Source organism: Benincasa hispida, chromosome 4 (assembly GCF_027475165.1).
Source record: "Benincasa hispida cultivar pf3 chromosome 4, pf3_genome.v1.1, whole genome shotgun sequence".
Classification (NCBI taxonomy): domain Eukaryota; kingdom Viridiplantae; phylum Streptophyta; class Magnoliopsida; order Cucurbitales; family Cucurbitaceae; genus Benincasa; species Benincasa hispida.
The window spans coordinates 26346275-26418363 of record NC_143481.1 but is presented as its reverse complement, the minus strand read 5'-3'; the positions used below and the strand labels follow the sequence as shown (position 1 = coordinate 26418363).

The 72089-nt window shown below is 35.6% G+C and overlaps 3 protein-coding genes and 1 non-coding gene across 4 annotated transcripts; 1 reads left to right on the top strand and 3 right to left on the bottom strand.

Annotated features, from left to right (window-relative positions):
* Positions 1-17547: 17547 nt before the first annotated feature.
* LOC150036602 (uncharacterized) lies at positions 17548-17922 on the bottom strand. The gene has a single exon (XM_090313186.1). The coding sequence runs from the start codon at positions 17920-17922 to the stop codon at positions 17548-17550; it is 375 nt and encodes a 124-aa protein (XP_090169312.1).
* A 5351-nt stretch (positions 17923-23273) lies between these two features.
* On the bottom strand, positions 23274-24676 carry LOC120075976 (fasciclin-like arabinogalactan protein 3). The gene has a single exon (XM_039029740.2). The coding sequence runs from the start codon at positions 24302-24304 to the stop codon at positions 23399-23401; it is 906 nt and encodes a 301-aa protein (XP_038885668.1). The 5' UTR covers positions 24305-24676; the 3' UTR covers positions 23274-23398.
* A 16623-nt stretch (positions 24677-41299) lies between these two features.
* LOC120076886 (selenium binding protein) lies at positions 41300-45763 on the bottom strand. The gene is made up of 4 exons (XM_039030836.2): positions 45127-45763; positions 44224-44320; positions 42922-42981; positions 41300-41731 (listed from the first exon to the last, which is right to left on the bottom strand). The coding sequence occupies exons 1-4, from the start codon at positions 45414-45416 to the stop codon at positions 41648-41650; spliced, it is 531 nt and encodes a 176-aa protein (XP_038886764.1). The 5' UTR covers positions 45417-45763; the 3' UTR covers positions 41300-41647.
* A 12900-nt stretch (positions 45764-58663) lies between these two features.
* LOC120076972 (small nucleolar RNA R71) lies at positions 58664-58770 on the top strand. Its single transcript, XR_005481715.1, has one exon. It is a non-coding gene; the product is annotated as a small nucleolar RNA R71 (small nucleolar RNA).
* The last annotated feature ends 13319 nt before the right edge of the window (positions 58771-72089 follow it).

The window sequence follows — 72089 nt, the reverse complement described above, 5'->3', positions numbered from 1 at the left end:
ATTCAAATATTTTCTAATTAACATGCTAAAAACAAGAAAAAAAACCAGATCAACAAATAATTTATTCACAGAAACTTAGAAAAATGTAATATAATTCAGAAAAGGATAGTTTTTGTGGAATTAAGTATTGCTTTATAATTTATAATTTATGTGTATTGGAGATTATATTAAAACCAACAATAAGATTATAATTTATTCAAATATAATTCACAGAAGCAATACTAAATCTTAGTATAAATCTAAGTAGGATCATGAAAAACAATGTAACTAACCAAAGTTCACATGTAAGCAAATCAAAGATTTTAGAGCTGGCAAATAAATATAGAACCGGGAAAGACAATGTTGAATATACCTTGATGTTGGTGGCCTCAATATAGCATTCCATGCACCTAGAGATGCAACTATTCTTACTCCTGCTTAGGCTGTTAAGGATGCCAACACAACTAACCACGTCACTATAGAAAAATCCACTCAACAGTGCAAGACTTCATAATTTACAGTCTTACCACTTTACCATTTGAATAGGATTTACCAAAAGAAGAGGATGGTTACAACAAGTTTCTAACCATTTTTTTTGTCGAGTTATTCTTGCATTCCCAAATTAGGGATTTCATATTGTATAAATACAACACCTATGTACATTTCAACATACAAGAAAAATATAAACGAAATGTTGGCATGCCACTGTCGTGTACCCTCTGCACTATCGTCTACCTAGCTAAAACTGTCGTTTACCTTTGTTTAAATACTATCATCTACCTCTTGACATTATTGTCTACACAACATCGTCTCCTTCAGACATTATCGTTTTCCTCCTCTAAACGCTACCGTCTACCTCCTCTTAAATGCTATCGTTTACCGCATGACACTATCGTCTACTTGTTAGCGTTGTCGTCTACCTTTTGACTACTATCGTTTACCTCCCGTCGTATACCTCTTCAAACGACAACTTCACACTTTAACTTAGGCTACTGATAATCAAAAGCCCTCCAAGGTAAAAGACAAACCAGATTAAAATGAATATAACAGTTTAAATCATAAATTTGAATTTGAATATCAAAATAGTAAAATAAATGCCCTTTCTCTTTTTCTCCCACTCCCACATATCTGTCATTCATTAAATACATTGTTTGCTCAATAACACTTTGTAATGCAAATGCTAGTACCCAGTTCACGGTAATCAAGGAAATTCCATACTCCCAAGCTTGGTAATTAAACTACATTGACAACAAACTGATATTCCGATCTTGTTTACGACGCGATTAAGCAAACTTACATTGGTGGTAAACTGGAAACTCCTAGTGAAGGGCACAGTGAAGTCAGTTGATGGGATAATATAGCGTCTAGCAAATTTTGCACCAAGTCCTAAAATAGCATCTCTTCCATTTTAGTCATTAGCAAATGATATACACAAACAACAACCATAGATTTATGAGTAGTATAACAATTTTTCATGATGCAATCACAACATAAACAAAATCAATCGAAAACCACAATATAAACTCAGGCTCACAAACTCCTGGTCTAAGAGCATTATTTTAAAAAAGTGAATGGGTGATCTGCGCAGCTTAAAGAAATGGAAATCGGAAATAGAGAGTACGAAGCTTGAAGAAATGGAGAGTATGAAGCTCCAAGAAATAGAAATAAAAAATGGAGCCCTAAAGATATGGAAATGACAAGATAGAGAAATTTAAAATTTAGATAGTTTTACTTCAATTTCTCATAGAAATAAGAATAATATATTCTTAAAAAGTTCTTTTTCGACGGTTTCTAAATAATCTTTGATAAAGAATAAAAAATTAATAAAAATGTTTTTTAAATATTTAAAAAAATATATATGATGGCAGTAATTTTAATTAAAAAATATATTACTGTCTCAGTCCTTGTTGGCTCGGAGCAAATTCCCATGATATAGTTAAAAGAAAGACAACGGACAATAAGAAGGAGATGAAATGTACTACGCCGTTTTTCCGTAATCAATTGAATGATTTTTGGTTTTATATTCGCATTTGATTCTAAAATTAATGGCTTGATTATTAGAATTTAAATAAGGTAAAATTAAGATTTGTGAAAGTTTTTTTCTCGAAGGTTTTCAACAAGTTTCGATCAAAGTAGATATTTTCAAAGGTTTTTCGACCAAAATAGATATTTTCAAATGATTTTTTAACTCTTCCGATAAAGGATAATATAGTTTTCAAATATTTGTAATATTTTTTTTTTGATAAATATAATATATTTTTTTAAAGATTTTAGTAACCTTTGATAAAAAGTGTCCTTCCATAAATCCAATATATTTTTTAAAGGTTTTTTAAAGACCTTTTAATGAAGGTTAGTAATGTTTCAAAGGTTTTCAATACCTTCTATAAAAGGTAGATATTTTTCGAAGGTTTTTCAAAGACTTTTGATGAAGGATAATATATTTTTCGATAAATATAATATCTTTTTCAAATGTTTATTCAATAACCTTAGACAAAAAGTACATCATTTTCAAAGGTTTTGTAATGTGTTTTGAGAAATATTACGTCTTTTTCAAAGGTTTTCAATAACCTTCAATAAAAAATAGATAATTTTTAAAGGTTTTAACCTTCAACAAATAATAGGTAATTTTCAAAGGTTTTCTAATATTATTTGATAAATATAATATCTTTTTCCAAAGGTTTTCAATAACCTTCGATAAAAAGTAAATATTTTTTAAAGACTTTTAAACCCGTCGATTAATGAACATTTTTCTAAGATTTTTATAACCATCGATAAAAGATGGTCGATGTAGGCCACCTTTTTTGTATCACCCTGACTATCACCCCTATATCTTAGTGGCAAACATACATATTCATTTCTACATATTTGCAATTATTTATAATAAGAGTTCATAAGTGCATATAGATACCATATTCTCCTTTTTTAAAGGAATAAAAACATCAAAACCCAAATAAACTTTTTTTTATATATATATACTTTCTTTTTGTTTTCTCATTACTTAATTAACGTCATATTCTCTAAATTCATCTTTTGTCAATCTTAAATACTTATTTGATAAAAAAACACAATTAGAATGTCTTTGTGGTTGAGATATTGTTCAATATTACTAGCTTAAGTTAAATGTGATTCATATACCTTCTACGTATAAGTGCATATTTTAATTATTTGTTGTCGCTGTCAATTTTAATTGATAATCTTTTTAATACTTTTGATATCCTTTCATGGTTCTTTAATTAAATAATTCTAAAATTATCATTATTCTATCGATTCTTCGATGATGTTTTATCAAATGATGATGCAATTAATATGTCTATTTATTTTTGGATCATAGTTTGTGTTATTGTGTTAATATAATCAACCTAACAACATTATTCAAATTTCCATTATTATAATTATGTTTTGTGAAGTAGGTTTTGGTTGCAATTTTATTATATATAATCTTGTCCATTTATTTTTAATGGTTGAAATACCTTAAATCTATTATCTAATTCTAAAAGCGCTACTTTTTTGTATTTTGTAACATTTTCTCTAATAAAATTGATCTCCCTCTATTCTATAAATGCAGTTAACACACTGTTTTCGATTCTTTACTACTTTACATTTTTTGTTTATCAATTCTATAACATTAACCGGTAGAAAAGGGATTAAAGGTTCAACCTGCCAATGTTTATAAATGATATCTTAGGGTTAATTATGTCGAAGTCACGTACTTGCTGTGAATACTTCTAAATATTTCTCTTCTATCTCATCAAGAGCATGGGTATATTAATGTGCACATATTTATTGTTCTTTAGTACAACAAATGTATGGTGAAAATTAAATCTTCGACTTCAAAAATAAATAGTCTTTAACTATTTAGTTGTTGTTTATGTTTACATTTGTATATTATTAGTTAAGGATTAATTATAGGATTCGACATTTGAAAAATAAAAACTTTTGAAGGATAGTAAACTCTTGAAAAAGTTTTCTCGATGGGATCTATTTCGACATATTTCAAAAGTTGGGACCTTTGAAAAAATATGTACCAAAAATCCATTAAAGATTTTTTTTTCAAAGATTGTGACCTTCGAAAATGATCGATTTTTTTTAGTGTTCCTCTTAGTTGAGATTTGTAAGCTTAACTTTTCTTCTCTTTTTTTTCCAAAAGAATAATTGTTTATAAAATATTATGAAATTTTGCAAAGTTTCTCCCTTTTTTTACGGTGCTTTTTCAGTAGAAATCTCCAATAATCATCTGAATCCTTAAGATTTTATAGATATTCGTTTCTTTTCTAAAGGTTATAAATCTCAAAAGCAAGTAGTGTTTCTGAAACATGATGATATTATTACTCCAAGTTGGAGAGATATAAAGATGTATTCTGAATGGATAATGTAAATAGTAAAAATGTTGAAATTTGATTGTGTTGTAAATAGTAAAAAGTGTCAAAGTATGCTGTGCGAATCTTGGTTCATTACTTATTACTTTTCAGGATTTTAATGGGCCTTTCTCTTCGGTGTTTATAATCAGCCCATACAATAATTTATGGGTCTTTACCTGTATGGGTACTGGCTAACTATATAGACCTTCAATTTAGGTCCATTTTTCATTTTGACTATCTATTTTGAGACGCTTATTGTATCGGATAGCGCTTAATCAAATATATAATAATATTTTTAAAGAATTGTAAATATAGCAAAATCTATTAATGATATACTCTATCATTGATAGACTTCTACTAGTGATATGGTCTATCATTGATACACCCCTACTAGAGATATGATCTATTATCGATAGATTTTGAAAGTTGAATCTTAATTTTGCTAGATCTATTAATACTTTCAATCTGATTGTTATATATGTAATTGCCACATCTTGAAATGTACTTGATACATTAAGAGTTGCACCTATTTTTGTGCAGCCTATTCAAGTGTCACATGTTGTGGTGGCAAACTTTTTCATTTGAAAAAAATATATATTTTTTCTATATTTTCTCCTCTTTGATTGAAGAAAATGGGAAATTTGTATGGAAGACCTCCATTTGGAGGCCCAAATGAATTTTGGTCCAACATTCAAAATCAGATGAAAAATGGCCTCCTGCTTACGTCACCCCATTGTGAAGTTACCAGATTAACCACAGACGCACACGAGGTCTTGTACCTGGACATTATTCTCGCTTCTCCTTCTCACGTCTCATAATGACGTCTCGCTTCTCATTCCCGTGCCACGTTAGACCGCTTAAAATGAATTTTATACGGTCTTCTTGTGCCTCCCTATAGCCTTTTGCTTCTCATTCTTGTTCAACGTCGGACGCACAAAATTGATCCCGCCAGTTTGGTTTCTACTACTAATTGATGATCCTGTACGAATTTGCTTGAAAATGAAAAAACTTCTGTCAAATCTCATAATTCTTTCAAATCAATTTAAGTAGGATTGAATCAATGTCTACTTAAAATAAAGAACACACAGAAAAGGAATTAGATGAAAGAACACTCGCTTGGCCATTGAAAATTCATTTTCTATTCAACTGCAACGTATCAAAGACCAAAGAAACCGACATTTATTACGTTGTAAAGGTTGTTGAATCATCACAGTCACTCAAATACACACCCCAAGTAAGTAAATGCTAAGTCCTCCCTATTTTAATTTTTTTTTACACTTATATAGAATACAACGACACAAGAGTGTGTCTCAGAGTCGAGTGATAGACGAGAGAGAGAAACGAGACAATATTCACATTTTCCAATTTTAGATAGAACACAACAGTTTAACATACAAATATACAACATATCATTGAACATATACGTACAAAAGTTACATATACATAATCTACTAACTTACAACTATTTTGAAAAGAGATTGTCAAATTACATAATCTAGTAAAAAAATTTGTTGGCCCATAATTCTGCCCCGTATTGCAGTCTGAAGTCCAACCTCCGATCTTGTACCAAGACGTCCTTCACAGGGGATGAAGTGACCATGTAATCGGAGAATTTTAGACAAAACACCCTGCAATCCAAAGACTTGCTACTTTGGATGTTACCAGTGTCTACACAGAACACCTTCCAAAGGGCGGGAGCTAGATTGGGTTTACGGCCACCCAGGTTACAGAACTTGGCAACTAATGGCAGTGTGTATGTCAAGGGCATCAAGTATAGTGCGATGTCCTTCATGAAGATATATGATGGGGCGGGAATCGTACAACACCCACTGACCTCGGTTGATATCGATGACAACTAGTATCCAATGCCTCCGGTAGTTGATCGCACTATACACATAGTCAATGTCAGCCCATCCCAACTGGTGGCTTGGTTCCAAACCTAAAACAATGTCCGTGATGCTTTCTTCCTTAGACTATACACTGTTAACTTCTTCATCGCTCGTGTAAACAACTATAAGCAATCAAGTAACATTTAATTAATAACAATTATGTCTGAGTTATTCATAAATGTACAGAAGATTATAAGCTCATACATCAACATTCAAGAAGTTGTTTCATATTTCTTTAATCTTTACAGTTAGTTATTGTAACTACTTGTATCAGAAATTAGTATAAATACTATCATTTACAAAATTTTAGATACAACAACATCTACATAGCTTCAAGAAAACTTGAAAGATCTGTAAAGAAAAAGAGTCTGTGACTTTGCTTCTTTAATAAAACTCTCTCCTTCCCGTGGACGTAGGCTTTTAATAGCCGAACCACATACATCACCAAACATTTTCTTTCCTTCTCTTCTCATCGTCTACAAGATAGCTCGATCATTTATCATTTTTCTTCATATCATCTAGAAGATCAACCGATCGTCTACCTTTTCCTTCAGCAATCGTCTACACGATTGCATGTTTGTTTACCTTTTTCTTCTGTCATCTCTACCCGATTGCAAGACACCTCCATCATATACTCAAAGTACTCGCACAGATCAAACAAGAAAGCATTAGGGTTAGAAGAAAGTAAAAGAACACAGAAGGCGGAGAACGAGAGAATCAGAAAGCTAAAGAAAGAAAGAAAAATTTAATTTGCATTAAAACACCCATCAGAAAAAGAAGTCTTTTTCATTTTTCCATCAGACAAAGAGCAGTGGGATCGACCACGTGTAAGGCATCAGCTAGAAAATCATGGGCTCTTATCAACCAAGTTCTCTACCAACCAAAAGACTTGGGGCAAAGAACAGGGCTCTCAGTTTGGATCAGCAGTAAAGGGTCTCACTTCATTTCATGATTTGGGCTAATTGTTTTCTTCTTTTTTTTTTCTTTTTTTTTTTTTTTTTTGCATAAGCAGGCCCAACAAAGTGGTATCAGAGCAATAGACATTCAAGATCTCAATTCTTGGAGAATCAAGACACGAGTTTTCATCCAAAAATTTCAGTAACAAGGTTCGAGGTGGAGAAATTCGATGGCAAAGGAGACTTCGGACTGTGGAAGGACAAGATCAAGGCGATACTCGACCAGCAGAAAGCCCACAGAGCCCTCCTTGATCCATCAACACTCACTGCCATAGTGATAGCCCAAGAAAAGGAGGATTGGGAGCAGGCAGCCTACGGTACGTTAGTTCTTAATCTAAGTGACAGTGTTCTTAGACAAGTTTTAGATCAAGAAACTGGATATAGAATATGGACTAAGCTAGAAGAGTTGTATGCTACTAAAGACCTTCCTAGCAAAATATATCTTAGGGACAAGTTCTTCACATTTAAAATGGATTCATCTAAAACACTAACTGACAACTTAGATGAGTTCAAGAAGATAGTTACTGAATTTAAAACGCTAGGAGAAAAACTTGGTGATGAAAACGAGGCCTATATGCTTCTAAACTCTTTGCCTGAACCGTATAAAGAAATTAAGAATGCTCTAAAGTATGGAAGGGATAGTATAAGCACAGACACCATAATCTCAGCCTTAAGAACTAGAGAGCTTGAGCTACAGATTGATAAAAAGGATAAACCTAGTGGTGAAGGTCTGTTTGTAAAAGGAAACTTCAAACAAAACCACTCTAAAGACAGAAAACCTCATAACCCAGAAGAAAATAAATCAAAACATAAAATAAAATGTAAGTACTGTAAGAAGAAAGGACATCTAATAAAAGACTGTTTTATTTTAAAGAGAAAGAACCAAGAGAAAGAGAAGGATTCAAAAGGCAAACAGCCCAAGACATCTGTTGTAGAGGGTTCATTCATCTACTCAGATGTCTTAGCCTCAACTTTAGACAAATCTAATCATGTAAACCCTCTAGGAAAACATGATTGGGTTTTAGACTCCATATGCACCTACCATATGACCTCAATGAAACCTTGGTTTAACACCTTTAAGGAAATAGAAGGAGAAATGGTTTATATGGGAAACAACCAAGGCAGTAAAATTGAAGGCATTGGCTCTGTTTCCATGAAACTTAAGGATGGAACCATCAAACTTCTTAGGAATATGAGATATGTTCCACTACTTAAGAGAAATCTAATCTCCTTAGGTATGTTAGATGCTATAGGGTGTGAATACAGGGGTAAAAACTCTTGAGGTGCTAAAGGACTCTAAAGTAATATTAGTTGGGGAAAAGATAAATGACTTATTTGTGGTCAAAGAAGTTAAGATGATGACAGGAGCTTATGTAGCCATCACAAATGAGATCACAGAGGCTAATGTATGGCACAAAAGGTTATCTCACATAAGTGCTAAAGGTCTAGAAGTCCTATCTAATCAAGGAATTCTCCCTAAAAGTCTCTCAAAAGATCCAACCTTTTGTGAACACTGTGTTTGAGGGAAAGCCACAAGGAAAAGTTTCACTAAAGCACAACATACCACAAAAGCTATCCTAGACTACATACACTCTGACCTATGGGGTCCAACTCCTACACTTAGCCTAAGTGGCTCAAAGTATTTACTTTCTTTTATTGATGATTTCTCTAGGAAAAGTTGGGTCTACTTCCTTAAAACTAAAGACCAAGTATTTGATAGGTTTAAGGAATCGAAACTCATGATAGAGAAACAAACTTCTAAAGAAATTAAATACCTAAGAACTGATAATGGACTGGAATTTTGTAGTTAAGAGTTCAACAAATTCTGTAAATAAGCAGGAATAACTAGGCATAGGACAGTTAGATTCACTCCTCAACAAAATGAAGTTGTTGAAAGACTAAATAGGACTGTCATGGAAAGAGTTAGATATCTCCTATCAGATGCAATTCTAAGTGAAAATTATTGGGCAGAGGCTGCAAGCTACACAGTGTACACCTTAAATAGGTGTCCACATTCCTCCCTAAATTTTTTGACTCCTGAGGGTATTTGGATGTGTTGGTTATATTCATCAAAATCAAGGGAAATTAAAATCTAGGGCAGTAAAGTGCATGTTTGTAGGGTTTTCTGAGGGAGTAAAAGGATTTAAAATGTGGAACCCTATTGAAAGGAGGTTTATTATAAGCAGAGATATCACTTTCAGAGAAAAAGAAATGTTTATGCAAAAGGAAAGGACATCCTATGAAGTTCCTAACAGCCCTAATACCACTAGGATTGAGGTGGAGTCACCTAAAGTTTCTTCCACTAACCAAAACCTTCCTATAGATTTAGAAGAAGAAGAGGAAGCCTCAAATGAGACCACAAGGAATACTGAAGTTGTACGTGACCTAAGTCAGTATTCCTTGGCTAGGGATAGACAAAGAAGAGTGATAGTTCCTCCAGCTAGGTATACTGAAAATAACTATATGAACCTAGTTCTAAATGCCACAATAACTTCTAATGACCAAGAACCAGCCACTTTTGAAGAGGCCGTGAACTGCCCTAATGCTAGGTCTTGGATTCAAGCTATGTGTGAAGAGATGGAGTCACTCACTATCAATAATACCTAGACCCTAGCTCCTCTTCCTAAAGATTGTAAACCTATAGCTTCTAAATGGATATATAAACTAAAGGAAGGTTCTACCAAAAAAGAAAAGCCTAGGTACAAGGTAAGGTTAGTGGCTAAAGGATTTACTCAGAGAGAAGGAATAGACTATACTGAAATCTTTTCACCAGTAGTAAAACAAACCTCTATTAGGCTTCTTCTATCACTAATTGCTCATTATGACCTAGAACTAGATCAACTAGATGTTAAAACTGCCTTCCTACATGGAAACTTAGATGAGGTTATCTATATGGTTCAACCTAAAGGGTTTGAGGAAAAAGGTAAGGAATACCTATATTGTCTCCTAAACAAGTCAATATATGGTCTAAAACAATCCCCTAGATGTTGGTACAGAAGGTTTAATGACTACATAGAGAATATAGGTTTTCAAAGAAATTCCTATGATATTTGTTCTTATATTAACTCTACTACCTATAAGGACAAAGTCTACCTATTACTCTATGTTGATGATATGTTACTAGCAGGAAAGTCTAAGGAGGATTTAACTCATGTCAAAAATCTCCTAAGAGAGAATTTGACATGAAAGATTTAGGTCAGTCTAGAAAGATCCTTGGGATAGAAATTCAGAGGGACAGAACATCCTCAACCCTAACCATAAGTCGACTAAACTACTGTGAAAAGGTAATAAACAGATTCAATATGGCAAATGCAAAACCAGTCACCATTCCTATTGCTACACACTTTAAACTTTCCTCTAAGAACTCACCAAAAAAGACAGACATAGAACATTTGACTCAAATGCAATCAATTCCATATAATCAAGCAATAGGGATTCTAATGTACTTAATGATATCTACTAGACCAGACTTATCATGCAGCACTAGTTTAGTCAGTAGATATATGTCTAACCTTGGAAAAAGACATTGGGAAGCAACAAAATGGATTTTAAGATATCTTATTTGGTCTAAACAGTCGAAATTAACATATCAAAGTACCAATGAATCAAATTTAGAGCTATATGGATATGTTGATTCAGATTTTGCAGGTGACCAAGACAAAAGGAGATCTCTAACAGGTTATCTATTCTTATTTGATCCTAACTTGTTGTGTTGGAAAGCAAATTTACAGTCAATCGCAGCATTGTCAACCACAGAAGCAGAGTACATGGGACTTTCAGAAGCAATAAAGGAAGCACTGTGGTTAAAAGGATTGATGAAGGACTTTGGTATTAATCAAACAGTAGTTAAAATCTACTGTGATAACCAAAGTGCCATTCACCTTTCCAAAAACCCTCAGTATCATTCAAGGACCAAACATATAGATATCAAGTATCACTTTGTCAGAGACAGAATAGAGAAAGGAGAAGTCGAGGTGCTAAAAGTTCATACCACCGATAACGCAGCCGACATGCTTACCAAACCTGTGAGTAAACTCAAGCTTGCTAACTATCTTGGTCAGATCGGGATTCTACTTCCTGAAAAAGGGTGAAGACATGTTAAATCCAAAAGGAGAAAAGGTTGCATGTTGAGCTTAAGGTGGAGATTTGAAGATTATAAGCTCATACATCAATATTCAAGAAGTTGTTTCACATTTCTTTAATCTTTACAGTTAGTTATTGTAATTACTTGTATCAGAAATTAGTATAAATACTCATCATTTACAAAATTTTAGATACAACAACATCTACATAGCTTCAAGAAAACTTGAAAGATCTGTAAAGAAAAAGAGTCTGTGACTTAGCTTCTTTAATAAAACTCTCTCCTTCCCGTGGACGTAGGCTTTTAATAGCCGAACCACGTACATCGCTGAGCATTTTCTTTCCTTCTCTTCTTATCTTCTACAAGATAGCTCGATCGTTTACCATTTTTCTTCATATCGTCTAGAAGATCGACCGATCGTCTACCTTTTCCTTCAGCAATCGTCTACACGATTGCATGTTCGTTTACCTTTTCTTCTGCCATCATCTACCCGATTGCAAGACACCTCCATCGTATACTCAAAGCAGTCGCATAAATCAAACAAGAAAGCATTAGGGTTAGAAGAAATTAAAAAAAAAACACAAAAGGTGGAGAACGAGAGAATCAGAAAGCTAGAGAGAGAAAGAAAATTTTAATTTGCGTTAAAACACCCATCAGAAAAAGAAGAATTTTTCATTTTTCCATCAAACAAAGAGTAGTGGGATCGACCAGCTGGAAAATCGTGGGCTCTTATCAACCAAGTTCTCTACCAACTAAAAGACTTGGGGTAAATAACAGGGCTCTCGGTTTGGATCAGCAGTAAAGGGCCTCACTTCATTTCATCATTTGGGCTAATTGTTTTCTTTTTTTGCAGAAGCAGGCCCAACATGTACATACCAGTATCCCTAGTGGGAACGTCGTGAACCTGTGCATATATATCTCAGGTCGAGCGAGGAACTTCCTCCATAGGAACATGAATATTGCCTCGACAATCTGCATACGAATTTGCTTAGTTATATAAATAATGTCTAAAATCAAAGAAAATTTAATTAATATATTCCAACTTACATCGCACTCCACCTATTCACTATCGCGGGTCAACTCGTGGAGCAACTGCTTGGTGGTACATTTGGTCTTGAACAGAGCCCTAGAGCGAGACACATGAAGGCTCATTATCATTTGTGCCCAACCAATCAAGGAAAGTCTGGAGAACATTTGAGGGGACTTCATGGGCGGGATCATAAAGTACCCTACTACTTTGCCTTTCAGATGGACACACACCAGATTGTAGTACTTTTTTGTGCACTTTTTCCGCTTTGGCTCCACAAAAGGGAATATGGTTGGACCTCTTTCCACTTCCTACCCGTTCTTCTCGGGACTTCTTTGTTCTCCAATTTAATCTTAAGCTTCCTACTTGATGGTGGGATCGATTGTAGTGGCATTTCAGTTCCAGTTTCGATGGAGGGCCCGGGCTGGATGGTGGTAGTGGTGGTGGTCTCAGCTGGATGGTGGCGGTCGTAGTGCTCTTGGCCTGAATGGTGGTGGGGGTGGTGATCTTAGGTTGGATAGTGGTCAGGGTGATGATCTCAGGCTAGATGGTAGTGTTTGTGGTGTTCTCGACCTAGACGGTGGTGGTGGTTATGGTATGGGGCTAGATGGTGGTGGTGGTTTCGGGCATGGATGGTGGTGAGGGTCATGGTCTCAGGCGGTGATGATAATGGTATCTGGCTGGATAGTGGTGGTCATGGTGCTCCCGGCCTGGATGGTGGTGAGGGTCGTGGTCTCAGGTTGGATGGTGGTAATAGTGGTGGTCTCAGGCTATATAGTGGTGGCCATACTGCTCTTTAGCATGGATGGTGGTGGTCATGGTGCTTTAGGGCTTGGTAGAGGGATCTAACTCTTGTATCTTGGTAGTGGTGCTTAGCTCTTATATAGTGGTGGAGGTGGTGATACCCCGCTCAATGTTATGGTCGAGGAACTTGTGAGGATCGACATATCGGCACGATAATCACAGTCATGTCCATCAAAACCATCATGGACATATCAGGTGGATGATGTTGTTGTGCAATTATACAATAACATTAACAAAGATACCAACAAAAAAATTATAGCACAAAAGACTAAAATAATAAGACATGCCCGACCTAGTGTACGCAACAGGTCAATGATGGTCCATAACTGCACCTTAACGTCTGACATCTCGCCTAAAATACTCTCTACCCTAGACATTCTTTCGTCAAGGATTTGAATGTAGTCTACCTTGAGCCCTTACTTTCTTTGATGGTGGCTCAATGATGGTGGCCGGTGGAACAGCAGTGGTGGCCTTAGTGGTGGTGGTAGGCTCATGTGTCTCAAACGTCTTAAAACCACAAGAAACATTTTCCGCCCATGAGACTGGAACACGAACTCGTCACTACCTTCAATATTGTGGTCCCATATTTGTCTCCAGAATTAGGATCATACTGCCCATCCTCATCTACATTTTCCTCATCGTCGGCTTCGTAGGTGACACGCTCATCAACTTAAGTGTCCTTAAACTGTCTCTCTGCATCAGACATGATAAGTGCAGGGACGATCACCGTCTGCCAAAGATGTTAAACTAATATTAAGTTGAGCTAAATTGTTATCGTATATTAAAAAATAATTATGTCACGTGTTTGTTACTCACCGTGGGATTGTTGAAGACATCTTGCTACAGTAGCTTGTTGGGCAATGAGTAGGTGCATTCCCACCTTAGGAATCGAGGGAGATAAAAAAAAATGGAGCAATTTAGATGAAGTTCTATGCAGAGGACAACATTATATGTTGGAGCGTAACGCACAACGTAGCTACGTTGTGCTTTACATCGTGACATAGAAGGCCTAGCACTGTGACGCTGATGCCTAGTGTCACAATCGCACTTTCAAAAGCTTCACTTAGTGATTGTGTGGCACTTGTTTCCGCTCACAAACAAGTCAACCAATACGAATACGGAACGTCGATGGCACATCGGGTGCCTCTCACAACCTCCACCCCTGTTTTAAAGAAAACGGTTTTAGAAAACAGGTTTGAAGAAAAGGTTTTCACAAACAGTTTGAATGTAAGAATAGAGAAGAGAAAGATTGTAGTAGGCTAGAAAGCAATAAGCAACACCAATAGCTTTATAACATACTACTCTGGATATGAGGAAGTGATAGTTAGTCTTATCCTCATATAGTGCATTATGAACAAAAATACATCCGCCACCCTTACATATAGAAATTGGCGAGCGGTCATTCACTAAGAAAAGTACTTATAAAACTAACTACCTAGCAAAAGAAAATATATAGAACGAAAGTATAGTAGAAAGAGGTGGAGGCGGACATGGGCCATGGCAACATGCCTTGGACAAGCATGACCGTGACATTCTCCCCCACTCAATTAGTTGACGTCCCCGTCAACCAACTCTACTTGAACTCAGCATACCATTAAGTAGTTTCCTTTGAGGCCTTCCACGCGCTCCCAACAAACTTCTTTGTCTTAGAGGCTTCTCCACTTCTCCAAGAACTCTTCTAGCTTGATCCTGGTCTTTCGACTTTGTCGCTTCTTCCAGCAAGTCTCTCATTGGCTTCTTCTCCTTCCATTCTCTTCGTCGTGACATGCGGACGGGTCACCACCTTACATCTCTCCTCGATATGGTTGGGATGATAGGGTTTCAGTCTACTTACGTGGATGACAAGATAAATCTCCATCCACGATGGTAACTGCACCCGATAAAAGGCTTTCCCAACCCTTTCGATGACTTCCACTGGTCCTCTAAAGCTGCTCACGAGGAGATGTTCTCTTTGCCCTCGACTTTGAAACTATCCCAAGCATAAATTTACTCGCACCCAATCCCCTGATAGGAACTCTTAATGTATGGGCTTCCTCCTCTCCTTCTTCTCTTCTTTGGAGGCAGGGACTTGTGTAAACTATCTGGCTCAACAACACGACACTGTTCCAAGACATGTAGAATGTCTTAGGGGGCCTTTTATTCCGTGGTTTTGACTGACTCGTGGGTAAAGTCCTTCTCCAACTGAAGGACCGAGATCATCTTCATCCCATTCGGCTATTTGATCTCGGCATGCACAATGGTGGGTGTAGACCCTGTGATCACTAAACACTTGGTGAGGGGTATCAGTATTACCTTGTGCTCAAGAAAGAACTCCATTCCCAACACCATATCAAAGTCATCCATCTTAACGATCACGTAATCAGCAGGGCCACTTCATTCCCCCAACTTTACGACTGTTCTCTTTGCTATTCATATAGTCGGCAAGGCCACAGAGTTCACTACTTTCATTTTACCTGCGCCTCCTTCCCAACAGAGGTTCAGCAGTCTGGCTTCTATTTCAAACATAAAATTATGGGTGGCCCCAAAATCGACCATGGTACTTTTGGTCGATCTATGGTTGACCCCAGCATCAACATACATTAGTCTGTCTCTTTGGGATCTCTTTGCTTCTCCTACATCCTTCTGGAGAGCAGCTAAAAATCTCAGGGCCCCAACTCGTGGGGTTCTATCTTCCTCTGTTTGTACATTCTCGTCCTCTACCTGAAAAACTTTGCCTTTCCAGTTTGAAGCTAATGATGCTTGGAAAGCATTAAAGACTGCTTGTTCCGAATATTCACTCGCCTTGTGTTGTCCCATGCATATATAACAGGATAAAGGCCGACAAAAATTCTTCTGATTCTGCCCTCGCCACGTATTTCCAGTTGTCTACTGAGGTGGTTTACTATCCCCACTAGTGTCTTTATCTCCCCCACTATTCCTCGATGGACTCAAGCTGTTGCTCTTTCTCTCTCTAATAGGGGATCTCGAGTGTTGTCTTATCTCTTGAGATTCATCAATCAAGTCGAATATGAAGGAACTCTTAAACAAGAGAATCCATGAGTGAAAGTGGATCTTTCCGATTTCATTGTCACAGAATTACCAAACATACATTCTAACAAACATATATGCATTATAACACTAATTACTGACATGCTTTAACAAAGAAACTACAAAAGACCGAGTAAACGTACCAGTTGAAGACTTTCTTCAATCAAACTCAATCCAGTGAAAGTGAACTCCTCTACGCTTCTTATCGTCCAGCAAACAGTTGCCTAATAGCACCACGATCGTCTACATGATTAGCAGCGCACGAACCAACAACAATTGGGGACGACACCACTATACGAAGCCCTCAGTATTCTCAGAATGAGAATCCAAAGGGTGGACTTTAATGGAGTTAGAGGGAGGAGGAAAAGTGATCGTGTTGAATGAACAAGCAAGTGGGAGATAGTAGAAGACTGTCATATAGTCGGGTGCTTGTCGTTTAGAAAAAGGTACACAATCGTGTTGGTTTAGCTAAGCGATCGTTTAGGTCTACTCGATGCGCTAAGTGATCGTGTAGTAAACGTAAGCGATTGTTTAGAAATCGCGGGCTATCGTTTAATGCACGGGTGTGCGATCGTTTAGGAAGACGGGCACTATCGTATAGGCTCTCAACGCTATGCGATCGTATACTTTTACACTGTGAGCGATTTTTCTGCGTGTCTTACAAAATGAAAATAATTTTCATTTTATTTCTTCAATTACAAGAACTGAATTCAAACTTCCACTGCTTTAATTACAAGATTCTCCAAAATATAACTTGGTGTCTCCCACTGCTTCAGCTAAAATGATTTCTCCTGTTCCAACCTTGAAAGTCATTTCGTGTTCTGAGAGTTGAGTCCAAGAACTAGTTTCCTGTAGAAAAGTGCAAACATGGCTAGCAGGGCCTGAATCTAATATCCAGGTTAATTGAGAACTTTCCACTAAGCATGTTTCAATTACAAGTAAATCTGATTTACCTTTTTTTCCTTTTCAGCTCTCTTTTTAGCCAGATATTTCAGACAATTGCATTTCCAATGCCCGTCTTCTCCACAATGAAAACATTTTTCTTTAGAAGCCTTGGTTTTCTTAGCAGCAGGTTTTTTCTTCCCTTTTCCCTTCTTCTTCATTTGGATACTTTTATATTTAGAAGAGGAAAAGGCAGACTTCTTTTTATCTTATGGCTTCGTTCCCAAAGATGATCCCTTCAGAAATTTTTTCTGTGAAACAACGTTTCCTTCACTTTCTTTCAATTTCATCATCAATTGGTAAGCCTAAAGTTCATTCAATAGAGTAGTTAATTCATTATAGCATTAGTTCGGAAGGTCAAGAAACTCTTCGAAAGAGATTCCAAAATCATACTAACTTGACTAGTCTCATCTATGATAGCGTCGTGAGCTTCTGCAGTATTAAAATGGACCATCATATCCAGGACAGGATCCCTAACATTGGTTCAATCTTTCATGCGTGAGTTATAAACATATTTTATAGCCTCATGTCGTACTGAAGATGAAGGTTGCCCGAATATTTCCTGCAACAACGCAATAATCTCACGAGCAGTGGATATGGCTTCATGTTTCTTATTGAGCACATCAGATATGCTCGCCAAGATATAGGCTCTCGCCTTTTCATTAGCTCGTACCCATCTATCATAGGCTTCCCTAACATTTCGGTTAGCATTTGAACTAGGAAGAGGAGGACATTCCTCCATTAAAACAAACTTCAGGTCGTCAACCACTAATACTGTGTTTATGTTTGATTTCCAGTTAGAGTAACCCTCTCCATTGAATTTATCAGAAGCAAGAAGTTGTATAATCGAGTTTGACATTGCTGAAAAATAAACAAATCTATTAAACTTATGCATCTAAATCCAATTTTAGCAAAAGTAATAAAGTACCCATATTTCTTTATTTATTTGCAACCACACTTTAGTGATTTAGAATAGTTGCTAATGAGGGGCAGTCAAATACTCCTTCACTGAAGCAAGACAATCTTAACCAAATACTATATCCAGAATAACTCTTATTCCTATAGTTATTTGTTTACCATTTTCGGTCATGAACTTCACAAACATTTAGTAACTCTTGTAAGCGCCATTTTTAGATCTTATAGAACAGTATGAACATGCCCCTAAATTGGAAGACAATGTTCGAGGCAGAACTATAAAACCCTATTCATTTCTAAAGCTTGGGTTGTTCCAAATCTATGTTACAATCCTCTGAAGGGATTGTCGTGGTTAACGACTAGCTAGTGCCGCCTAAAAACGATAGCAGGCATAACGTAGGAATCTCACGGTTCAAACTAATGGAAGAGGCCCTAGGATATGTTGACACATTTTCTTCACCCATTTACTATGAACTACTTCCCTCATTCACCTTGTTATTGACCCATGCAAATACTTTCCAAATGGAGCAATCGCGATAAAAACGATACGAAGCTGAGCATGGATCTCACAGTGTGAACTCTTGGGGACGTGAGAGCTAAAAAAACGATATATCGAATATATTGTTAATCTCCCACTAAAGTGTTCTAAATGTTTGGATAGTCTTTTACTTAGGTATATTTCAGCTAATTTTAAACAATATAAGTCTATATGATTTATCCAAGTATAACGTTTATATTTGGATTTTAACCTACGATGTCTAGGTGTTAAATCAATTTTAAACCTCATACCGCTGATGCAAGCTCATAAAATCGGTTAACAAAGCTCCACATTTCGGTCATAATCCTAAGGTAGGAGGTGTTATGTAAACCATCAACTTAAATACCTCCGGCCTTAGACAAGATTATGAACCAATTGAGTTTATAACTGAATTTTGTAAGACAATGACCTATTTTAACTATTAAAACAAGTTGTTACTCTAAGTGAGCATGTTGTTTATCTTTGTTATGGACTTTAATGTCTAATCCAATTTTATAACAACTTATAAAAAAAAATAGACATGCTTTCAAACAATAACATACATGAAGGCATTCAAAATTAACATAACATTTATATTAATTTTAAGAAACCCTAAACATGCATACTATATATTATAACTAACTTATAACATAATATTATGCATGCAACATGCTTTCCTACGGTAGGATTTTAAATCTAATGGCATACTATATGCATAAACATTTTAATTCAAATATAATATACATCACATGCATAAAATAATTAAACAACACCAATTTGGTTCAACTTTGGCATCCTAAGCAAGCAAAAAAAAACTAAATTATTACAAAATAGATACAAAAATAGTCTAAAAAAAGATAGAGGACTACTCGAACCGACCTGAACCAGACCCGAACTGCCTGAATCGAACCACCACAACTCCAATTGAGACTGAATCAGACTAGATTTTGCTAAACTAGACCAAATGAAGACCGAACCGGTCAAATCAGATGTCCTCTCATGCGAATCAGCTTGCGAACACGCGCCTTTCTGTACTAGGATGAACAGCATCGCGACTCTGCATCCCTACATTGTAACGCTTCTGGAAAATGATTAACAACAACGTTGCAATGCTTGATGAATAGTGTCACGACGTTGACGTGCAAAAGCTCGAATTTTGAAAACTGCAGCTGGACCTTGCTTTCTTTTCACTTCAATTACAGCCTAATATGGACTCTATTGACTCTAATAAAATTATAGACTCTAGAGCATACATATAAGTTCATCAATCAATAGCCAATTACAAATTAAACTTCATAATTGAAGAGAAATCTTATGCCAAAGTTGAATTTCAACCATATCAGTCATGGAAACATGCAATTATAGAATTTCACTCACCAAACTCAAATTAACATTAATTTAGTGCTTAAATCATGCTCTGATACCAATTAAAACATGCATTGAAACAGTTTACAGAAGAGGGTTTTAGAATACATTACCTTTAATGAAAACTCTTTAATTCTAACTGAATTCCACGAATTTAACCTTCAATCTTTCAATAGACCACCAAGAAAAGCTTCTCTACTAATCTCTAGCTTAGATTGTGTGGTGGAAACATTGAATTAAGAGTAATGGAATTAAGGAAGAAGAAGGTTTTTGGTGTTAAGCTTCAGCTTGAAGTTTCAGCATGCATGGCTGAATTCTCAGCCCAAAAACTTCAGTTTATAATATATTTTACTATATAATCAGATGGCATCCATGAAAGTCATCTCCTTCTTCATAATTATGAGTGGAATTGGAGTGGATTAATAAGTAACCCATAGTAGGTTTTTCCAATTTTTGAAATTTCTTCTTATTTCTCATATTCCTTTTGAAAATTGATTTCAAACTAAGTTTTATTATTAATAAATAAACTAATACCTTATTAATTTCATAAAAATTAATTCAATTAATTAATTTTTAAATAAAATTAATAACTATTAATTAATTAAACTATTTAATTAATTTTATTAATTTAATATTAAATATTAAATTAATTAAACATCAATCTTACTACAAGTAGTTCATGTAATTAATATTTAAATCACATTTAAATATTAATCGACTCTCCAATTTTGTTAATTATATCAAATATAATTAACCAAACCCTAAATCGAATTTGAACACGTCAAATTCAAATTTCCAATTTCGATTTGATTTTCAAATCCACTCAATTCACTAAACCAAGATTTAATTTACGAGCTAGTAGAGAGACCTTCTGGACCTACAGATCATGAGCTTCAACGATTTGAGATTGATTAGAACTCTTTAGACCAAATTAATCAATACTCGTTAACTACCGAGACATACCACTATAGCTCGATAGTTGCACTCTCCACACTATAGATATATTTCTGTCTACTATAACCATAATTAGTAAGTCGATCATTCACAGATCGTTCATATTTACAACTAAGTTAAAATTACTGTTTTACCCCTGTAAATACATCTTGCTCTTAAGCTCCCACTGATCCTCCATTAAACAATTGGTTTATAGTCTAATTTATAAACCATGACCCTCTCAATCGTGAATGGGCAGGGCCCCCGTTATTCAAGACCAAGAATTAGTGCTTAAGAGAACAATCTATCTGCTAACCCTAAATCGGGTAGGAGCAAATTCCATCTTGCAGAACTATGTCCCCAGTTATTTATCCGATTTTATCCCCAAAATGGGAGGCTTATTAAGCAGTGTCATTGGACTACTTTCACCTATGTAGATCAAAGGATAATCCCGAATAAACAGAAGTTCATAGTTAGCTTAAGATTAAGATCGAGTTACCCTAGGTAAATAGTCAATTTTCGCAGTAAATGATTGTTCTAAAGAAAAATGACTATTTCAAGGTCCGTCTTATGCAAACTCATTGCATAAGATGCCCTCACTCACATGTCTCAACATGAATGTTTTTGGGATCACATCATTTGTATCAGTATACAAAATGGGCCACATCCAATAATGTTCCCAGGATAAGGTACCAAATCTCATCCATATACTTATAGACTATTTTGGCTATATACTAAAACTTGATCCTCTTTTATGTCGTCACATAAAGTTAAAATATTCATATTATAGCCATAGATTCATTTATTGGATTTCTATAAAAGAATGCAATATCGATAACAATTTTCTGAAAAATACTCAATAATATTTTTATTGATAAATAGAATATGTTAACAATATTTATGAACTGCGAGTTTAGGACATTCCCAACAGATATATCATCAGGAGATGAAGATATGGTCGGTCCATCAGTTATTATTCTGAAGGAACCGAAGGACGAGGTATGCTATTACACATTTAAGGTTTAGGGTAATTTCGTTATTTGGTTTAGAGTGATTCCCTAATAATATTTCTGTAAATGCAACCTTTGGACTTTGATAGTGACATAAATCCATTGTCTCAGCCTCCAAAGGTGGTTCGTAAAGAAAGGACCATGAGAAAGCGAGTGGTTCCATGGAAGCTCCGTAGTCCAATTATTGATCAACCCATCCGAAAGAAGAGGAAGAAAAGGGTGAAACCATATGATTCTATGGTTAAGATCCTGACGATGTTTGAGAAGCAGTTCTATGAGTATCTTGGAGACCTTAGGCGAACACATTTATTGACGACGATGTAAGTAAACTTTCATTTATTCTGAAGTTATTTTAGCATGTTTCAGTTGACAAATAATTTTTTTCCTTGTAGACGATCGAAAATTTATTTTTGTTCACTCAGAAGAAGTTAATGGATAATGTCGATTCAGTCTGCTTGAAGAAGTTTATTACTGACGGAACTGTCTCGATGAGTGTGTATTAGGGTTTGGATTGGTTTTTTAAGGGACTATTTATATAAGAAGTATATATTACAATGCCTTACTTAGAGATTTGATTAATTGAGATTTATTTTGCAAAACCTACTTAGTCGAGTTGTCTATTGATATATATATAATATTACTATAGTTTATATATATGGCTTAGTTTCAATGGTTGATATCTAGGTAGGAAAAAAACTTTGGTGTGCAATCAAGACACACCCAATCAACATTTCCTACTATGAAAAAGGGGTTGCATGGGATTAGGTAACACCTGTTTAACAGTGGAATTGAATTGTTGCCTACATTAACTTCTATATTAGCATTACAATATATTATTGTATTCTTGCATACATTAGTTTGTAAGCACACAAGTACACTGACATTTAATCTGTGTATCCATATGTATTTAGTGTATGGAAAACTACAAAGTAAAAAAACGAGGTATAAGTATGATAGTAGTTTGAGGGTTGTTTATCATTTGTGAGTTCAATTTCTACAATGATTGTAAATTTGAAAGAAGATCCAATTTTAACACTTATAGTTTAAGAACTCAATTTTTACCATTGAATGATTTAAGAATGTAATTACAACTATAGGTGATTTGTGTAATTTGCCAACAAAGTAATAATAAATAGGTATGTTTTATCATTAAAAAAAAAAAACATATTTTTGTATAACCAAACCTTCGTAACTTTACTTTTGAAAGTATCCAAAAAGCTTTACTTATATAGGTGGTGATCATTTCCTTCTCTAACTGAGATGGGATTTTGTTTGCCCTTTCCTAATCCATAAAACTGAATCAATGGAGTGGTTTGGGATTTGTATTAGATTAAGAAAATAATTTTTGCTCACACAGTGAATGATTTTATCATAAATATGTTATTGGATTTCTTTTTCTTCTTCTTTCTTTTTCTTTTTTTTTTTATTTTTTTTATTTTGTTCTTTTCATTTTCATATAGACTTATGCAATTTGTTCGATAGGTCTCGGCATTGCATTTGGAGAAAAAAATCTCCGCATATATAAAACAATCCTACCGATTCTTCCGATCCTAATCTGATCTTATCTTCTTTTTCAATTCGTTTACATTTTTTATTTAGAAATTCAACCAAAGAGCCACCAATCCAGCCACCACAACTCCGGCGCCTCCGATTTGTCCCCGTGAACCCTCCGAAGTCGAATCGTCCGACGCGGCAGCGTCATCGGCTGGACCCGGTGCATCTGCATCATCCTCATCAGCCATCTTCGGAGGAGAACTCACCGGTGCATCAGGCGCATCCGCCGCCGGTTCCGGTGCCTTGGACGCCGGTGAAGGAGCATCAGACGGGGAATCAGCAGCATCATCATCATCCGCCGGCGCCGGAGCATCAGCTGACGGACCCGGAGCCTCAACCGGCGCTACATACGGTGCTTCAGGAGCAGGAGGCGGCAAATTGTAAACACCAATGCCAGGGATCACAATGGGAGCACTAACTTGCAAAACAGAGATATTATAAGGCTGAGAAGCAACAGGTTTCACAAGCTTAGCACTAAGAGGAGCGCCTTTGGCTGCAGATCCGAATTCGATTTGACCTCTTTTATTAAGAACAATTTTCAAGAAACCTTGCTGATTCACAGCGTCGCCAGTGGATTGAAACATAGTAGTAAGTACAGTAGTTTTATCAGTTGAAAGCTTCTTCATCTTTGCAACATCGTAATAATCAAGAATAACATGAGCTCCGAGAATCTGTTTAATAACATCTAAAGAATTTCCGGCGATGGCAGAGACGGTGGCGTTATCGAGAGCGAGAACGGTGATGGTTTGACGAGTATTGATTTGTTCGAAGAGATGAGTTTTTGTGAGGTATTCATTGAAAGCTCCAAATTCAGGGAATTGATTTAGGAGTCTTGTGATGTTGAAGGCTGAAACAGAGGAGGAAGAAGAGAAGAGGAAGAAGAAGAGAAGAAATAAAGTGAAAGAGAGGACAGAAGAAGAGGGGCTAGGGTTTTTATTTTTCATCATTGGTAATTTTAAATTTTTTTTTCTTTTTTTCTTTTTTTTGGGATTTCTTTTGCAAATCCAAAAAAGAAAAAAAAAATAAAGGAAACCTTTAATGAAGCCTCTTCTTTGTCTTTATCTCTGTTGAAGAAGAAAGGGGATGGAGGGATTGATTTATAGGGAGGGATTGAAGAATTATTATTGTTGTTGTATTGGTTGGGAGTGAATTTCTCTTAAGAATTAATACCAATTCAAAAGCATATTGTTGTTTGGAGTTGGAAGATTAGAATGGGTATGTGTTCAATCCCTCACTATATTTAGTATATTAATTTTGTAGTTTGAATCCTGTTTTTCATGAAACAGATCATGAATATGAAAATTATAGAAGATTTTTCTAATGCATTTGCTGTCTTAAGTGGAAAATTTAGGTTTGGTTTGATAATTTTTTTTTTAGTTTTTTTTTTAAAATAAATTAGGGTATAAATCTTACTTTTCATCTTTTCACCTTTAAATTTAGGGAAAAAATCGAAAAATAACGCACTCATCTATGATGCATCCTTTTTGTATTCAATTAAAAATTGGCACCGATTAATTTTCTAAAAAAAGCAATTTTTTTTAATGGAAAAAAAAAAAAGGAGTATGGAACTTGGTGTAGCTTAGGTTTAACCTAAGTATTGGTAAAAAAATTTGGTGCCACCTATTTATTATGTAGCCCAAGCTTAACCTGATAAAAATATCCCGTATAAAAAAAAATCAATTGAATTTTTAAATTTTATTTTTATTATGTTCAAGAAAAATGGAGCATTTGGTTAAGTGCAACTTATATTTTTCCATTGATGGTCCTTAAATTTATTTGTTATTTTGTCCACATTCTACCCGTTTTTAAAAAATCAAATCAAAATTTGAAAATTAAACAAAAATATATCGACAAAAAACCAAATATTCAAATATTTCTTTAAGAAAAACGAAAATTATATAACTAAGGTCTCGTTTAGGAACCATTTTGTCTTTTTAAAAAAATAAAAATTAAACCTATGGGCACTACTTTCACCTCCAAATTTCTTTGTTTGTTATCTACTTTTCACCAATGGTTTAAAAACTAATTTAAATTTTGAGAACTAAAAAAAATTGTTTTCAAAAAGTTGTTTTTATTTTAGGACTTTGACTAAGAATTCAATCATTGTATTTAATAAAGATACAAATCATGGTATGTGGATGATATAGGCTAAATTTCTAAAAACAAAAATAAAAAAACAAAATAGTCACCAAACGGGATCTAAATAATGAGGCACAAGTATAAATTTCAAAAATGAAAATAAAAAAACTAAAAACGAATGTGACTTTAATTTTAGTTTTGTTTTTGTTCTCGAAATATTAAACCTCTATTTTTAGTAGTTTTATCAACTTTTTTTTTTTTGTTAAAATGCCATTTGGATTTTTTTTTTAAGGCAACTATCTGGGTCTTTTAAGTTTGATGGTTTTGTTCCATTTTGGTTATGTATTTTCTAAGGTCTAAGCTTAGCCATATTTTCCATACATCTTATAGTTAGTCTTTTGTTGTTAAATTTCTATTATAAAAAAAAGGTGGTTTCAAGGAGCCTTTCCTTTACAAATCTTGGGCTCATATTCACATTTTTTTTTTTTTTTGTATAGAAATTATGGTTGAATGAGAGATTTTAGACCAATCACAAATTGTCACGTCATTCACTAAATTAATGACGAAACTCCAAATAATTGAACATGGGACCAATTAGAAGTTAACATGTGTCCTCAAATTGAAGTTGAAGACATAAATTGGCAAACTTCGATAATACCACGTGTTTTCGTCACAAACGTTGGATTGAGTGAAATTAATTTTGGCCAATTTGATATTATAATTTGGGCTAAACTTGAGCCCAAAATGGGCTTAATTTAGCCTTAAAATGGGCTTAATTTAGCTCAAAGGCCAAAGTAGGCCCAAGGGCCAGACTCATGCACCAACCAAGCCCACGAAACCCACCAGAGAACTATATAAATAAAGGATCTCTCTTCATTTGTGGGAGTCAGCAATTTTAGATTCCAGAGAGTCCAAAGAGAATTCTCCCAACAATCAGAAGACTCCTAGACTTCTGAAGCTGCACACAAGTCCTTCCAAGACTTCAAGAAAATCACGCGTTCTGCTTCTTCAAGTCAAGCATACGCATTCAATTGAGAGAGAATCAGATGATCAAGTACTAGAGATCGAACCACATCACATTGCATCAACATTAACATCTACAACAACTTTAGTTAAACTCCACGAAATACGTTTCTTCGAAAGTCTCGTACGAACATTGATCCTCCAAGAAGATCATCAAGCCCAAAGGTCAATCATCCAAGAGGATCAACAAGCCCAAAGGTCGATCATCCAAGAAGATCATCAAGCCCAAAGACCGATCATCCAAGAAGTTCAACCAACCCAAAAATCGATCATTCAAGAAGATCAACAAGTCCAAAGGCTGATCATTTAAAAAGATCAATAAGCTCAAAGGTCGATCATCCAAGAAGATCAACGAGTCCAAAAGTCGATCATCCAACAAAATAAATCAACTTAAAGATTAAAGTTTATTTTAAATGCATCAAAGAATTATATATTAGAGATTATAATTGCTATACTGAAGTCAAAACAAATACAAAAATTCAAATTCCACGAAGTAAGTTTCTCCAAAAACCTCATGTGCACAAATTGACATGAAACATCTCTACCTCTCATCTCTCTCTCAACATTCAAGAAAACTAATGGCACCAAAGAAAGTTGCATCCAAAGCAACTGCTGCAAGCAACACCTACACATGATTTGTCACCTGTAGTCGTTCAAAAGAGATCCTGTAGGAGCAAGAACAAGATTCTGTCATCGTAGAGAAAATCTGGGAACAACTGACAGAATCTTCTAAAGGCGGGATTTTCATAAGAGAAAATCCCTTGTTTGACAACTCTACCTCTGATTCTGACCAATAAAATGAAGAATCATACCTTGACGTTGTTGGGATTGGTGTCCTAATTCTCCCGAAGTCTCGTTGTTTTGTAAAGATACACATTGTGCAATGAATAAAATAAGTGTTATTTAATTTCGGAATTTACTCATATCCAATAAACAAAGCTTTTTGGTTATCTTATGTGAACTTAAGCGTGTATATGTGATATACAAGTGGATCATGCCTTAAGTGATAACCTAAATAGGTCTTTAGTATGAGGATCAAGGTGGGATACCTGGTCCTGGTGACACTACGGATACAGCCCGCTTTGTAGAAGTTTGCAAGTATTGTAAACTACTACAGATGGTTGATCCTGACTATTCATGTGAAGATGTGCGAGTGGGGGTATCCTATACAAAGAGTTTGTATAAGACCTGGACCACGAGATGACTAGACTTTGTATATAACGTCGTTAATACTAGAGACTTGCATCTCACCTAAATGACCATAGGTGACACGACCTCAATCCTGAGTGTTTTGGGAACTCTTGCCTTTGAGGGTGGTCCTTTGATTAGTATGGGTGAGAGTGGCCAGATTGCCAACTCAACATGCCTACCTTTTTGGGGACTTGTCTGATCTGGGAGCTGGGAATTCAGTCCACAAGATAGAATTCACTCCTTGCCCGAAGTAGGGATAAGTAAAGAGATTGCTCCCTTAAGGGCTGATTCTGGGGCTTGAACATAGTGGCCACAGCTTCTTTTTGGAAGAGAAGACTCAAGTCTTATGTTCATTAGAGGGATCAGTAGTACTTAAGGAGACAGATGTAACTACAGGGGCATAACGGTTATTGGCCCAGTTGTACTTACAAGCGATCTGTGAAGGGTTGTCGCACTGCTGATTAGTTAAGATAGACACATAATATATTTGTGGTAAGGAGAGTTCAATTGTCGGTCTTTAGTAGAGTGTCTGGAAGTTAACGGATGGTGGATCCCATGACTAAAGAGTTTAGTCAGTTATTCACGTACCGTTGGAGCTTCGAGCTACAGGTCCATGAGGTCCCCTTGGTAGTTCAATAAATTTAGTTAAGGATCAGTTCTTGGTGTTGATTTGAAATGTTCAAATTAACAAGAGGTATTTTGATTATATATGATATAATCGATGAGATACATCTAGTGGAGGATTGATGTAAATGAGATTTACATTAAGTACCATGGAATAGAAAAAGAACTATGGTTTATATGCTTCATGAGATGAAATATTAAAACTATAGGTTATAAATATAGTATGATAAGTTGGTTATCATTTATATTTATAATAATATTAATTATTGGATAATTAATTCTTTTTCTTTAATAACCAAGTGAGTGGGTGGCTATTGAATTCATGGTAACCGTGAGTTTAAAAGGAAACTGATTTTCCTATTTTCAAAAAGAAGTTTTTACAAAAGTTTTCATAAAAGGTTTTGAGATTTCTCTCGGCGAAAAAAGGAGATCTCATGGTAGTCGTCAAGTAAATACGGATTTACTAAATGACGGCTGGGCGAGCTAAACGATCGTGCAGTGGCGAGCTAAACGATCGTGTAGTATTTATTAAACAATCGCATAGTTTTGCTAGACGATCGCTTGCCCAAAGTATACGATCGTATAGAGTCTGTAGGCAACAGACCAAGCTAAACGATCGTATAGCTTTATCTAAACGATCGGGCATCGACCTATATGATAGGTCTAAGCCATCTCCCACTTGCCCAGTCGTGTACGCGATCGGTGTTTCCTTCTTCGTCTGCCTCATTCCAAGTCTGAACAGAGCCCACCCTCTGGATTCTCACACCGAGAATACCAAGGTAGCCTTGTTGGTGGTATCAGACTCAACTTGACACCGTCAAGGTTTTTTAGAGGCCGTTTGTGGTGCTGTGGAGGCCGTTCGTGTCGCTGAGGAGTTCGTGACCGAGTCGATCGTTGAGAATGAGCACGAAGTGTTCGTGCTATGTTCGTTGCGGTGTTGCGGTCGTGTAGATCGAGCGTTCGAGGTTGTGGCTGTTCGAGTGATCGTGCACAGAGGAGCGTGGAGACGCATCTTCAAATGTGCGTAGAGTTTTTCTCATTGTGCATTTGTATTTTTCATGCTGTAATTTCTGTATGAATTGTATAACTATTTGTTTGAAGTCGACAATAAATGTATTGTTCATTCATGATTGTGATTTGGAATTATCTTTCTTCCGCTGCTCATAGAAATCTCAGATCCGATTTCCTTCAGATGTAGTGTCTGTCATGATGCCTGATGTGATGGCTAGGTTGGCCATGGCAGAGATGGAAAGGAAGATAAATCTCTTAATGAAATTCATTGAGGGGCGAGATCATGAAATCTCTGCTTTAAGAAATCAAATGCAGGCTTGAGAAATTGCTGAGTTGAGTCAAACTTCTACTATCAAAGCCAATGATAAAAGGAAAATTGTGTTACAGAAGAACTAGTTGCAACAATCTACCTCTATCGCCTCCTTATCGGTTTAAACAGTGGCAGGATGTGATTACAAACTCCATAAGTGCTCAGTACAGAGGACCTTCACAATCTTCTTTTATGTACTCCAAACCATACATCAAGAGAATCGACAACCTGAGAATGTCAGCTGAATACTACAACATGTTGCTCACTTCATTGAAACCTACGAAAATGCATGAACCAGAAGAGACCGGCTAGTCAAGCAGTTTGTCCGTACCTTGAAAGAAAATGCTTTCGATTGGTATACTGGTCTAGAGTCAGAAGCAATTGATAGTTGGGAAGAGTTGGAAAGAGAGTTCCTCAACCACTTTTATAGCACAAGGCGTATCGTCAGCATGATGGAGCTGACAAGTACTAAAGAAGGGAGAGAGAGTCGGTCATCGACTACATCAACCGATGGAGAGCTATGATTCTGGATTGCAAAGATAAACTATTAGAGTTATCCGCAGTGGAGATATATACCCAAGGCATGCACTAGGAGCTTCTCTATATTCTACTGGGAATAAAACCTCGTTTATTTGAGGAATTGGCGACACGCGCTCATGATATGGAGCTAAGCATCACCAACAGGGGAATTAAAGCTTTCCTAGTCTCTGAAGGGAGAAAATATAAGAATGAAACCAAAGGCACTGAAAAGATAGTGAACAGTGCCACAAAAGAATCTATGGTCGTGCATGTGACCCCCCTGAATTTTTTCTCCAAAGGAAAAGAAAACAAAGTTTGAAAGAAGGCATGATGTCGGTAAAAAGTGTCACCCAACTCTTAAAGAAAGACAGGATAAGGTTTATCCATTCCCTAACTCTGTTGTGGCAGACATGTTGGAATAACTATTAGAGAAACAACTCATTCAAATGCAAAGTACAAGCGACCGAAGTAGTTAGGGAAGGTCAATGACCCCAACTACTGCAAATATCATCAAGTCGTCAGTCACCCAGTTGAAAAATGTTTTGTGTTGAAGGAGCTAATCCTAAAGTTAGCTTGTGAAAAGAAGATTGATCTCGAGTTGGATGAAGTGGCTCAAACTAACCAGGCTGCAGTACTGGTGACTTCAAGTGTTCCAACACCGTTTATGTCTTATGATCAAAGAGAAAGTTTCATCCAGTGTGGGACCTTTGAGCTTATAGTCATTCGGTTCCAACAAGAGATTCTAACAACATATTTCCAAAGCAAAGATGATCCTGTTAAAGATGACAACGAAGGATGGATAGCTGTGACTCATCGAAAAAGAAGACAGCCAAATTCCACCCAAAAAGAGTCGCGCTCCTATCAAAGCTATAGAAGAAAGAATAGACTCATAAAAAGAAAGGAAAAAAGAAGACATGGAAGCCTAAACCTGCTAAGGAAGAAGACAAGGATTTCCTTCAACTTCGAGAAAGGAAAAAAGAAGGCATGGAAGCCTAAAGAAGACATGGAAGCCTAAGCCTGCTATGGAAGATGACGAGATTTCCTTCAACTTCGACGATCGATAACTTTGGTAGAATTTCTCCCAAGAAGCTTCCTCGATAATCATCCAGATGAAGTATCAGAAGTTATTGCATGTCACATGATCAGCATAGCAGAAGACAACAATAATCTTATAACTACTGAAGAAATCGATGATTCAAAAGAAATTGAGTAAAGAATTTCTGTCTTCGATCGTATCAAGCCTTCAACTACTCGATCTTCAGTCTTCCAAAGATTAAGTATGGCCATGATCGAAGAAGAAAGCCAATGTCCAACGTTTACTACCATTTGAACTTCAGCCTTCAAGAGGCTATGTATCTTCACATCAAAGAAAGTTCGACCTTCAACATATACTTTTGATCGTCTTAAGATGACAAGCGATCAGCATAAAAGAAAGATGAAAACCTTGAAGACAAGACCATTTCATGAAGAAAATAACGACGAGAAGATTTACAGTCATGTCCTTTCACGCAGGAAGAGGAAGTTATCAGTTGATATAAATACAGAAGGTTCCTTGATGGTGAAGCTAAAGCTCATTATATTGAAGAATCCTACAAATGAAGAGGATAATCAAAGCCATGATGAAATAAGAGCTTCTAAAGTTTAAATGTAGAAGATCTTTATCGCATGAACCTAAAATTCATGTTGCTCCTAGCCCACATGAACTTAAAAGATGAATAAAAAAAATAAAACTCCTTATCATAAGAGTATAAACTGCAGGGTGCTCCTGGTCTACATGAGCTTAAAAGGTGAACAGTCCAAAAAAAATCTTTTGAACTACGTTATGACTGAAGGAAATCACAAACAGAGATCTCCATGAGCAATGGAAGTGGATCATTCCAAATTCCATTCAGAATGAACATAACGATTATAGTCATAACCGGAAACATACAAGTTATGCAAATACAGAAATTACAGCATGCTTCAATAGCATTCAAGGGATAGAGTATGTGTACCTTTGAAGAACCATTTTTCAAGTATCCCTCGATCAGTCTACAATGCATTCACAGCAACACTCTAATGCAACAAATAGAAACAATAACAGCACGAACACAAACACAGCCTCCACGAACGTCTGAATGCTCCTCAAACCCAATCGAGTCCAACTCGATTCACAAACGAATGTAGAACACCGCCACAAGTGTTACCTTGGTATTCTCGGTGTGAGAATCCAAGAGTTGTGAGCTCTGTATGATCTTAGATTGAGGAATACAAGAGGTATGCGATCGAGTAGACGATCGAGTAAGTGGGAGATATGAAGTTGTCTATCGCATAGACGATGTACTCGATCATTTAGTAAAACGAAGCCTATCGCATAGACTTTGCTACTCAATCGTTTAGCAACAATCAAAAGAGTAACTATCAGATAGTTAACTCTTAGATGATCGTGTAGACTCTGTCAACACTATCGCTTAGTAAAAACTCTTTTTACTTGATAGCTTTTTCTGTGAGAATTTCCCGAATGGAATCAACTACTAAATTTGGAAAACAATTTTTCTTTTATCTTATGGTTACCATAAAACTTCCAATAACCTCCCACTCAATTCGGTTATTAGAGAAAATGATTTAATTATCATATAATTAATATATTATAAATAAATATGATAACCAACTTATCATATTATATTTATAACCTATAGTTTCAATATTTCATCATATGAAACAAATAAACCATAGTCTTTTTTCTATTTTATGGTACTTAATATAAATCATATTTATATTAAATCTTCCAAATTAATGTATCTAATACATCACACCAATTATATCACATATAATTGAATTTTCTTTTGTTAATTTGAACATTTCAAACTAACCCAAAATCTGATTCTCAACTTGAACCCATTGAGCTATCAAGGGAACCTCATGGACTTATAGCTTGAAGCTCCAACGGTATGTGAATAACTGACTAAACTATTTAGTCACGAGATCCATCATCCGTTAACTGTCGGGCACTCTACTAAAGACCGAAAGCTGCACTTTTCGCACTACAGATATATTTTTATGTCCATATAACCAATCAACAGCACGATAACCCTTCACAAATCGCTCGTAAGTACAACTGGACCAATTTACCATTTTGCTCCTGTAGTTACATCTAACTCCTTAAGTACCATTGATTCCTCTTGAACAATAAGTCATAGTCCTACTATGACTAAGTCCTCTCTTCCAAAGAGAGGGTGTGACCACTATGTTCAAGACCCGGAATCAGCCTTTAAGGAAGCAAATTATCTACTTACCCCTGCTTCAGGGAATGAGTGAATTCCATCTTGTGAAACTGAGTTCCCAGCTCCCCAATCAGACGAATTCTCAAAAAGGTAGGCTTGTTGAGTTGACAATTTGGTCACTCTCAACCATACTAATCAAAGGATCGCCCTCATAGGCAGGAGTTCCAAAACACCCAGGATTAAGGTCATGTCACCTATGGTCATTTTAGTGAAATGTAAATCTCAATTATCAACGATGTTATATAAAGAGACTAATCATCTCGTGGCCCGGTCTTATATAAACTCTTTGTATAGGACACCCCCGCTCGCATGTCTCCACTTGAATGGTCAGGATCGAACCATTTGTAGCATTTTACAATACTTGTAAATACCTACAAAGCGGGTCGTATCCATAGTGTCACCAGGATAAGGTATCCCTCCTTTATCCTTATATTACAGATCATTTAGGTTATTACTTAAGGCATGATCCACTTGTATGTCTTACATGCATGCTTAAGTTACATAAAATAACCACGGATCTTAGTTTATTGGATATGAGTAAATGCAAATAAAATAATATTTATTTTATTAATAACAATGTGTGTACAAAATGTTTACAAACTACGAGACCACCGGGAGAATTAGGATACCAATCCCAACAATGACTTTGTTTAATAATTATCCTTAAATTTATTTATTGTTTTGTCCACATTCTTTCCTATTTAAAAAATCAAACAAAATTTTAAAATTTTAAAAAAGAATTGTATCCAAAGAAAACCAAATATTCAAATATTTATTCAAGAAAGACGAAAACTATGATAACTAAACTCTGAGGAACAAGTATAAATTTTAAAAATGAAATAAATAAATAAATAAACTATAAACGAATGTGGCTTTAATTTTAGTTTTGTTTTTGTTCTTGAAATATTAATCACCTATTTTTAGTAGTTTCAAAAACTTTTTTTCCGATTAAAATGCCATTTGGTTTTTTTTTTTTTTTTTTTTTTTTTTTTTGCCACCATTGGGGTCTTTTTAGTTTGAGGGTTTTGTTCCATTTTAGTTACTTATTTTCAAATATCTAAACTTCTATATTTTAAATCCATCTTATAATTAGTCTTTTGTTGTTAAATTTCTATTTAAAAAATGGTTTCAAGAGCCTTTCCTTTACAAATCTTGGACTCATGTTCACATTTTTTTTCATATATAGTCATTATTATTATTCAATCAATTTCAATTACAAACAATTAACTTCAAATTATTAATTTTAAATTTTATTGTGATTTGTACTTTTGGCGGGTTCATTTTGATCCCAATATATATATTTAACTTTTATTTATATTAGTTTGTGTAGCTTCAAAATATTTGTTTTGGTCATGTAGCATTTTCATTCTTATTTGAAAATTTAAACACAAATTTTATACACAATGGAAATCAATTATTCAAATTTATGACTACATTTTAAAAAATTCTAGCTAATAAAATGTCATGCTAAGGTTTTGATTAAAAGAAATGAGATAAGTTGAAAATGAAAAGACAAAAGGGATTATCTTTTAAGGTACAATGACCAAAACAAAGGCCTCGTGCATAGATTAAATGAATCAAAGTTAAAAATTGGAACTGAAATGAATGTTTTGAAAGTAGAGGAATTAAAATGAACAAAAATTGAAATGACAAAGACTAAAGTGATATTTGAACTTTCGCTATATATATATATATATACATATATTAATTTTGGTCATTTAAAAGTACAATGACCAAAATGACGTTTAAGATTTGGAATTTATAATGATTTAGTCTATGAGAAATCCTAGTATAGTTAGGTTAAACCTTCACCAAATTATAGCATAACTTTCTTTTTAAGACAAGACCATGAAATTGTTATGTACTAAAATCTATATATTAAATCATTATAAATTGTAAAGTATAATGATCAAAATGATATTTATTAAAGTTTAGAGGCTAAATTGTTATAAGTTTGGAAGTACACAAATTACATCATTACAAATTTAAGTTTAAGAACTGAGGGAGCATTTAGGACACCAATTTGGAATGGATTGAGTGGGTTGTAATAACTCACTCAACGTTCGGGGCGTGTGTTAAAATGCGGGGAAGGGTATTTTAACCCTTGGGGTTAAACTAATCAATTCTCTTCTCCAATATTTTCAGTAACTTCATTTCTTCATGGCCAACTTCAATGAAGACCACATCTGACCCTCAATTTCGGTAACAACCACCTCTATTGACTAGCTCCAACTACTATCTTTGACAGTTAACTCCAACAATCATCTATGCAACTAACTCCGACAACCAACTTCGACAATTACTGTGGCAACCAGTTCATAGTATTCAATAGTCTTCTTTTATATTGATTTAATATTTTAATAGAACACTTTGAGTATATAGCAAATCAAACAAACTTGTGAATACAAGTTTGAGAAAATGTAACCAAACACGTGAATGTATTTATTTTATACAGTTTTTATAAAATGTTTAAATTAAAATGATTTTTTTAAAAAAAAAAAAAAATTCTTAATCAATCCAAATATTGCCCTAACATATAATTTGTTTTATGAACCTCATTAAAATTTAAAGTAAGAAAAATGTATATATATATTGGACTAAAGAATAAGAAAAGAATCCCAAGTATATTTTTACAACTTATACATTTTAATTCAATTCATATAATATAATAACTTATTTTAGTATTGCAAGCTCTTCCTTGAAAACATGCTTGATCAACCCTTTTCTTGAGCTACTTTTGAATAATAATCTACCATTATTATTCTTTTGGAATCATGTAACTAAGTTCGCAATATTCTTTGTGCGTCATCTTGTGGTGACTTATGCTCGTCAATTATCACTCATAGTTACAGGTTTTTGTGCAATATTAGAGTTAGAGAATTAGTTGCCTTTGTATACCTCCAAATATGAGGTTTCTTACTTAATGAATGATATAAGTGTTAGATTTGTGATATTGCATATATATATTTGTTTCCCCGACCTTTGTTCATTGAGATGTTTAGAAGATGTCTCCATTTTTGTCTCTATGGGTATTTGTCTCAAAGGTTGTTCTTCCTGTTGTCAACTCTACATAATATTTCTTTTCTTATTTAAATTATTCTGCAGAACATTTTCTCTGGGATGTTTTCCTTTCTAATGATTTGTCGATTATATATAAAAATATTTTTTATCTTTCCGATGTGCTATTTAAGTCCAAAAAGTCTGCGTACTAGAGTTGTCGCATATATTATTTTGTGAGATTGTTGTGGGAGTTCTTCTGAATACCTATTGCATTGTATTAAAATGAAGAATAAGATTTTGTACTTTGTTTGTAGGGTCATGCTCTTCATTTGTTCTTACAGTGAGCGTTTTCATAATCACGAAGGTTTATTTGGTCTTAGAGGGAGCCTAAGATAAAGCTGATTGAGAAGGATTTCTCCATACTCAGGGGGAGCCTGAGCTATTATTCAACAAAAATGGAATTCTCAAGACATAGGGAAAGCCTAAGTCTACACGTGAAGGGGGTTCACAAGTAGAAGGAAAGATATCTTCAAGTGAGAGGGAGTCTCACGCTTAGGGAGAGCCTAACTGTTACTGCACTAATATTTACATACTTAGAAGGAGTCTAAGTTCGAGTTAGAGGGAGTCTCACATCTAGGGGGAGCCTAGGTGATTGGCTAATTTGGGCTCTATGTGGGTCACTGTAACTTTCGCTATTTATAGATAAGTACAATGTTGAAATTGTTTGACTTTTATATATTAGTGGATTATCTTTTCTGAGTACACTGCCTCCAGACGTAAGTGGTTGATCGTCAAACTAGGTTACCAACTTCTGTGTGTTCATACTTGATTTATTATATGTTACTTTGTTGTTGTCTCTAACTTTGCTAGGACGTCTTGTGTGACATTCATATAATGTGTGAGGAACCACATTCCAAAATTTCAACTTTTTTCTTTTTTTGTATAGTGTCAAATATTTTGTGCATGAAACAATTTTTTTACATCCCAAAGTAACCAAATGGATGATCAATAATGTAATTTAAAATCCAAAACACTTTTTAAAAATTGGTGGAACAAAACTTTTTATTCCTATTTACAAAATATGAAATTTAAGGTACTAACACTTATATAATACAATCTTTTTAGGGGAGAGAAGTTGAAAACAACCCTAAACAAAGAGCTTCGTGGTCCAAATACCCTCACTCCATTTGTACTAAAAGGAAAAAAATCTACACTTTAAATATTGGGTTGTATGTCCTAAAACTTGCAGTTTGTAAAATTAAACATATTTTATTTGCAATAAAGTAGTTATTGAGGTTTATTCAATAAAACTACTATTGAATATGTAAATTGTACTTGTAAAAACTAAATCCAATAAACTAAGATTCATGGCTATTACATGAATACTTGGATCTTATTTTGAGATATAAGAGTGGATCAAGTTCGAGTAAATAACCAAAACGTCTCTAGTATACAGATAAGGCACTTTGTATTTAGAGCAAACGATGTGATCCTGAATCATTCATGTAGAGACATGTGAGTGGAGGCATCTTGTGCAAAGAGTTTGTATAAGACCGGATCAGGAAATAAGTCACTCTTACTAGGGATGTTCAAAAAATCGGGTAACCCGACCAACCCGGACTACCCAACCCAAACCACAAGGGTTGGGTTGGGTTGGGTTAAAAATTTTTAAAAATATTAAATTCAGGTTGGGTCTCGGGTTACCCCATTTCAGGGTCGGGCCAATCCAAATATATATATTTCATTTAAATATAACATAAAACCGACAAATCGTATAGCATTATTCAACGATCATGTAGCATTTGGTAAGCGATCGTATAGCATTGGGTAGGCGATCGTATAGCATTGGATCGACGATCGTATAGCATTTTGTTACTCAACGATCGTGTAGCCGAGCTCAGCGATCGTGTAGCATTTGGTAAGCGATCGTATAGCATTTGGTAGGCGATCATATAGCATTAGATTGGCGATTGCATAGCATTTTGTTACTCAATAATCGTGTAGCATTTGGTAAGCGATCGTGTAGCATTGGGTAAGCGATCGTATAGCATTGGGTAGGCAATCGTATAGCATTTTGTTACTCAGTGATCGTGTAGCAAAGCTAAGCGATCGTGTAACATTTGGTAAGCGATCATATAGCATTTAGTAGACGATCGTATAGCATTGGTAGGCGATCGTGTAGCATTTGCCAATTGGTAAGCGATCGTATAGCATTTAGTAAACGATCGTATAGCATTAGTAGGCGATCGTGTAGCATTTGCCAATTGATAAGTGATCGTGTGACAGAACCGGTGACCTAACCCGGTCCAACCTAGAAATTTTGGGTTGGGTTGGGTTGGGTTGACCCTCCAAAAATGAACTTATTAGCCAACCCGAATTTTCAGGTTGGTTCATAAAATTCTCCCAACCCGAACTATGTACACCCCTAACTCTTACTTTATAACATTGTTTACTGTTTAAAACTGAGTATTTCAAAACAATGACCTAGGTAACTTTACCTTAATCCTGAGCTAACTATGAACTCCTGTTTATTCGGGATTATCCTCATATTTGCAGGGGTGAGGATTGGCTCAACAGCGCCGGCTTAATAAGTCTCCCATTTCAGGCGTAAGACCGGGTAAATAGCTGGAGACATAAGGTGCAATATGGAATTCACTCCTACCAGCATTTAGAGATAGTAGAGAGGTTGTTCCCTTAAGTACTGACTATGGATCTTGAACAAGGGGTCTCACCCTCTCATTGGTCTGAGAGGGACTCGATTTGGTGATTGAATCACAGACCAATTGTTCATTAGAGCATTAGTGAGACTTAAAGAGCAAGATGTGATCTCAAGGGTAAAACAGTTTTTGACCCGTCGTTATTACGAACAACCTGTGAAGGGTTGACTTACTGATTATGGTTATATCGAATGGACAAAAATATATCTACAATGAGGAGAGTGCAGTTACGGGCTTTAGTGGAAGTAACCCGATAGTTAACGAATGTTGATTAATTCGGTTTAAAGAATTTAGCCAATTAATTTCGGATCGTTGGAGCTCATAATCTGTAGGTCCATTAAGTCCACTACTAGCTCACAAACGGATTAAACCTTAGAATATTATGATGAGTAAATTTGAAACGTTCAAATTTTGAATTAAGGAAATCAGTAATTATATAGAATATAATTATACGTGTGATTATCGAATTAAACGAATTTGGAGATTTGTATAATATTTAAATTTGATTTAAATATTAATTACATGAATAGGGATTCATGATTAAAGAATTGATGTTTAAAACTAATTGTTTGAATTAATTTTATTTAAATTTGAAAATTTGAAAATTCAAATATATAAATCAATTTTGTTTTAATTTGATTTTTGGAAAATTAAATTATATATTAAAATATTGATTTAATTGAAAAATGGAAATTGGGTGGGTTTTCCCACTTTCTCCATTATATGAACACCTCCAATTCCATTTTAGTTTTTTGTGGTTTTGTTGTCAAAACTAAATGCAATCTGATTACATGAAAGTGTTCTCATAAGTTAAAGAATCAACTGTTGTATTTTGGCATGTAAAAGTGATTTTAATATGAAATAAGTTCTTCCTTAGTTGCTCCAAACATCGAACCTTCCTAAAATTTCCTTCAATATTCAACTCATTTTGGATCCTACAATCCAATTTAAAGACCTAGAGGATAGTAAGGAAGATCAAGTGACGATCTACAAACTTGTTGGAAAGGAAATTCGTGTTAGATTTGAAGGATTGACACCATCATTAAATACATATTTTTCAGACTCATTAAAAAAAATCTTGCACTCCAAAGACAAACCATTCCTTACAGACTATTATAACCACCACCAAATATATCAAGAAGTTATTCTTTCGGTTAAGCACACTTTAATAGATAGGGAATGCAAATGGCAATGACCAACAAGGCTAGTTGTCTTCCTTGACTCGTTGGTGGAAATCATACATTGTGCTATGGATTTTATGGCAAGTTATTTTTTAGCTTTCTATTCCATATTGCAACTAATACCAACAAACACACGACCCCTTATTGAATCCAACAAAATCTAACCTCCATTTGCCTCTTTAATGAAATAGGCAAAGATTTAGTATAGGCGAATAGATTAGGATTAGTAACTTTTTTCCACACAAGTAGACAACACAATCGTCTGCCTGATGCTTTGGCAAAATTTACTTTATAAGAAGTTTCTATGTGGTCCATCCCTACTAGGGGTGATCAACTCAAGCCGTAAAACCAAAGTTAGACAATTGGTTTTACGCACTCTACAATCGGTGAGCTCAAAGAAAGGCTCAACCAACCAATCGTCATAAAAGCTTTTTAAAAAACAAAAGTCATGCAATGCACAACTCAAAAAAGCTTTTGATAGGTAATCGTTACCTAGTCATATTAATTCATTTGTATTTATTTTTTTCATTTTCTTTCCCTCCCTTTTGTCCTTCGCTTCCTCATTTCATTTTTCTTACTACTTTTCATCTTCTGAGTTTTCTGTTTCCTTTCAAAGTCCTGCCATCACCAACCATCACCATCGCACCACAAGCATGCCTCTATTGTAGCTCCTCTTTTTCCTCTACTCTAGTCTTTTTTTCTTCAATCAAAGCTCACTCTCTTCGTCAGAGCCCAACACCAACATAAACTAGTTTTTCGTCTTCTCAACAACTCCACCGATGTTTCCTTCTAAAACCGAGTAAAACCAACCCCTAATCGACCATTCATGTGGCCAACCGGTTGGTTCTGTAGATCCACCCAAAATCAACAGCCATCAATTGATCAAAATAGCCAAATTGGTGGTTGACATACCAACACCAACCAACCAATGATCACCTCTAATCCTAATTTTGCAATAGGGGCATAGATTCGCTGAAGGAATCTCCCTCCTAGTTTTCTGGTTTGTAAATTGTCCTAAAAAACATAGATGCAAATAAAACTCCATTGATTCATACAAAAATACACAATTCAAGGATGCAATATAGAGCCACCCTCTTAGAAGTAAGAGTAGGTTTCTGCTACTAATACAAAGGACAACCCTCTTCAAAGATGACTCGTTCATTTTGAAGCTTAAACCAAAAAATAATCCATCTTGTTTGTTCAAACCTGATGCTTTACCATTGCAGTCATGCCAAGTGAGTAGGCAATATTCGCATTGGCAAATGAACATTAGCTAAGTTTCCACCATCAAAGCTTCTCTGACTGGTCAGCTTCAAACCACCACAAAAAAACCATTGCATCCTAGAAGGCAATTTTTCATCAAAGGCCATCATCATCCTTTTATCTTCTCAATGATGTCTGAAATGACTTCTTCCATGTCCAGTTCCTTCATGCGAGTAAAAGGTCGCTTCATGTCCTATAAATGAAACGTACAATGTTATATGACAGCTTTATCGATCATCTTAAGTGTATAATTGCAATGAAGTTATGAGTGAACTTGTCAAATTAAACAGACAAAACTTGATAGCTTGACAGATTACCAACTCATAATCAAAAGATGTAAAAGCGTTGAGGAATCTCTTGGGTGTAAAAAGCAACAAATAATCTTAGGCACATTAAAAAAAAGGAGATATGAAAAACAGAATTCAAACAAGGATCTGTAGGTGCCACTAGTACCCCTCAATACAAGACATCCGTTGCTGATCTAACCCAAATAAAAGAGATATTTGCCTTCAACAGGAAGACGGTCAACCCGGAAAGAGTTTAGAATGAATGACGAGAATCAACCTAAGGGCATCAGATCGAGGAATCTTTACACCTAATTGGTATGGAAAAGTTCTAGCCTAGATTTCAAGCTAATATGAGCAGTTGAAGGGCATCTACTACTGTCTCAAAATCTACTACTGTCTCAAAGTTAGAAGTTCAAATCATCGCCCTCGCATGTTATACCAAAAGATAAATTAATTCAGTTTTAATATTAGTTGTTAATCCAAAAATAAATATAATCGTACTATAATATTTAAAACAATATTTGAAATATCAAACAAAATTCTAAACATTGCTTTATTAGCCAACAATATCATATTTCACCAAGAAATACTTACGGTAAAATGCTTAGCAAACTCATTTCATCATGTAACTTCGGTGGACTGAATAAAAATTCATTAACACTAGTCATCAAATTGAATTGAGGGAAATTTTATGGAGAACACAAGTACAATTAAATAGAAGGATTAACGTAAGGAAGAGAGATTGGATATAAAACCACTCAAAAGGCCTATGAGCTTAGGAAAAATTACTCCAATTGGCTAGGAAAAAACAGAGCAAGCCTAGAGAAAAGAAATAGAATAATTAAGAAAAAGAATACAGACCAAGATGAACCCAAAAAAGATAGTATAGATTATTTTGTTTAAAAAAAAAGGTTCTAAATTTAGCACCAAATAAGAGAACTTTTTTCTTCCAATTTAACTAAAGAGTAAAGGCATTCTTGCCTATCAGTAACTAGACCCTAAATTGTTGTGTTTGAATATTTAGCAAATGTCAAGATAACCGGAAATTAATCATAAATTAATTTTTTTTATAATTGAAGTTAATGGTGATAATTACCAGAAGACTGATAAACTTCTCGCCATCTTCACTCCGGATTTCAAAGCAACCCCTTCTTGGCTGCATATTAAAAAAATAAATAATAAAATGAGGAGGAAAAACAACAATTTCATTGAATGAACATAATCACTATTTAATTTTTAGTTTTCAATTTTCTGCACGAAATTTCAGTGATATGTAGCAGTTCCTTAAAATAAAATGGAGAAATTCTAAAATCCAATCAGGTAATCAAAGGTGATTGATCATAAATACAACTATTGATTATCTAAAGAAACTCAGAGGATCATAATATCTCCACAGTAGGATATTGTCCACTTCGGACATAAGACCTCAGTTTGTTTATAGAATCACCCAAGAGACTTCATACACTAGTGAAGATATTGTCTCCCACTTATGTACCCTTAATCTTCTCTTTTTCTAGTTAATGTGAGACTTTAGTCACATGCCCAACAATTTGCCCCTTTAAAGGACCAGCAAGCCTCCCTCCAAATAGTCATTGATCTGTGTTTACTCTCGACACCTTTAACCAAGCTAACTTCTCTTCACCAAAGCAACGAAACCAACACTAACAAAAAGCCTAGCAATAATGGAGATATTGTCTCCTACTTATGTACTCATAATTATTTCCTTTCTTAATCAATGTGAGATTTTGTCAATATAAATTGTTAAGTAAATGGTCACCATAGAGTTTAGAACTAAATCCTCCCCAACATTAGTTTACCTCGTTTCAAATACCTAATACTAACAATCCAATCATGAAATATGGAGATTAGCTTTGATACTTTCCGAGCAAAAAATAAATAAATCAATCAAACTCAAGTTTTCCATCTTTTGGGCATCAGAAAACCATAACATCAAAGACATAGGCAACTCTTTGAAAACTCTTTTTAGATGATATAATCTTAAATTTGTATTCACCCATCAGCTTAAGCTTTAGGGTCAATCAACAAGTTAACATAAGCTGATAAGTGAAGGCAAATTTAGTATTGTATCATCTAACAGAACCATAGGGTGTTTTCATAGTTTCACTGTGACCCTACCCAGCAGAGAACATATGAGCTTTAAAATAACAAATATCGCATTTTTTGGTTTTTCAAAGTAGAAATGGTTGGAATTTGGAAGCTAAAAACCTCCACCTTCCTCAAAATAGAAGGAAAATAAAGAACAAATTCAAAGGACAATCAAATCAACAGACCAGTATCATGTGGAGTATTATTTTGCTTGGATAACAAAATGAAGAACCCAAATTGATTCTTTTTTATGAAGAATAGGATGTAAGAGTTGATTATGTCAGAAAGATACCGTATCAGGGTTAAGCATCACAGTGATTCCAGGAACACCATTCTCCAGACCATTTTGCACCTGGATGGCCCTTTTCTTGAATGATTGGCACTGTTTGCTACAAGGGAACAAAATTACGGGAAAAAGTGTCATAACAAACACCGCACATGACATGGCAAAGACAGAAGCATCCACTTATGGGAAAATTTCCACAACCATGAAACGCCACATTCGTATTATCCTTTTCATTTCCATTCATTAGACGTCACATTGCCAAAAGCAAACGCGAAGCCAAGAGTAAAGAGAGGAAATGGTCCCTCACTTGTCTTGACTTTCTATAGAGCAAAAAAAAACCATGTTTTCCCCCTCTAATTTGCCTCACTTTATTAGAGTTCAAAGATAATATCTATAAAAAGTTAGCTTTCTTCAAATGAAATTTTCTAGCCATGCCCGGAAGAGAAAGTACGCTGTCCAATGCCAACAAAAATAAATTATCAAAGATGTGAGTGAGCAAAAATTCCCTCAACAAAATACATCAAATGCGATTGCACAACTCGATATTGACATGTTAGTTTTCATGGAGGAATCTGAAAAGATGGGCAAACGGCAATAGGAGGAGAGAAAATGGCAGTGGTAAAGGAAGGACAAGAAGCCATAGGAGGCGCAGGCGGTAGAACAGCACCAAAACTATACAAAGTAAGTCAAAACCTTTATTCTTCGAAACCCTAGAAATGTAGTCCGCGTTTCATGGGGAAAAAAACTAACCTAACAAAAAGCTCACAAATGGTACTAAAATTTACGACGAAGATCAAACAAGAAAGCAATCAATCAAGCATCTCAAGCCCTTGAAACTTCATCTTCAACTTAACTAACATATTTTCAATTCTTCACCGATTTCTGAACGAGTGGGAAAGAAAAACTCACCAATGTTCAATCACAACCGTTCTGTTCTTCCCATCCTTGTCAAGTTTCTCCAAAGCAGCATCAACTTCCACCCCTTCATTTTCAACCTCTTTCACCTTGCCATTCTCCTTCGGAGCACGTTTCGCCTTCTTACTCTTCGCCGACTCAGTCACAGCCTCATCCACCGCCGAATCAGCCTTAGAGTTCGCCGCCAGCCGAGCCGAGCTCCGAGTCACCCTCGAAGACGCCGGGGCCAGCTTCTCCGCCGCCGGCTCGTCTTCTTGGTTCTTGCTTCGCTTCCTGGGCGCCATTAAAACAGACCTGAAACCCTAGAAAGGAAAAGAAAGAACTACTTTGAGGAAGAAAGTGAACTTATCGGCTTCGAACTGTTCGACTTCGAGTGATATACAGAGGCTGGGTTGGGGCCTTTTCCCGCGCTCTGGGACGGCGGTTGGATTTTGAAGAGACGGTGGAGATGGATTGGGAGTGTGAGGATGGATCGTGGCCGTCAACTGGGTGATCGTACGACGCCCACACAGATCCACTTGGTTTCTTCTGTGGAAGAAAGTGGCGGCACGAAGTCCCAAGAAATGGCGCCAGTCCAGACTCCACCACCATTTATTGTCACGTCGTCTTTTTTAATTTTTATTTTATTTATTTCTTTTAAATAGTAAATACCATTGCTTATATCCACGTGTCAATGTTTCTCTGATTCTTCTACATGTCCATGCTAGAAAAAGCTTTAGAATGTTGAGTGGGAATTAACCACAGTAAATTCTCGTAAAAAATACTTTTTTGTTCACAAGTTTTGGTCTAGTTTGTATTGCCCTCGAGGTTTTCAAATTTTACACATTTTATTATCAAGTTTTGAATTTTATTTTAATTTATTTTCAAAGTTTTAAAATGTTATAATTTTATATTTGAAATTTGAGTTTTGTTTCAATTTAATCTCCAGATTTCAAGATTTTTATATTACCTCAAAATGTCCAATTCTACATGAACCAATTATTGGTATGGGTTTTATCATATTTTTTCGTCTCGTAGATCTAGGTCAGAATATGTGGACATATTCATTTCATGTCAAAACGAATCCTTTGATTTTGTTTTTATGTATATATTGTGGGTGGCCTTTAGGGATTTTTTTTTTTTATATATAAAGATTATCTTTGTCTTTGTTATGTCTCAAATTGGAACAAATTACCATAATTCGTTTCCACTTATGGATCAGGCAACATTTTTCACAATTTTTTCGAATGGAGGTCCTTATTTTTTATATTTGTCATTCCTTATCTTAATTCCAATCCACTTATTGGAGGACCTTATTTTCATATTTGTCATTCCTTATCTTAATTCTGAATCTACTTATTGGAAGAAAATAAGTTTCTTGAAATTTTCTTTCGAATTGTATCCCTACAAAAAAAAAAAAAAACAAAAAAAAAAACAATATTGCACGTGAAAAGTGTAAGATCTTGAAACATATGAACCAAATTGAAGTAAAACTCAGATGTCAAAGGTAAAATTGTAACGTTTTGAAACATAGAGACCAAATTGAAGCAAACTCAAATGTCAAGCATAAAATTGTAACATTTTGAAACATATGAACTAAATTGAAACCAAACTTAATAATTACGTATTAAATGCGTAACTTTTTGGAACCTAAAGACTCAAGTAGAAACTAGACCCAAAACCTAGGGACCAAAAAGATATTTTTTTTCCTAAATTACTTGACAGTTATTTGTTATTTATCATCTTTTTTCTGTTCCATTGTTCACTATTCGTATATAGATGGAAATAGTCTTCACCCGAGACGCAAACTATTATGATCATATTAAAATGGTATGCAGCTCAAACACAAATTAAAATATGCATACTATTTTCTACGAACTATAATAAACTACTTGACTACAATATTTTATATATGTTAACAAATTCGCCAAGTGCCTTTATTTTTGTATACATGTGTTTAGATTTGTTCATTAAATAGATATAAGCCTTTTCCATCCACTGATTCAAGGACAATAGTTGCCTTAAAACATTTTTCAAGAGTTAATTTGAAATTTAAAAGTTTGAAGTAGAATGGGAACAACTAGGGCTGTCAACGGGGGTGGGGTGGGGTGGGGATGTGGGGACAGGGACAGAGATTCCCCACGGGGACCCATCCCGTTTATATATATATATATATATATATATATATATTTATATATATATATATATATATATATATATATATATATTTAAAAAAAATTAATCAGGGACGAGGATACCCTCCCCGTCCCCGATCGGGGATCCTGTTAGAATCCCCGGTTTGATCCCCATTCCTGATCAAACCAGGAATTTCGGAGACCTGACCTTGCGGAAATTTTTGTCAACCCAGGAACAACTTCATAATTTAGAGGCACATTTGATGATTTAACATTTTTAATGTTATAATGTCTTAGTACCAAGGTTGGTAATGTAAAGAATACTACTAATGTAGATATAATATTAATTAAAAGAAAAAAAGAAAAAGAAGCGGCGGCCGGCGAGGGCGATGGCAGGGCGAGGCGATTGGCGGCGAGGGTTTCTTCGAGTTCAGCTTCAGAAGACAGAGCGTCGTTTCGGACTTCAATTTTCGATTTTTGTTTTTTTTAATATATATACATATATATATTAACAAAATTTGGCGTGCGACTGCGCGGGTGCGAGGGGCGCTCGGCCGCTCACGCTCTTTCAGTCTCTTCTTTATATATATATATATATTCGGGTCGGGTTGGGTCGATCCATCCCTGAAATAGAGTAACCCGAGACTCGACCCGGATTTAATATCTTTGAGAATTTTTAACCTAACCCAACCCAACCCTTACGGTTTGAGTCGGGTAGTCCGAATTGGTCGGATTATCGGTTTTTTTGAACACCCCTAGTTACAATGCCAAAATGACATGAAAAAAAATATTATTTTAGTATTTCCCTTTCTTTCTCCCTCTTATCTCTTATTCTCTCTCCTCTATCTCCACAAGACCCTCTCCCCTTCTTTTACATCCTAATTTCTCCCTCTCTCTCTCTCACTTATTCCCCCGCCACCGTCAATGCCGAAATTCATCACCAATTTAGAAAATTCCAACCATGAGATTTTAGATTATTCACACACCCATCGCCTAATTGGATATTTCTTCCTTCTTCATAATCTTTGCTTTCAAACTCTCTCATATTCTTCACAGTATTCAACTCATTTCATGGAACAAAACCCTTTTTTATGTTTCTTTTTCTTTGCAAAAATTTGGGATTGTTGATATAATGCTTAGCTCATATGAATTTGAAGAACTCCAAACTTATTTTCCTATTTTGCCTCATATTGGGATATTGGAGAGTGCTCCATTTTTCTGATTTTACAGTAGATGAGTACGTGAGATAGAGAGAGAGAGAGAAAGACGGGGATGTAAAAGAAAGGGAGAGGGCATCCCTTCGAGGTTTTCCATTGAGATAGCTTTGAAAAATATAAAAATCATTTGGTAATGGAGATGATGTACGCTCGTTAATGGAGATGGGAGAGGGAGAGAGGGAGGAGGAAGATGGAGGAGAGAGATAAGAGAGAGGAGGGAGAAAGAAAGAGAAATAAAAAAAAAAATATAATTTTTTTTCATGTCATTTTGCCAGGTAAGCATCTATAAATTTTTTAATATTAAATTTAAAGGTTTTATTTAGAAAATGACTTCTTAAACTCATTCTTAAAAACCTGGGAACCAAATTGGTCGATTTGAAACATTAGGACTAAATGTATCTATTCATCAAATTTATGATAAAAAACGTATTTTTCCCAAAAAAAAATTATTTTGCGAGATCTTAATATCACTTTAGGTATATTTAAGGTGTTGAGTTGAGTTATGAAGGTTGAAGTTAAAAAGTTTGTGATTGGAATACGAAGTTGTAAGATGAAGTTCATTAATAAATGTCCAAAATAGAGGAATATGAAATTTCTCAATAGATGTACAAATTTTTAATATGAAGTTCATTGATAAATGTATAAAATAGAGAAATATAGAGTTTCTCAATAGACGTGTAAACTTTAATAGTATTTACCATTGAAGTTAAATTATTAATACCAACTCATGAAGTTCATTGATAAATGTGTAAAATAGAAAAATATAGAGTTCCTCAATAGACGTGCAAACGTAATAGTATTTACCATTGAAGTTAAATTATTTAATACCAACTCATGAAGTTGATAGGCCATACAAGCAAACATCCCTAGTTCTTATCCCCTGACTCTAACAAGCAATGGACAAAAATGGACCCTTTTAGAATTTCGTTTTGGACTAAAGACCCATTTTGGAAAACCAAGTTCTTTTTTATTTTTTATTTTTATTTTTTTAAAGAGAATTTACATAAAAAAACATATTTAGGTCATATATTTTATAAATTTGAATCTTTTCAAAAACCGTTTTTAGTGTTGATTTTAGACAATTTTACCCTTTTTTTTAATTTCTTTATATCCATTTTTAATATATTTTTTCATATTTATGGAACTTACTTAATGTTGGATAGAGAAAATGTATTTATTATGGAGAGAGAAAATACATTTAACATGATTTTTCCCATTTTCAATTGGAAGAGAGGAAATATATTTAATTTTTTTTTTTCATTTTCAATTAGAGAGAAAAAAATGTATTTAATATGATTTTATTTTCCATTTTCGTTTTTTATGTTCGATTTTTTATATTATGTGATATATTCCATTATTTGTTTTGAGTATTATTTGTTTTCAAGTAATATATTCCATTGTTTATTTGATGTATATATCTCAAGTATTCTGATATGTATGCACTTCTAATTAGATATCGTTTGTGCTTGTAATATATTCTATTGTTTATTTGGTGTATATATCCTAGGTATTCTGATATGTATGCACTTCTAATTAGGTATTGTTTGTGCCTATAATACATTCCTCCGATGTTCTAATATGTATGTCAATATATTTCATGTGTTTATTTGGTGTATATATTTAAAGTATTATGATATGTATGCAGTTTTAATTAGGTATCACTTGTGTCTGTAATATATTCTATTGTTTATTTGGTATATATATCCCGGATATTTTGATATGCATGCACTTTTAATTAATATTCTGATATGTATGCACTTTTAATTAGGTATCGCTTGTGCTTGTAACATAGTCCCCTGATGTTCTGACATGTACGTCGATATACCTTGGAACACTGTCTTAGATGTTTGCAAACAAATATTCCAACCAATGCATAAAAAATACTAGTAAGATTAGCTGCACGTTCAATATAAATCGCAATATACATCATAAGTTCCATTTATATGGCCATATATATATCATATATCCTATTTAATTAGTCATAGATGCAAATAGTTCAAAATTCAACATAAGCTCCCAACATAAATTGCTAATTCCAAATTAATGTGACAATTTCAAATTCATTTTCAAACCACATAATTTTCAAATAAGAAAAATTATATATCACAGTATATAAATCACAGATGGACTCAATGTTCAATATATATGTAAATGAAAGAGTTTACAACACGCATGTAGAAGCAGTTAGGATTTTAAGTATTCTAACTACATTAATGTTAGGAATCAAGCATGCATGTTCCAAGGAGAAAAACAGGGTTTCAGAAGATAACTTTTGTAGAAACACCAAATTGATGCAATTCCTCGAATAATTATGATCCTGAACTCGTCATGGACCACTGCCAAAGTCTTCTTCGCTATTCTCCGACCTTAGAACGGATTGTGGGATCCAATCTGTTGTGAAATCGAAGGAAATTTTGAGACCTTTGAGAGTTTTGGTGTATGAATGTTGAAGAATAATTTCTTCTTCAAATATCCAAATTGCATGAAGAATTTTCCAGCCAATTTTTCTTCTATTTATAGAAGAAACATATGTAATTAAATTGCATGTAAATTTTATACCAAATAAACCACTGGTTAGTGGGATTAGGTATTAGAGTTAATGAAAAAAAATGGGATAAATCCACTGACCCTAATTTTCATTTAATTTTGATTTTACAAAAATCAATTAACATGAGTTTAAATTTTTAATTAAAATTAATTAAATTAATTAATTTTAAATAATAATTCTTTAAAATCACTTTTAATAAAATTAATTCCAATAATTAATTAAACAATTAAATTAATAAAATCAATTTAATATCAAATATCAAACTAATAATAAACATCAATCCCTATTCATGTATATAATATTTTAATCATATTTAAATATTATATAATATTTTAATCATATTTAAATATTTCTAACTCTCCAATTAGTTTAATTCAACAATTAAACTATATAATCATGTAAATTATATCGCATATAATTTAACGATAATACCTTAAACCGAATTTGAACGTTTTAAATTCTCTCATCACACTGTCTTAAGGTTTAGTCCGATATAAGCTAGCAGAGGGACCTAATGGACCTATAGATCATGAGCTCCAACGATTTGAGATTAACCAGCTAAACACTTTAACCTAATTAACCAACATTCATTAACTACCGGGACACTCCGCTAAACCTTAGTAGCTGCACTCTCCTCACTGTAGATATATTTCTGTCCACTTGATTTAACCATGATTAGTAAATCGGTCCTTTACAGGTTGTTTGTAATTACATTGGGGTCAAAATTATCATTTTATTCCTGTAATTGCATCTTGCTCCTTAAGTCCCATTGATCTTCTAATGAACAATTGGTTTGTGGTCCAATCACTAAACCGAGTCCCTCTCGAGCCAATGAGAGGGTGGGGCCCTTGTTCAAGACCTAGAGTAAGCATTTAAGAGAACAATCTATCTACTATTCCTAGGACTATGTCCCCGACTGTCTACCCGATTTTACCCTTAAAATAGAAGGCTTATTGAGTCGATGATGTTGAGCTACTCTCACCCATGCAAATTAAAGGATAATCCCAAATAAATAGAAGTTCATAATTATTGCAGGATTAATATCGAGTTACCTAGGTCATCAAATTGAAATAAGCAGTCTTAACAGTAAACGGTGTTATAAAGTAAAAGTGATTATTCCGTGGTCCGGTCTTATGCAAACTCATTGCATAGGACACCTCCACTTGCATATTTCCACATGAATAGTTTAGGATCACATCCTTAGCATCAAATACAAAGTGAGTCACATCAATAATGTCCTCAGGTTGAGGTACCCAACTTTATCCTTATATTATAGATCGTTTTGGCTATATACTCGATCTTGATCCACTCTTATGTCTTCATATAAAGTTAAAGCATTCATATCATCATCAGGGGTTCTTAGTTTATTGGATTTAGGGTTAAAAAAGTGCAATTCACATGTTCAATAACATTTTTATTGAATAACTTGAATAACAACTTTATTGTCAAATATAATATGTTTAATATATACAAACCACGAGTTTTAGGACATACAACCCAACAAACTCCCACTTAGACTAAAAACTCCAGTGGGGTTACATATATATACAATGTTGAGTGTGAGAGAACAATGTTGAGTGTGAGAGAAAACCATAACTACAATAAACCAGGACATCACATACTCATGATTTCTTTCACTTGCCTTAGATTTACATAACTCGTAGTCTTAGACTCACTAGGTGACCCTCAAACATTTTAACTGTGAAAGCCTTAGTAAATAGATCAACAATGTTGTCTTCTAAGGCCATCTAAGTGATGATCATGTCTCCTCGATGTACGATCTCCCTGATGAGATGGTATTTGCACTTAATGTGCTTTCCGCACTCATGACTTCTAGGTTTTTTAGAATTGGCAATTGATCTATTGTTATCAAAATAGAGGGTGATAGGCAAACGCATATTTGGAACCACTTCCAAATCGATTAAGAACTTTTTAAGTCATACTGCTTCCTTTTTCACTTCGCATGCAGCCACGTACTCCACTTCCATGGTAGAATCAGCAATACAATTTTGCTTTATACTCCTCCAAACTATAGCTCATTCGTTTAGAGTGAACACTGATCCTGAAGTTGATTTCCTCGAATCTATATCTGTTAGAAAATAAAAGTCAGTGTATCCTGAAAGGATCTGATCCTTAGCGCCATACATGAGCATGTAGTCCCTTGTTCTTCTAAGATACTTGAGGATATTTTTAATCGTAGTCCAATGATCATATCTAAGATTGGACTGAAACCTGTTGACGATTCCTACTACATAGAATATATCAGGTCGTGTACACAAAATGACATACATCAGACTACTAACTGCTGATGCATAGGGAATACATTTCATACACTTAACCACATACTAATAAACTAAGATCCATGGTTATCGTTGTAACTTAAACATATATGTGGAGACATACAAGTGGATCGTGTTTAAGTGATAACCTAAATGGTCTGTAGTATATGGATAAGGCTGGACACCTTATCCTTGTGACACTACGAGTATGGCCCGCTTTGTAGGTGTTACAAATGTTGTAAAGTGCTACAAATGATATGATCCTGATCATTCATGTATTAGACATGCATGCAGGGATATTCTATACAAAGGAGTTTGTATAAGACCAGGCCACGAAATGTTTAGTCTCGATATATAACGCCGTTCATAATTGAGACTTTCATTTCACTAGGATGACCATAGGTAACATGATCTTAATTTTGAGTGAGTTGTGAACTCCTACCTATGAGTGCGGTCCTTTGATTTGCATGGGTGAGAGTGGCCAGATTACCAACTCAACCAGCCTATCATTTTGGGGATCGTCTGATTGAGGAGTTGGGAACTCAACTACACAAGATGGAATTCACTCCTTTCTCGAAGTAGGGGTAAGTAGATAAATTACTCCCTTAAGGGCTGATTTCGGGTCTTGAACAATGTGGCGCCTAGAGATGTCCACGGGGCGAGGCCGGAGATGCCATTCCCCATCCTCGTCACCGCTCCCCATTTCATTCTCCATCCCCGTGAAATTCTCCACAGGGATCGGGGCAGGGATTCCCCGCAGGGAATTTTTCCCTGTTACATTTTTTTTTTTGTAAAAAGACAATTAATTTAAATCACTAATGTGAGAAAATTTTAATTAAATAATTAACTCTATCACTCAATTTTTTATTATGATTAGTTTTATTATGACAATTTGAATTTAAAGATAAATTACTCAACTTTTTGCCTAAAAAAAGCTAATTAATTTTTTTAGTAGAAAGAAATAAATATAAATCAAATTATTCACATATATAATCTAAATTTAAACATATTCATTATCTTTCTCAATAGATAATCAAATTTAAAATTTAAATGTAATGTTTATATAATAATAATAATAACATAACATTAGATAACTATATTAAATAAATATGTAAAAGCTAATCGGGACGAGGACGAAAAACGGGGCGGGGCTAGGGTCAGGGGCGGGGACGGGGAATGCATTCCCCGTCCCCGTCCCTGTTTACCTTACGGGGAATTTTTTCCCCCACTCCCTCCTCATTCCCCGCCTAATCAGAGAATCCCCGCCCCGTCCCCGTGGGAAAATTGGACATCTTTAGTGGCGCCACACCCTCTCTTGGCCCGAGAGGGGTTTAGTCATAGTGGGATTATGATCTATTATTCATTTGAGAGATCAATGGTACTTAAGGAGTTAGATGTAACTATAGAGGCAAAATAATAATTTGGCCCAACTGTACTTACAAGCGATTTATGAAGGGTCATCGTACTGTTGATTGGTTATATCCAATGGACACATAAATATATCTGTAGTACGAAGAGTACAGTTTTTGGTTTTTAGTGGAGTGCCCGGCAGTTAACGGATGGTGGATAATGTGATTAAAAAGTTTAATTGATTATTCACGTACCATTGGAGCTTCAAGCTACAGATCCATAAGATCCCCTTGGTAGCTCAATGGATTTAAGTTGAGAATTAGTTTTTGGGTTAATTTGAAATGTTCAAATTAATAAGAGGAAATTTGATAATAATATATTAAATTAATTCAATTATATATGATATAATGTATTTAATACATTATTGTTTGATTGGAGGAACTAATATTTGAATATGATTCAAATATATTTTATATGAATAAGATTCATAATTATTAAATTTAATATAAATATGATTTATATTAAATTTAATATAAATATGCCATAAAATAGAGAAAAAGACTATGGTTTATATGTTGTATATGATGCAATATTAAAACTAGAGATTATGAATATAATATGATAAGTTAGCTATCATATTTATTTATATTTATTAATTATTTGATAATTAACTTCTTTTTCTCCATAACCACCCTTAGTGGGTAGTTATTTGGTTTTATGGAAAAATTGAGATAAAATAAAATGATTTTCTAATTATTCCAAAAAGACAAGAGATATACTATCGAGTACACAATTGAGTAACTACACGATTGCCTGAGAGACTAAATGATCGCGTAGGAAGTTTATGTGATAGACTTGGTCGTCTACACGATCGTGTGATTCCCATCTTGATCGTCTTCCTCCTCTACACCAAACTTCCCCTCTAACCAAAATTAGCCAGAGCCCACCACTCCTAGATTCTCACACCGAGAATATCAAGGTCACCAAGTGGTAGTGTCCTGTTTGGTTCGAGGATCGAATTGTTGTTTGCTATTTGTTCGAGATGAGTGTTTGTGACTTGTTCGATGTGTTCGTGAACGAGTTTGATCGAGAGATTACTTGAAGAACGGTTCTTCAAAGGTATAATCTCTTGATCCTTTGTTTTTAGTTCAAAGCATGCTGTAATTTAAGATTTGTGCTTAATCTATTTTGTATGACTATAAATGTGTGTGTTTAATCACAATGGAATTTGGATGATCTACTTCTGCTCAAAGGTTCTCTATAAACGGAGATCCTTCAAGATGTTAGTTTATTGGTTTGTGGTTAATGCAACTAAAAATGAAATAAAATATCACATATTTTATTATATAAATAAAATATTTGTACATTACAATTACAAACTATAGAACCCTACGAGATTTAGAGCATCAACCCCGACAACAACAATATCATATTTTCACGTGTATACATAATCTTAACATCGACTTGGTTAGGGTGCCTGGTTCATGGGTGAATTGATAGCGAACCACTTACCTTGAATTTATGTCCTCGGTTATTTCCTTTTCCAATTCTTCCACAACCTTATCTACGACTTCATCTGCTTTCATATCCTTGTCAAAGTCTTCTGTAACATTTTCTATTGCTATTTCTTCATCTACCTTTTCCTCAAGGCTTTCTTTGGCTGCGACTTCCTTTTCTTCTTCTCTCATCTTGATTTGAACTGACGCGTTAGCTGCGTACAAGTGAGCTTCCTCAGTAAGCTGTCTAAGCTCTTCTACCAACTTAGCTTTTACCCTTGCCTATATTTCTGCCGCCGAATCAAATGTCATCGAGTCAATTTCTTCTTTTACCACAACCTCAGGACTGGTTGCGATACCTGAACTGTTTTCTTCCTCCATATGCTCATCAGGCATATCTGCCTCCTTATCTTTTCTTTTTTCTCTCTTCATCTTTTTCTTCACTTTCTGCCTCATTGCTGGTGGGCAGTCTAATGATTTCTTCGTTGCCCACACCACTCTCGACCATAAGATCAATTGGTTGTTGGACTTCATTTTTTGTGCTTGTATCCTAAGTGCGCTCTTCTTCATTGACTTGTTCTTACTTTCAGTGCTCAAACGCTACTGCCTTAGTGGGTCGCATCAACCATCTCTTCTTCAATGGCCTTAGGTCGCTAGATCTTTCTCATATTATCTATCTCTCTTTATCCTTTGTTCCTCAACTGACTCCACCTTATTGTCAGCATCCCATTGGGAAGGTTGGTTCACCATTCCTTATTCTGCGCTCCACTTCTCTCTCCCTCCTAAAAAAATATAGACCCAAGGGACAACATTCTCAGGATGTCATCATAGTATAAGGATCGAATCCCGAGCGAAAGCGTTAGGATTGTCTTACATTCAGTTTTTTCATTTTTAAATGAAAAAAAACAACAAGCTAAAGCATAGAATAGAAGAATAAGATAAACAACATACATTAAATATTACAACATGCTTTATGAAGGGAGAAACAAAGGGATGAACGGTTCTTACTTTTGTATACTCCCAAGCTCCTCAAAATTCCTCTTGTTCTTGGCACGAACGTCTCCTCAACGATCACTGACACTACCACAAGAATAATTTTGTTATTCTCTAGGATCCAAGAGTCAAATGAGTGGTCTTCAACCCTTAGAAGAGGAAGAGGTAGAGAAATTGTAGAGAAAGAAGCACGAGATTTTGTTTGCGCCCAGCTCGCACAGTGTTTGTCCTCATCCATTCCCCCAATTGAACATGGTAGAGTGAAGTTTCCAGGTTCCTTCATCTTAGTAGGGAGGTTGTTATGAAACAACCGCTACACTCATATGTAAGCGCAACCGTATCGAACTCCTCTAGAGGCATTTTCTTTGAAATGTCCTTAAAAAACTTCACATAACTCGACATTTGTTCCCGTGCCTCTACCAGTGGAATGTTAATTTATAGTTGCTTTAAAACGTCTAAGAAGCATTGAAATTGCTTTTTGTCACTTTTCTTCTCCGTTAGTCTTAGGGGAAAATGAGGGTGTTGTCATGGTATTTCTTCAACTTACTCTGGGGGCTGCTTACACTTACTTCTGCTTCCAGATGTATGCGCTTCGGCAGCTTGTGCCGCCTTTTTCCTTTTATCCTACACTGAAAGTTTCATTCCCTCGTCTGATGTGCTTGCGCTATATTGTTTCGGAAGAGATTTCATTATTGGTTGATTATTTGAAGTAGAATTAGATTTGGTGGATTATGATTGCAGCGGTGTAGAGTTCTTAGATTTCCCAGGGCTAGTTGTCACTGTTTTTCCACTATGAAAGTGATAGCATGACATTGCTTCTTGACATTACTACCAACATGCTTTGGGACCTCTGTATTACTGGGCAATGTCCTTTATTGCTTTTGATTTAACTTACCTGCAATTTGGCCAACTCGCAGTTCTAAATTCTCGATGTTTGACTGTGAAGCGGTGTGGAGGAGCTTAACACCTGATTTGCCCTATTATGGACTTGTTGGGTGCCTTATGTTGACTATTTGGATCCAGGCGGAACAACTTTGTCCTTATTGCTGTAAACCACTCTAATCGCTTTGCTGATTTCCACCCTATGAAAAATGTGGATGGTTGTGCCATCCTAGATTATACGTGTTGCTGAAGGGGTTATTCCTTCTAAATCAAACAATGGACACATGCTGAAGCTATGCGATTCGTTGCATCTCACACATTCTACAGCCATAGCTTGAGTTATTATGTTGACCTGACTCATGTTGTTAACGCTAGTATGATCTTGGTTCATTGCATTGCTTTGAGCAAATTTGTGACAACGGTCATTTCTGCTGAAAGACCATTTGTTGAATCTGATGCTGACTTTTCCAAAGTTATGGATCCAGAGCCATCGTCCAACAACTCATCCATATTTCAAAAAATTCTATCTAGAATCTATTTGGCCTCAGTATAGGTCTTGTCTATCAGGCCTCCTACAACTACAGAATCAGCAACTGATTGTGATGGCTTTTTTAAACCATCATACAAAATCTCCATTAGTACATAGTCTGGTAAGCCATGATGTGAACAATTTCTGACAAGTCATTTAAATTCAGTTCATGCGTCATTAAGGGTCTCTAAATCTTTTTGCTCGAATTCAGTGATGTCTCGTCTGCGTTGAGCATTGATATTCAGTGGGAAGAGTTTCTGCATGAATTTCTCAATCATACCATCCCAAGTTGAAATCTCGCAAGGCTCAAGGGAATAAGCCTATTGGCAAGCCTCATCTCGAAGGGTTGAAAAGGAATAGTGATAGTCAAATTCCTTCAACAACGATTCCAAGAATCATGAAGGTATTGCATATCTCTATAAAGCTCTTCAAGTACACATGTGGGTCTTCTCTAGTTGAACCTCCAAATTGACCAATTGCTTGAATCATCTATAATATAACCGATTTCATCTCAAATCATGTATCATTGAAATTTGGGCACACAATCCTTGGAGTAAAATCATATAAGTTTGGTGACGCATAGTCCCTTATCCACCTATTCCGATCATGCACTAAGAGGACAGGATTGGTCTGCACATTAGCATTGTTTGCATTTGGTGGATTGGGCACCTCAGGGTAATTTGGTCAGTCTACCATATTCTTACCTCATTGTCTTTTGGTCCAATTAGCTCGGGTTCGAAGAGTCCTCTCGATTAATGGTCGATATCAAACTTTGATTGAGTACTGTCACTCATACACCATTTGCAATATTTCGGTAATTACTGCAATACACCTTACGTGGATGATCCTGCTCTAAGAACCAAAGTTCAAAGAAAACAGATTAGTTAACTTCTAGCGTTGCAATTCCCAGCAACAACACCAAAAACTTGTTCGGATGAATTGTGTGCTGTTTGTTTATTTGTTTGTATTGTGCCGTGTGATTTAATGTCTTTGAATAGACTAAAATAAGTTAAACAACTCGCACAAGTTTACTTCTAACAGCTTAAGTATAAACTGACTAAAAGGTAGTCTTGATGAGTATCGAGGTCAAACACAGGGATTGAACTAGCCTATGAACAAATTTGTGTCTTAGATTTCTACTACTACTTGCAAGATGGATGATTACCAATGAAAGAAGAATGTGCATGGAATGTGCTAAATATGGACTACAAACAATAACCAAAAACTGCTGAGTAGGTGAGTTAAAAGCGTGAGTGTGAATATGGATGTAGATTTAGAGTACGGGGATGAGATATATATGAGAAATAGAGTTGGAACAAGTATTACTCAAACTTTTATCCTTAGTAATAAGATTATATTCATGCTCATAACCGTTTTGATTCCACCTCTCGGCGTGTTAGCCATATAGATCATGTCTCCATGATGCATTCTTAGGCTATATAGAGCATAAGGGAAGTTTTATCTATAAATACTTTCGTTACTTGTGTTGATGAACTCCACTACCACTTGCTCTCTCGAGTAGTTAGTTGCTTTCTTATGAGCCCAATGGTTAAAAGGACTGATAAGCCAGAATAGTGTTCATCACCCACATAAATATGTATTTATTACGAGGGTTGTTCGAAATGAGGACTAACTCATCCCGACCTGCTAGGTTTTAGCTACTTATAATGATAAAATTAAAAGTGGAAGAAATGGAAGGTGAAGTCATGATAGAGAATTAAAGAAAAGTATAAAACAGTTCATCACAAGGAATAAAGAAAATGATGAGCAGAGAAATACAATGGGAAAGCGAAAAATATAAAATAAATAAGAAGATGAGATGCAAATGGTGATACTCTATACTCTGCATTGGTGATGGATGAGCTACTTTCTCAAGCCCTCTTTTCCGACAAGGTGAATGAATGGAGGAATGGTTCTCGGAGAGGTCTCTTGACTTCCGAGGGTGATTTCTAGAACACTTTTCAACCTCTCAATCTTCTTATTTCTTTTTAGACTTCTTGATTTTTTGAAACTCTACTCAAACTAAATCCTTAAAAAAAAAAAAAATCTCTTCTTTTCCCTTTTTTTTCCTTTTCTAAATGCATGCAAGCGGTGATATATAAATAAAGCCTTGGCGGTGACCACTTTTTCCATATAGAACTATGGCAGATGCGCATCAAGGAATGTCAGGGAATGTGCGTGTCTGCTTCTGCAGTTGTCGGTGGTCCTCTTTTTCAGATGCATTAGGCTTTTACTTCTGTCACTTTTTGTGTTCTATCACATGGCTTGCTATCGAGCTTTTGGCATGTATCCTCCTTCCTTCTCATATTCTTTTCATCATATGCATTTTCTGCCACATAGTTGCTTTACATTCTTGGTGCAAGGCTTTCTTTTCTTCCCTTTCTCTCTGTATTCCTACACTTTAAACGCGTTAGCGATATCTCTTTATACTCAGACTCTCATTCAAACTTGTAAATGCATGAGAAGTAATTTTGCCCAATTTTTATTCTCGCTTACATGATTTTCTCAACAAATACTTCTAAATATTCTAATTTCAATAAGCAATAACTTGTAGATATACAAGTTATCATCTGACGATGACGAAGAATCTGTTAATGGCCAATGGAACTATATGGACTTAAGCTCTGATACCATCTGTAGCGACCTGACTTTTTGATACTACATGCATGCATAACTTGAAAATAGTTCATTTGCAAACTTAGGTAAGAGAAACAAAACCCCTTTTTATTACAAGAAGCGTTTAAAAGAATAAAAATATAAAATTATTGTTCAAGACAGCCCTAACTCTAGTTTAAAATAAATATAAAATAACTGAATAAAACAAATCAAAGAATTTTTAATGTCTGACTCCTAAGCCAAAACATGGAAATTTGAGAAAAACATATGCGAAAGTTGTGTCAAGTCCCAAAGGTTCGGTCATAAATTCTTTTTGTTATTTGTCGTTTTGTCCTTTCCTTTACTTGAAAAACATGTAGAGAAAATGGTGAATATAAAAATACTCAGTAAATTGCCCACTACTGAGCCCACTAGGTGAACTTGTTGGCCTTTCTATCGAGATAGAAGTGTACATCACATATCATAGACATAACATAGGCATGAGTATATGGGGCGAACCCAAAGGCATGCTTTCATAAGTAGTGATCCTGGAGGGTCAAAATAATAAGCATAGGTGGCAATCCCATAGGGACATCGAAACATGAACATTAGAAGTGAACTCGAAATTTCACAAACATGAGATGTACACAACTTGATAAGAGTGTTAATAGTCGCTATCAGTCTAAAAATGCAACATACAACATCCAAATTTCGTATCAAACCATAAACATGTTATCATAATCTTAGTAACATAACTCATAGGTCTTCAAAACACCCCCAATAGTCAATCCATTAGCAAATCATTCCATCACAATAATATCATGCTTTCACGTGTATACGCAATCTTAACATCAACTTGGTTAGGGTGCCTGGTTCGTGGGCAAACCAGTAGCAAACCACTTACCTCGAATTTATATCTTAGAAAATAGCAAGTTGAACTCCTCCTTTTTTTGAGTAAAATTTGGACCAACCTAAACATAAACCAATTTAACATCATCCTATTAAACATAATCCAATTCACCAAAACACCCAACCAAAAGTCTTCAAACCTTACCTAAAGTGTTAGCTTATCTAAATCTACGTCAGAGCTTTAATTACGAAATCCAATCTAGACATAAACTATGAAACTCGAATCCTATTTTCTCTACTTAGATTAGTAATTAAGGAAATAAAAAGGTATAAGTTAATTTTATGTTGTAGGAAGAAGGTTAGAGAAAAAGGAAGAAGAAATTCTAAAGCGTGGAAATAAGACTCTCGGTTGGCTTTGTGTTGGCCTTAGTAAGTGAAAAATTGGCCAAGTATAAAAGCTAAGAGTAGGCATGCGTCGATGTAGCATTGACACATGAGGCATTATGTGTGTGACAACTAAGGCTTGTAAAAGTTGTGTGAGGCTAAGTGTTGAACCCAAGGACAAACTATGCGTTGAAGTTAAGGCCCATGCGTTGGTATGAGGCGCGACTAAGCTAGGCATTATGCGTTGGAATGTGATGCTTGGCAAGGCAAAGTATGAACACTAGGTAGCGGTGCGATGGCATGAGGCGCTGGCTAAGCGTTGGTGTAAGTGGGCTGCTCATGCATTGGGAAGACAAGAGGCTGTGTGATCGTGTAGCGAGGAAGGGCCATTGAGCAACGAGGATAGGCCAGACGCGAGCAAGGAAGCGTTCAGTTTCACGCGAGCGTGGGCGTTGGGCATTGCACGAGGGAGTGATTGCATAGTGGCATGCAAGTTGCATGATAAGCGCTAGACGATGGGGTATACAATGAGTGCAAGACTGAGCTTGAGGTTGGGCATGTGTGCTGACCCGTGTGCGGCAATGAACGCAAGGCACTGGGTACTCGATGCATGCTAGAGCTATGCGATGAAGTTAGGCAGCGTACGATGAGGTATGCAACGATGGTCAATGCGCGCTAGGACTACACGATGAAGCTAGGCGATGTGCGCTGGAGCTACACAATGAGAGTAACAAGGTCGTGCGATGCTCATATGATGACAAGGCGTGAAGGACCATCCGATGAAGGTGTTATGCGTTGATGTTGAAAGGTAAAGGCATGCAGCAAAGCTTGTCCATGTGCCTAGGAAGTTGAGGTAGTTGATCGCATTAGGAAGGTAAGCCAAGGCCTAAGCGTTAGTACCATGCGATGGCTAAGGCATGTGAGGTTAGTAAGGACTTGTAATCACTTGAGGTTAGTGTGGCACAAGGGAGGGTGATGCAATGGCCAAGTTATATGATCAAGTAAGTTGCGATGACAAAGGAAAACTTGGAGAGCAAGGCTGAGTTAGCAATTCATTCGGGCAAGTGGCTAAACCAAGTGAGTTTGAGTTTAAGTTAAGAGAAGGTGGATGAATATTAAAGCATGCAAAGAGGACTTGTGCATGAGCAGGACAACACAAACTTCATGCAAGTAGGAAGTGGCATGGAAGTAGGTGGTGGCAAAGTAAGGTGAAGACACTTCAAAAGTTCCTAAGTAGGAGGTGTCATGCGTCGAAGCATTCTAAGGGCCTATAAATACCTCAACAACGTTTCCATTTAGTTTACAACATAAATTCCCTTCAAAGGACATTAGGAAGAGTGGTTGGGGGCAAATTCGGAGGAAGCCTTGCGTTGATCATGAAGACCATACTGATAGCAAGACCATGCGTTGATCAAGAAGGTAGAAGGTGCAGGTGCTGTCCGGGCGTTGGAAACAGACTGTAGCACTAAGTTCAAACGAGGAATTCTCCCAAATTACTCGTGAAAATCAGATAATTCTTAAGCCAAAATCTCAGAAATTGAGTGTAGTTTTTGGGTAAGGGCTTTCGCAAAGGAACTCTAAGAGAAGGGCTGCCAAAATCAAAGGAGGCCAAGAGGTGTTCATAGAAGTTGTGACAATTGAGCAAGATGGAGTAATCTTGAGATTATGAGCTCTTTCGGTGAGGTTTGAAGCTAAAATTTTAAGGTAAGTAAGTTAAGACATTTTTAAACAAGTTTGTAGAAGGAGGTGTCTTGAAATAAGGTTTAGAATGATGTGTAAGCTGAACTTCAAAATGAATCTAAAATAGGGTTTGAAAGGAAGCCAAAGGAAACCAGGGAACTTGGAAAGAGAGAAAGGTTCCTGCCAAACAAGGTGAGTGGTATTTCTTTTAAGGTCTTAAGCATATCTTTTATGATTTATGTTTATGTTATGAATGAATAGCTAGAACGAGAATGAGAATTAGTGGTCGGGATGGTCAGAAGGTCAATAAACCTAGTTCCTGAGCCCAGAGCAGGACCTCACAGGATGGTCAGGGGACCATAAGGCCTAGTCCCTAAGCCTGTGCAAGGAACCTCGTATGAGATGGTCAGAGGGCCAACAGGCCTAGTTTCTTAGCCCATAAACAGGGATCTATGTGCACATAGGGAGCCTAAGAGATTAAGCGATTATGATAAGTATTAGTTTTAACTATATACCATGTGTGTAGGTAGGTTTGAGAATAGACTCATATTAGACTGAAGTTTGGATGATAACCTCGTAATGTGATATGCTTTTATTGCTATAAGTTAAAAGAGACTTGTTATGTTGTTACCACCACTGAGCTTCTTTAAGCTTATTCTTTTCTTTCATATTTTTCTTACCAGGTAGCGAAAGATGAGGAGTTCCAGGGTGCTGCTAAGGTCAAGGTCTACCACGCTACAGCCATACTTTTGGTTCTAAGTTGTTATTGTAAACTTTGTAGCTAAGTCTGGGAATTGTATAAGCATTATACTATTTGTAATAAAATAAGTTTAGCCAAATAGTCGTTGCTTATTTACTTGGTTTAAGTTTAATGAGTGTAGAAGGTTAAAATGGACAATAGGTATCACAAAAGGGTGGTATCTGCCGTCCTCACGCCTCCTTTTGGGTTCAAGAGGTGAGCTCGGGAGGGGGATATGGCATAAACCAAGTTGAAGGGTCTCAATCCCAAAAAGTTAAAATCCAATCAATAATAAAATTCATGCCAAATGAATTAGGTATTCATAAATTAGCAAGAACCCAAAATAAACTTACCAACAACTCACCAAACGATCACCATTCTTGCTAGACAATTGTATTCGATACTCCAAAAACTTCATTCTAACATCCATAACATAATGTGTATACATTAAATTAAACCAAGACTTGTTGCATGCTCACTTTGCAATAGAATCATGATGCAGTGAATAATGATAAATAGTCTTAAGTCGTGCCTTTCTTGAATGAATTGATGTATGAATATAAATGAACGCAAGTTTTTCTTATATAAACCCAAGTTTAAATAAGGTTTCTAGTGAGTCTAGGTTCGAACACGAGGACTTATACTAACTAAGTGTTGGAAATGCAGGATTTATGCGATGAATGTTAATCAATGAATTGAAATGGGTGTTTATATCCCTAAAATACTACTAACTAATTAGAGTAACTGATGGTAGTGAATCTCGACGGTGAATGCTGGAAAAGTGAGACGTGATGTGGTGAAAGTGTATGAAGAATGATGATGCGATGAATTATAATGATTGTGATATGGATGATAGATATAACCACAAAGAAAACATCATGCGATGAAATGAAGGAAATAGTAGTTAATAAAATAGGGTTTATAAGACTCGTTAACCTTATCTTAAATGATGCATAAGTAGGTGTCCATGTTTTTAACTTTAAGAAAGAGAAACTAATCTCTCGATCTTTAAGCCACATTCATCTTATCTCTGAGACGCATGCTCAAGTTGATTGTAAAAGAAAGATTTATCTTTATCTCTAAAGCTATTTCTCTCTTTGCTTAATGATTTCTACAATCTCTTACTTTCTCAAGCAATAGATTATTCCTACTTAAATCAATTTCTCAATGGATTCAAGTCATAGGTTAAGTACACATTAAACGAAATGGACTTATACTTACATATATTATTGAAAATGTTAGATCATTCTTCTTAACCAATAGAAAATTTAATGAAGAGATAAGAATATATGGATATATGAGAATGAATGAAAATCATATTTGTATTAAGAATTAATGGGTTCTCAATCTTAATAACTTAATACATAATGAAATAGATGAACAAAAAGATAAAATGTAAAGACAGAAATGTGTCAAGCCACCAGTTTTAATGTCTTGCTCTTTTTTGCCTTCACATAGCTGCTTTCTGAGTGATTTTTGTGGTGGCAATGAAGCTTTCTTACTTTTCATAGAATAATTCTAAGCTCTCACTTATAATTCTTTAGGGAAAATTTTGAAGAAGTGGTGGAAATGGCATATTTTATGGTGGAGGACGAGTTGAGCTTCGGCCAGTTTCTTGGACTATTGTTCTTCTTAAACAACTCTTCAATGGTCTATTTATAGGCATAAAAAAAGAAGGTTCTTTGCCTCTCTCTAATGTTTCGCTGACACCATGCATTTAATTTCATGCCCTGCTGTGCCGACTGCTTCGCGTCATAAATCTATTGGCTTTTCCACGAATGTCCCAATTCGCTACCAATTTGCTTTATTGATTTGACTTTCACCACCACATGTTTGTCGTTTCCTATCTCCGTTTTTCATCTCATCATATTGTTATACGTTGCAAAGTTAAGTGCCAAGTTGATTTCTTCCATGCGTTCAAGGCGACAGCTTGTTTCTCTGGCCGATTTTCGCTTTATTTCATCTGAATCCTACGTCCAAAAGTGAAAAATTTTATAATTTTTGATGATTATGAGTTTTGTAAGCACGTGATCTTATTTGTAAAGATTGTGAGTTTTGTAAGCACATGATCATAGAGTATGATTATTTACATGGACTTCTTGTCAAGCTAATGCATTTTTCTCTGAATTTTTCTAATTGTCCTAAATTAAAAGGTAAAATAACTTGTATTTCTACAAGTTATCATACCCCTAAATTTAGAATAATGCTTGTCTATTTCTACAAGTTATCATACCCCTAAATTTAGAATAATGCTTGTCCTCAAGCATATATTTAAATTCTTAGCATATATATCAACTCATTTCGACGCTTTATCTCGGCCTCTCAACATGCTCCCTAATTTAAGATTTATTTGTCTAACATTTTTTCTCAAACTTTATTTTCCTTCCTATGGAAATATTTCTAGACCTTAGATGCGACAAGCTTATTCGTAAAAAATCTCTTGCTCTTTTCTAATGCTTTCTTATATTTCATTTAAAAAATGGGCTTATGGTTCAAAATTACAAAATTTCTCTTTGTTACTTCTTTTATTTTTATATAGTTATGCATTGATCCAGATTTCTCACCTTCGTTTTGGCTTGCCCCAGAGTGTCATGCGAACATCCAACTACAAGCAAACGCCTTCTCAAACTCAACTCTTGCCTTAGAATTTATATTATTTTCTTCTGCGTTGATCATGATTTCCACCTTCATTTTGGCTTGCCCCTACAGGTATCATGCGAGCATCCAACAACGAGTAGGTTCCAATCTCAATCCCACTTTTTATTATTTACTATTTTTTAATGAGAATGAGATAGAATGACCAAGGAGATTTTCATAAGTTTGAACGCATTAGCTCAAACCTCTCCCAACCCCAAAATTTGAAGACATCAAGGTCCTCATTGCTGAAATCAAATTATGTGATAGCCTTGAAAATTTTTTGCAAAAGAGGGTTTGAGGTAAAACTTGCATGCATACTAATTGATGACGGGCAGAAATGCACATCATTATAGACTTTTTATTTAGAATTATTAGGGCTGTTAAGTAGAATATGCGGCGAATATGTTAGGAATTCATGAGAAAATGAGTTTGCGTCGATCGACATTAAGAATTTCGGCTAACCCACTATTATATGTTATTATGCGTTCAATTGTCTATCTTTGTAGCTAACGCAGGAAGCGGGCACATACGTAGAAGTCGGGTTATCGCAAAGACGAACGCATGCGGGGAATCTCTCCATCATAAAGGTGAACGCATACGTTCAATGCATGGGTGTTGCAGCCATCAGCCGCATGCATCCATTGCATAGAAGTTGCGGTCGTCAAGCAAATGCGGTCATTGTAGAGAAGTTGCGACCATCGAGCGAATGCGGTCATCGCAAGGAGATTGCGGCTACATGATGATAACCTAATAGAGGGATGAACGTAAGGTTGGTGGAATGCAAGCATGAATACATATATTGGGATTATCAAAAGATGATGTTGACATTTCACCTACCATGCCGTTAGCAGCAGAGATTCAGAAAAGGACCATCGCGCCGTGAATGTCAGAACAGGGCAGGTCCATTAATGCTGTCAGCGATCAAGCTCTATAAATAGAAGCCATTGAGTAGAATTTCAATTTATCCAAGTTTCGCCTTCAGGCGGATTCTTGTGATCCAGATGAAAGCATGAGAGGAAAGCTTGAGAGTTCTTCATCTCTTTCATCCATTTCAAGTGAAGACCGAAGCCTTCACCAGAGTTAGAGCTCGAGAGAGTCTACTCCACCGCCCATCCATGGCACCACCGACAGCCTTATCACACATCTACTAGAAGCAAGACATTGTTTTCATCTAGCCTTTCCATTTCTCTTCTTTTCTTATATTGTATTGTATTACATCTTTATTTGAGGAATTAATATATTTTGTGATCAATGCATTTCTATGATTCCTTCGATTCCATCTCCATCTTCATTTAACTTTCATTGCATCACTTAGTGAGACTGTTAAAGTGTCGCATACTTAATCATGCGACATAGGAATATGAGGCATGTAGCAAACCACCGGGAGGTGTGCGTTGCGTGAGTGTTGTGAGAAAACCTTATTTGCTTAGTGTGAAGATGTAGCAATGCTTGTCTATAAGCGGGGGCAATGCTTGTCTATGAGTAAAGTTAACAACAATTAACTACCCGGGACGGTAAGTGGTTGATCGTATTAAGCAATGTAAGCAAATGTTCACTAGAGATAGGAATAATCTTACGTCAGCCAGGTTTATGCTATTACCTTGTCTTATGAGCGCATCATTCATCATTTAGGCATACTTGGGAGAGTAGTCTAAAAACCAAATCTAAGACTCGAGAGAGCGGATTGGAACGCATAAGCAAGAATGGGGAACTTATAAATAAGCTCCGTTTGCTATTACACAACGTATGCACCCTACGGATAGGATATTGCATGCATCCAGAAGTAGGATACGGTGGTATGTGGTCATCACGCTTATGTGTGGGAGCACGTGAGTGGGTTATGGAGGCTTAGAAATAGGCTTCTCGGCATTATCGCATATACATCGCATGCGTCCTAAAGTTAGGCACAAGTGTGTGTAGCATGATCGCATAGCTTTGCGCTGACTGGGGTTGCCCTTGCAGTCAAGCTCAGTGTGCAGTGAAGACACCCTCACATTTTATCTATTTTTCCATGCATTTACTACGCGTCAACAGTTGTCGTGTTTCTACCTCTCAATCATATTCTCACCGCTTAATCTGTTAGTTAGGAGTAGGAGTAGTTTGTAGCTTAAACCCCCCCCCCCCCCCCCCCCCCCCCCCATCATTCTTTTATTTATCCGCCGCAAACACATCACCGCATGCATTTAGCTACAAGTTCCTGAGTTCGACCTCGGATCACCCGAGAAACTTGCATTCGCGTTATACTTGGCGTAAGTGCAAGAAAACTTATGACAGGAACGCATGGTCATTGCATTTGAGATCAACACATATTTTCCTTTCTAACATATGACTACCAACGCATAAGTATAAACGCATAACTTAAGACATGCATCACATAATTGCATTCACTAAGTTTAGTCATCACTAATTTCAAGAAATGTTTTCTAAGGCAAAGTTACTAAAGCTAAGTACTAAACACTTATCATAAAAAATCTAAAGTTTAGCTAGCACAACTGTTATCATTAAGGTCATTTTGCAGAGTGCATCAAAGCAAGAATGAATACTAAGAATGCAATAAAAATAAGCAAGAAACAAGCACAAGGAAAAGTAATGAGGAAAATGGATTAACTTGATATTCATTCTGTGAATAATGAATACAAGGCAATCAATGAATACAAAACATTGAATGAAATAAAGAAAATGATAACACACCCAAATTTAGTTTTTGTTCGTATTGTTATTATAATTCGGCACGGGAGGGAAAATTTCTTCTTCGTTTGGGAATTGAAGGGATTGCTGAAGATACGACGGAAGGGAAGGTCTGGTGATAAGTTGAGCAAAAACTTCTTGAATATATTGAAGTGTAAAGCGGAATTGCTCATGCTGCCTCTGCACCTGGTGGCGGACGAACGTCCTCGTCAGGGTTTGTTGGCACTAAACTTGCTGAGCTTGGCATTAAACAAATTCTCACAACTCATTTTGTTGTTGTATAAACTCACGTTGTTGTCGCATGATTGTTTCTTGTTGGCGTGACAACTCATCTAGACTCCCTAAGAGTGGTTCTTAGAGGTCATCATACAAAAAATTTGCACAAGTCTTCCAAATCTGCATCAACAGATTCATCATTGGGTAAAGAAGGGTTATTGCGCTAAGTTTCATCTTGGACGTGAGGTAGACGCTTACTTGCCTTACCAATGCCTGACCTTTCACCCAATTATTTAGTAGTGGAGTCTAGGGGGCTTGGGTCATCAGCAGTAGGTGCTGGCATAAGGATGATTGAGGCCGCTGGCTCCTAAGAAAATGGAGTCATTCCTTTATCCTCTTCTTTTGAAGGCGGTGGAGGAGACTTCTCCCTTGACGTATGTAATGGGGAGGGAAGGATAGTTTCATCAAGAATGAGGGGAGGATGTTCATTTAAGTCAATCGACAACCTTGAAGACTCCTTCCTTAATCGTTCATGAGGGGGAGAAATGATCTCAACCCCTAACTCATTGTGGCATGGAGAAGGAGTCTGTCACCTTGGCTGCGGCGAAGGTGGTTTTTCTTTTTCATTTTCAACTATTTCAAGATGAAGGAAGGTTTATCTTACTTCATCTTTAGCTCGTAGTGATGCGACCAAATTTCCTTCTTCAACAGGCGACAAAGGTGCGCCAAGTAAATCTTTGAATTTTTCTTCAGTGCCTGGCACATGGAGTTAAAAAAAAATTCACCAACTTTCTCTTTTTGGGTTAGGGAGGCTGCGACAAAGGTGTAGCCTGTGACTGAGAGGGGGCACTTTTTTGTCTTTTCTGGTTTAACTGCCTCTTGTTGAAGCGATAAATCCGTCAATAGTCACCAGAAAGAGTTATTTGTGATAACTTCCCTGACAGGCACCTCTTCTTCATTTTTTAATATGTTGTAGTTGGCACACAACGTCGTCACAAGAAGAGAGAAGACGTGTTGACCCCTTGGCTTGAAAACTTTAGCCCTTATTTAGGCTGAAATGATGCATCCGACATCCATAGAGATGCATCGTATGATGCAATATATTGCCATCACCCTATCTCTTGAAATGAAACTATCGTGCGTGGTTGGGAGCCACTTCTTCTTGACAAAGTACAACCACAGGTTTGCCTCTTGAGTTAGGCTAGATGGCCACGTCTTGATTCCCTTGGGGGAGTTGTCCTAGTTGGACCCAGGCTTAGTCAACACCTTCAATGCCTCTTTCATTTTATCTGGTATTGGTTCTTCAATAATTCTATTCCCTTCAGCCTTAGGGTCATCTGGCAAATTGAACAACGCGTTTACCTCCTTAGTGCAAAAATATATCTTCTCATCGTCCACTTTAGCGATGTTTTATTGGGGTGAGAAGTCCCATCATAGAATGCGTGTACCGCATTCTGCTTGAGCTTTTAGGGGCCCTTGTAAAAATCCCACCACCCAATTATATTGACAACGTTCATTGTGAATGCAAGCAGCAACGTATTCTCAGGGAAAAATCCCATTTTCAGTAGTAGTGGTGATATCTTCTTTTTAGCTTCCTCTGTCTCTTCCTCCATATTTTCTTTTTCTTTTTCTTTTCATTTTTATTTTTAGCTAGCACAACTTTTCATTTTTCTTTTTAGCGATTTTTACTTGGTTTGGGTCGGTCTGAAGTGTTCGGGAGCGGTTCAAGCTGGTTTTTCAATTATTATTTGAAATAATTAG

Excerpts from the sequence above, each read along its gene's own strand:
- LOC120076886 (XM_039030836.2), bottom strand. The coding sequence starts at position 45,416 with ATGGCGCCCAGGAAGCGAAGCAAGAACCAAGAAGACGAGCCGGCGGCG. Across the intron at positions 44,321-45,126 it reads ACGGTTGTGATTGAACATTG|CAAACAGTGCCAATCATTCA; the intron begins GTGAGTTTTTCT and ends GTTCCCTTGTAG. Across the intron at positions 41,732-42,921 it reads AGAAGTTTATCAGTCTTCTG|GACATGAAGCGACCTTTTAC; the intron begins GTAATTATCACC and ends TTTCATTTATAG.
- LOC120075976 (XM_039029740.2), bottom strand. The coding sequence starts at position 24,304 with ATGATGAAAAATAAAAACCCTAGCCCCTCTTCTTCTGTCCTCTCTTTC.
- LOC150036602 (XM_090313186.1), bottom strand. The coding sequence starts at position 17,922 with ATGTCAAACTCGATTATACAACTTCTTGCTTCTGATAAATTCAATGGA.